Consider the following 60,915-nt stretch of genomic DNA (forward strand, 5'->3'; position numbering starts at 1 on the left):
GCCGCACGGGAGGCCCTGCTGCCGTCGCTGTCGTCGCTGTCCGGCAGGTTCTCACCGCCGCTGCCCCCGGGGCCGGGCCTGTGACCGGGCAGTGACAGCGCGGCCGTGTCCCGGGGGCTTTCTCGGAGGAGGGAGGGCGTGGGTCGCCACCTGGAACTTGCATCAGCATCTGCATCAGCATCTTCGGGGGGGTGGGTGCTCCAGGCAGATGAGGGGTCCCATCCCCGGAGTCTCAGATTAGAAAAGCTGGGGTGGAGCCTGGGAGTTTGCATTGCCCACCAGCTCCCTGGGACCACGCTGGGGGAACTGACTGACCTAGAGGACTTTGTGCCAGCGCTGCCCTGGCCCCGGTCGGGAGGCAACCAACCAACACATCCCTGTTTCTCTCCCTTACACTCTCTCTAAAAATACACAACAACAGTGGAAAATATCAGGTGAGGATGAACAAAACACCCAAGTGCAAGGGCGGTGGTAGTGGCAGGGAGGGCAGTGGTCAGGTGGGGGGAGGAGGTTCTGGGACAGTTGCTAATCACTGCAGCCCTGTGAACCCCCAGGCTCTCTGCCCAAGGACCCCTCGATTCTCCAGCTCCCCCCTTGGGAAATGGAGGCATGCTCCTTGCAATCTAGGACCTCATCTCCAAGCCCAAGAGCTTCTTCACCTTCTTTGCGGGTATGAACAAGATGTCTTCCACCCAGCCCTGGCTGGTTTGGCCCGGTTGATAAGAGTGTTGGCCTGCAGACTGAAGGGTCCTGGGTTGATTCTGGTCAAGGGCACATGCACGGGTTGCGGGTTCGACCCCCAGTAGGGGGCGCAGCCAATCAATGATTCTCTCAAATTGATGTTTCTTTCCCTTCCTCTCTGAAATCAATAAAAATATGTTTTTAAAATATGTCTTCTACCCAGAGGCTAAGCTCCTCCCATTTAACCATTATTTCATTCATGCATTCATTTAACAAATACTATTGAGTGCCTACTGTGAGGCAGATGCCAGGGCAGGTGCTGGGAGACCTTGTGACAAAACCAGATGCAGAGCCTGGCCTGGGGGAAGTGAGTTTGGTCAGGAAGGCATACCCACACATGAAATCCATGTGTGTGTGGAATCATTAACTGATGCCAAGAAGTACGAAGTGTTTCCAAGTTCAAGGTACCTGGAAGAGAGTAAGCCTTCTAGTCACAGACAGACAGGGAGTGAACTCAGACTTCCTGACTCACTATCCAGGAATTTTTATTTTAAAATATTTTTAATCTTTTTAAAAAGACCCCTGTTAGAGCATTATATTTACTTATATCTTTAAGTGTTAAATCAACTTTGTTTGAGTTAAGATTTATATACAATGAAATGCACCCATTTAAAGTGTGTTTCTTTAAATTATTTTAGCCTTTTTTTTTTCTTTTTTAAACATCCTTGAGGAAACCACTGGATTTCCTTTATTTCTACTCCTACAGTGACGGGTGCTGAGCCACTTAATAAATATTTGTGGGCCCTGGCCAGCTTGGCTCAGTGGATAGAGCATCGGCCCTGCGGACTGAGGGGTCCCGGGTTCGATTCTGGCCAAGGGCACATGCCTGGGTTGTGGGCTCCATCCCCGGTGTGGGGTGTGCAGGAGGCAGCCAATCAATGGTTCTCTCTCATCATCGGTGTTTCTCTCTCCTTCTCCCTTCCTCTTTGAAATCAATAAAGAAATATATTTAAAAATAAATAAATAAAAATAAATAAATAAATATTTGTGGAATTTGATCAGCTTATGTGACAGAAAACAGAGAAAGGGAAAGAAATTCATTTGAAACTGTAGGCCAACACTGCAATGAGCAACTATTATCGTATAGTCTTTTTCCAATAACAGGTCATTGGGGTTTCAGTGATTTGTCTTGTTTTTATATATTCAGGGCTCTCCCACGCCCTGAATTCAAAATGCTGTCCTCGCACCAGCAGTAAGGACATTACCTGAGGCCTACCCTAGACCTGCTGATTCAGGATCTGCATTTTTTAACAAGATCTCCAGGTGATCACTGGGAACATTTAAGTTTGAAGTACAAATAATGAGCATTTTTTAAATGCCTGTCCTGTATAGGGCTTTATTTTAAGCACCCAAATATGTAGCATGTATAATGTTAATACTTTGCATTGCCTACCTATTGTTGCCCATATTATTTTAATGTTAATGCTTATCACATTGTGTTATTGCTGTTGTTTACACATTTGTCTCCCCCACTTACTAATTATGTTGTCTTGGGCAAATTACTAACCTTTCTGTGCCTCCATTTCTTTTCACAATTGTAAAAAAGAAGATATGTAATAGAACCTACTAGGAAAGATGAAATGAGATAATATTTGTAAAACAGCACAGCAACTGGCCCATGTTAAGCGCTCAATACATCTTTGTTATTATTATTCCAATTTTCCAATCTTATAAACAGAACAAGTCAAAAAGCATCCCTGCACACAATTCTTTTGCCATATCTGATTGTTTCTTTGGGAGAAACTCCTAGAAGGGTCAAGGGATACTATGTTCCCAGGTTCTGGGTTCAAAATAGCACAAGGATGGACAAACTTTCAAAGTAGGGAGAGGCTAGGCCATAACTGATCTCTCTGAGAACATCAAGAAATTAGCATTTCAGCCTGAACAGGCACCTGGCAGCAGGTTGATCCTGCCCACAACCCACATCCCCTGAGCCCCAAGGAGAAGTTCAAGTGCTCTAAAAGAAGGCCTCAGAATCTCAGACAACACCATTCTTGGCTTCATTGTAAGTAGTACAAAAACATCATAAAATGCCACTGCATACCCACATAGAATTCCCATGGTTGCCTATTTAGGTGTTTATGATTTTTCGGTTTTATTAACAACGTCTCAACTGACAAAAACAGTAGATAAAAATGGTGTTTCCAACATTCTCGTTCACAGTCCACTCTTGGATAAAGGAAAGAGCAGTGATTACTGCTAATGTGACATTGTAGCAGGAAATGCAGACCTGGGGCCAGGCCACCCTTCTAAAGAACCCTGCCCCCAGCAGTTCCCATTTCATCCTTAATGAGGGACCTTGCTCCCTTCATTCACTTTAAAATGTCCCTGAAGAAAGCAAAGGAACCCCCCCTCCCCCAATCCCTGCAAGTGAAAGAAGTTCATTAAGAAGTCCTTTCTCAGGCGTGAGGATTCCTGCTGGGAATTTCACCAAGGGGCCAGATTCTCTCTAGGAGAAGGCTTGTCCCTTCACTCTGAAATGCCAAAGGACAGTTTTAAAAAATGAAACTTTTTATTTTGAGATAATTGTGATTCATATACAGTTGTAAAAAATCATACAGAGAGGTCTCTGTCCCCTTCACTCAGTTTCTCTCAAGGCACAGATCCCATCTTGCAAAGCTATAGTACAGTCAGTCTCACAACCAGGAGATTGACATTGAAACAGGCGAGATACAGAAGGATCCTGTGTGTTGCCCAAGGGCATTTTTTATTTAAAAATTTTAAAGTTGACATCATTGAAGGTATTCCTCTTTTCCCCCTTTTGCCCACTTCCATTCACCCCCAACTCTCCCTCCTTTGGCCTTCACCAAACTATTGTCTGTGTCCAGGCAGTATGCATATATGGTCTTTAGTTAATCCCTGCACCTTCTTTATCCAGTTTCACAATACTGGATATCAAACTATACCACAAGGCCATTATAATCAAAGCAGCCTGATACTGGCATAAGAACAGGCATATAGACCAATGGGACACAATAGAGAGCCCAGAAATCAACCCATGTCTCTATAGGGTCAATTAATATTTGACAAAGGAGTCAAGAGCATATAATGGAATAAAGATAGTTTCTTCAATAAATGGTGCTGGGAAAACTGAGCAGGCACATGCAAAAAAAAAAAAAGAAAAAAAAAGAAAAGAAAAAAGAAAGGACAGAAAAAGAAAGAAAGAAAGAAAAGAAACTAGACCACCACACACAAGAATAAGCTCAAAATGGATAAAAGACTTAAATGTCAGTCACAACACCATGCAAATCCTAGAAGAAAACATAAGCAATAAAATCACAGCTATCTCTCACAGCAATATTTCTCCGCTGTATCTCCAAGGGTAAGGAAAACTCAGGAAAAGATAAAAAATAGGACTACATCAAGCTAAAAAGCTTCTGCACAACAAAAGAACCATTAATGAAAGAAAAGAGAACCCACAGTATGGGAGAACATATTCGACATCTGATAAGGGATTAATTTTCAAAATATATAAAGAACTTATACAACTCAACACTAGGAAGCCCAAGGACAGAAGAGACAAACTCCAGGTCCTCTTTTACCAAAAACAGGAAACAAAACAAAAATTATGGATATTTCTATGATTCCATTTATCTAATCATACCTTCCATATTAGCTCCTTTATTATAAAAGCACATATCAAACACACAAAATTACAGTTGGCCTAAAACACTGACGTCATGAAAGTCATCAACAAAGAAAGCCTGGGGAATTTTTCCAGATTAAAAGAAACTAAAAAAGACAAGTTAACTAAATGCAATGTATGATCCTGGAGGAGGTACAAAATTGCTATAGAATATATTCTTGGCACAACAATGTGAATATGCTTTACTAAACTTACACTAAAGTGGTAAATTTTATGTTATGAAGGGTTTTTTTTATCACAATTTTTTAAAAGGACATTATTGGGACAACTGATGAAATTTGAATACAACTATAGATTAGACAAGAATATTGTATCAATGTTTAATTCCTGAATTTGATAATTGTATTTGGTTATCTAAGAGAATGTTTTTGTTTTTAAGAAGTACATACTGACGATCAATGATTCTCTCTCAACATTGATGTTTCTATCTCTCTCTCCCTCTCCCTTCCTCTCTGAAATCAATAAAAACATATTTTTTAAAAAATAAATACATGCTAAAAGTATTTAAGGTAAAGAAAGATAAAATGCTCCAAGAAAAAATTGAGGGGGTAGTGCAAATATGGCACATGTTAACAATTGGTGACAGCGGCTTTGTATTATTCTTGCAACTCTTTTGTAAATTTGAATTCATTTACAAAATAAATTTTAAAATGGGGGTTAAAAAAAAGTGAAATGATCTTTGTTCCCATCCTGTCATAAGGGAAATCATTTTCTATTTGAACAAATATATGTTTGTGTACTCACTCTGGGAGAGATGCTGGCCATTTACATGCATTTTCTCCCTTAATCCTCTCAGTAACACCACCAGGAGGTGTTAACTCTTATCCTTGTTTTTTGTAGGAGGGGAGAGGGGGCTTAGAGAGGTGTGACCCAGTCACTTGTTGGTTAGGGGCACACCAGGATCACTCTGGAATGATCTATTAGACTTTTTCTCCATATTATTATTATTATTTTTTGAACCATGGACTCAAACGTGCACTGTGTACACTATTTATAGCATCTTGCCTTTTCACTTAGCAGCATATCTTGTAGCTCTCGCCTTATCAGCACTTTCAGATTTGCTAGTTCTTTTCCAGATGCATAGTGTTTCATTGTATGGAAAAGTCCTAACTGATTTAACCACTTAGGGTTTGCCTACGTTTTCACTATTACAAATGCTAGAGAGAACATTTTTGCATATACAGATATCTGATGAATAGAGTTACTCCATCTTAGAATGGAATTGCTAGGTCAGTACCTTCCACTTGGTTTGGAGTTGCCAAATTGCCCAAGAAGATTTAAGTTCAGCATTGTACATACTTTAGTCCATTCATGCAACATGTCTTTGTTGAACACCTACTATGCACCCCCACATCTTGCTGGGTGCTGGTACAAAACAGTGAACCAGACTAAAGCTCCCTTGTTGGGAGGCTGTTAGGCAGAGAAGGTGAGACATGTGAAAAAGGAGTTTAAAAAAATAAAAATAGTAAATCCAGACCAGGTTGGATGCAAACTCACCATCATATGGAGCTGTGGTGAGATTACTGATTAGTTGTCAAATTGACTATAAGCATGCTGGAAGCTGAGGAAGAGGAGGCAATTCCATTTTTAGTTTTTTATCTTTATACATGCAAATTAATACTAACAATATTCTATTGTTGGATTTCTAAGACAGTTCCAATTCTGATTTTTTCATAGGCTGGGTGATGAATTCGCTTCTCTGTTTAAAAATATTCTTCCAAATCTCAAGATTTCTCCTTGAGACAAATTTGAGATATGTAATTCCTGGAGTAAAGTTTAAGTCTTTTCAAGATCCTTGGCCTAAACTTCAATGGACATTTAAACTGTCCCCTCTAGAAATTTGCTCTTTAAAGGGTCTTTTGGTAATTCCTAGTTTTGAGGGTGGTGGTGATAATGACTCCAACCTTTTGGATATCTCACCCTGTATTTCAAATTCATGGTAGGACTCCTTTGCCTAAGAAAATGAGGGCTCAGATCTCTATTGTCTGCTTTGTTTTTCTCCTCAGGAATGCCTGGTCTGGCCCAGATTAAGACTGCAATGCAAATTGCTGCTGGGTGCTGTGAACACAACCTTGGGGTATAACCTCGGAGGATTTATCTGAAGAACTTTCTCTTCTAGACCATTTTTATTATCTTAAAGATTAAGGAGTCCACTCATTCATTCATTCATTCATTCAGGCAGCACGTATTTATTGAGGCCCGTTGCTAGGTGCTAGGGACACAGCAGTGAACAACACAAATTACTGCTCCTCACCCATGCAGCTTACAATCTAATGGAGGAGACAGAGTGTATTTGAAGACATTAAAAAGGGATAAATGCTGGGAAAGAGAGTGGGAATTGTGAGCAGGTTCAAACGTAACCCTGGTAGAGGGGCGAGGAAGCCAGGTGAAGGTAGACCTGAAAGATGAATAAAAATTAAGCAGACTGAGTTGTCAGACCCTGAACAAAATAATATAACAATCAAGGGGGAAGCCCTGGGGTCTTGGACACGCCACCTTGCCTTCTCTCATTACTCCCCAGCTCAACAGAACTGAGTACAGTAGTTCCAACTTATCTGCAGTTTTGCTTTCCACGGTTTCAGTTAGCCACGGTCAATCATGGTCTGGAAATATTAAATGGAAAATTCTAGAAATAAACAATTCCTAAGTTTTAAACTGTGCACCATTCTGAGCAGCCTGACAAAATCTCACGCCGTCCTACTCAGGGCGTGAGTCATCCCTTTGTCCGGCTCCCCCAGGCCGAGTATGCTTCCCGCCCCTTAGTCTCTGAGTAGCCGTCCTTGCCATGCCTCTGTTCATTCTACTTCATGTTGGCCCCAAAGCGTAAGAAGAGCGATGCTGGCAATTCGGATATGCCAGAGAAGCCATACAATGCTTCCTTTAAGTGAAAAGGGGAAAATTCTTGACTTAATAAAGAAAGAAAAAAATCATACGCTGAGGTTGCTAAGATCTATGGTAAGAATAAATCTATCAGTGAGATTGTGAAGAAGGAAAGAAAAATTTGTGTTATAGTTTTGCTATCGTACCTTAAACTATAAAAGTTATGGCCACAACCCTGGCCAGGTTTTCTCAGTGGTTAGAGCATTGGCCTGAGCACTGAAGGGTCACTAGTTCGATTCTGGTCAAGGGCACGTACCACGTATGTTGGTTGTAGGCTTGATTCCTGGCCCTGGTGGGGGCATGCAGGATGCAAACAGTGGATGTCTCTCTGTCTCTGTCTCTCTTCCTCCTTTCCATTCTCTCTAAAAATTCAATGGAAAAAATATCCTTGGGTGATGATTAACAACAACAACAACAAAAGTTATGGCCACAGTGCATAATGAGTGCTTAGGTAATATGGGAAAGGCATTAAATTTGTGGGTGGAGGCCAGGAAGAGAAAAAGTGTTGATGAACAGCTTCGGACAGCATTGAACCCCACCTGACATTAAGAGGCAATGCTTTTAATGATTTTCTCAAAGCTTTGGTCATTGAACAGGTGGTTTTAAAGGCTGTATACAGTATCTACAATAATGACAACCCTGCACCCAAACATTGTTTTTCATTTAAAAAACTCTGTAATACTTGTTCTTGGTAGAGCTATTTAAAATTCTGGATGAAAATCAAGAGAATAAAGAGCATGGTAGTTCAAAAAAAGAAAAAGAAAGAAAGAAAAAGTGTTGGCTCTACCCGGTTTGGCTCAGTGGATAGAGCATCGGCCTGCGGACTGAAGGGTCGCAGGTTCAGTTCTGGTCAAGGGCATTTACCTTGGTTGCGGGCACATCCCCAGTTGGGGGTGTGCAGGAGGCAGCTGATTGATGTTTCTAACTCTCTATCCTCCCTTTCTCCCTGTAAAAAATTAATAAAATATATTTTTTTTAAAAAAGAAAAAGTGTTGATATTGAGGGCAATGTGTTGCACCAGAAAGCATTGAGCCTGTATGAAGACTTCAGCAAGGGATCTGAAGCAAGTGACACCAAGCAATTCACTGCAAGTAAAGGCTAGTTACACAGACTCAGGAATAGGTTTGGCATTTTGTCATCTCACATCATCACAGAAGAAGAAGGGTGAGTACAGAACAAGATATTTTGAGAGAGAGACAGAGACTACTACATTCACATAACTTTTATTACAGTATATTATTATAATTGTTCTATTTTATTCTTAGTGTTTACTAAAAATCTCTTACTGTGCCTAATTTATTAATTAAACTTTATCATGGGTGTGGTTAGGAAAAAACATAGTATAATGGGGTTCAGTAGTATCAGAGGTTTCAGGCATCTACTGGGGTCTTGAAATGTATCCCCTGTGAGTAGAGGGGGAGCACTACTGTAATCACTTTCCAAAGCCCAGCCTGCAGGGAGGGTTATCAGCTTGCTGTGTATATGCACTTCCTGAAGCTTTGAGCAAGAGGGCCTGCCCAGAAGAGATAAGGACAGATCTGCACTAGGGGGTCCATCCCCTTTATTTTATCCCACAACAAAAGAGGAGGCAGAGTCCGGATCCACAGCAAATCCAGGAAGTGGAATCCTTCCTTTCCAGTCCCTCAACAACAATGACAGTAGTTAATATTACTACATATCAGGCCATTGTGTTCAGTTTCCACATGCTTCTTATCTAACCCTCAGTAAACTTCTGAAGCAGATACTAGTAGGGCCAAGGAATTTGAGTGACCTTTCCAAGGTCACACAGATGTCAGAAGCCAATGTCCTAAGCCATAGGACCTCTTCACTATCAACACTTTGGCAGTATCCTACAACATGCATTTCTATGTATCATGTAATTTATCATAGCAACACAATGAGGAAAACATTGGGAGCCCCCTTTAAAGGAAGAAATCCAAGCCTTAGAGAAGATAAGTGCTATAGGCAAGTCCTAAACCTGTGTTCCCTGACTCACCAACAAATATTTATTGAGCACCTACTATGAGCTAGGCCCTATTTTAGATCCCAGTGAACAACATATAGCAGTGGTCAAACATATAAATAAGGTGTCCCTCAAAGACTTATTCCAGTCAGGTAGACAATAATAAGTAAGTAAATACATTGCATATTGGACGAGGATATATAGAAGGAGGATGGAAAGTGCTTAAATAAGTGGAACAACAAATTGATCTCTCTCTCTCTCTCTCTTTCCCTCCTCTCTCTAGCTCTCTTTCTCTCTCTTATCAATAAATAGGCTCTAGCCAGTGTGGTTCAGTTGGTTAAGCACCGTCCTGTGCACCCAAAGATTGCCAGTTCATTTCAGGTCAGGGCACATGCCCAGGTTGCAGGTTGGGTCCTGGATGGGGTGTGGGGGAGAGGCAACCGATAAATGTCTCTCTCTAAAATCAATTTTTTAAAAAATTCAAATCAATAAATAAAAGTTTTTAAAAATAATGAAGCAGAAAGGAATTGCTTCTAATGGTTAACAGGATGTTCCTGTTGAAAATGAAAGGTGAGGAAAAAAGGAAAAGAAAATGAAAGGTGAGGAACCTACTTTGCAAATGAACATGACCTCTAATGACACTGCAATTAAGACTGAGTACTTTACAATGAGGTTCTTTCACATACTTGGGCTCTGTGAATCCCTCAGACATTCTGGGAAGGAGGCATTAGGATTATTATTATTATTCCAATTAATGAGGAGGTGACTGAGGTCCAAACTCCTTAGCATATAGAACGCTCAGAGCTACTCAGAGTAGGGGGGTGGGGCTGGAGCTCGGCGTCTAGTCCCAGCTTTGCCACCAACTAGTTGTGGCTTTCAGGCAAACTGCCTTCCCTTGAGTTATACATATACTTTTTATCTAGATCAGAGAGGAATGGAAGAGAGAGATGGAAACATCAATGATGAGAGAGAATCATCAAGCAGCTACCTCCTGCATACCCCTCACTGGAGATCAAGCCCACAACCCCGGCATGGGCCCTAACCTGGAATCAGGAATCGAACTGTGACCTCCTGGTTCATAGACTGATGCTCAACCACCGAGCAATGTCGGCCAGGCCTGGTTTCCCTTTTGTGTTTACATGATTGGACCTCTTCTGGAAAATGTAGCAGATTTATATAATTCTATGTACAGCTATTTTAAAAAACATTTTTAGGTATGTATTGATTTTAGAGAAAAAAAACATCAATTTGTTGTTCCACTTATTTATGCATTCATTGGCTGATACTTGTATGTGCCCTGACTGGGGATTGAACTCACAACCTTGGTGCATTGGGATGACACTCCAAACAACCGAGCTACCCAGCCAGGGCTATGTACAACTACTTTTCATTGTCAGCTCTGTATTGTATTTTATTATCTCCTGAATAAAGTGATAATATTGAGTCTTTTAAGAAGTTTTTTTTTAAGTATATTGATTTGAGAGAGAGAGAAAGGAAGAAGGAGAAAGAGATAGAAAGAGGAACATCAATTTTGTTGTTTTACTTATTAATGCACTCATTGGTTGATTTTTGTATGTGCCCTGACCAGGGATCAAACCCACAACCTTGGTATATCAGGAAGATGTTCTAGACAACTGAACTATCTGGCCAGGGCAACATCAATTTGGGGGTGGGGGTGGGGGATGGGCACCTTTTTAATCAATATAATCTCTAATTTATGGAAGTGTTGTAATACTAGTACAAGGAACTCTTAAAATGTCTTTTTAATCAGATTCTCCATTTATTTACATTTTGCCCATTTGCTTTACACTCTCCCTTTCTCATATATATGCATCTTATTGTTTCTGAACCATTTAAGGGAAAATTGGTGACATTGTGTCCTTTACTCCTAAATACTTCAGTGTTTATTTCCTAACAGCAAGGACATTTTCTTATCTGTGTGTTTTTGGGTGATGAAACAAACGACCTTTAATCACAGAATTTTGTTGTTTCCTTTATAAACATTGATTTCCATCATGATTACAATGATTGTGATGTCACAATAAAATTTTAAGTAAACGCCGTTTTACCAGTATGCAACCAGAGGAGTATTTGAAATCAGTCTAGAAACAAAAGTTTTTTCTAACTTTCCATGTTCTCTGCTGCCTTTATGTGTATATAGTAATATCTATATATTTTTTAAACAGTAAGAAGCAAAATCTTGCGGGGGGTGGGGTGGGAGGAAGAAATGGTGAAAATAAAAGCAAAATCTTTTTTCCAATTACAGACAAACAAAATCTTTCATAAAAATATTTCTGCCCTAGCCGGGTGGCTCTATTAGTTGGAGTGTTGCCCCCTACACCAAAAGGTTGTGGGTTTGATTCCTGGTCATGGCACATACCTAGATTTCGGGTTCAATTCCTGGTCGAGGTGTGTATGAGATGTAATCAATCAGTGTTTCTTTTCTCTCTCTCTCTCTCTCTCTCTCTTTCTCTCTCTCTAAAAATCAATAAAAATGTGTCCTTGGATAAGGATTAAAAATGCATACACACTTAACAGCTGATAGCTCGATTGATGTTTCTTTCTTTTCAGATTTAACCCATTGGAATTATTAATTATTCAAAGTGTGTATACATTTTTTGGAACACCGTGTGTGTGTGTGTGTGTGTGTGTGCGCGCGCTTTGTCTGCCCAACTGGGTAATCCAGCATCAATGTTTTCATTTAAGTGCATTCAATTGTCCCAGTAGCAATTCTGTGAAGGGTTCTTTTTCTATGGCTAAGGAAACTGAGGCTCAGAGAAACCAGGTGACTCATCAGTCATGGGATCTTGGAGGTAGGATTCAAAACACAGTCTGATAGAAAGCCTCCTCACCCTCACCCCCCAGGACATGGAGTCAGTGGCTCTAGGAATGCATGCTGGAGGAGAGGGTGTGGTTGGGAGATGCATTTGGCATGTCCTACCACTCAGATAGTAAGAGGAACACTAGAAATGAGAGCCGGGGACCTGGGCGTTAGCCCAGCACACAGTGGGTGTGACCCCACATTCACATTTACATTCACAGGGCCAAAGCAGATCTACCGAACTCCCCTCCAAATCCGCATTCTGGGAGCCTTCTTCATTTAGTTAATGAACCTCCCTCCCCATGGGTGCTCAGGGTAAGTCATCCTGGATGCCACTCTCCCCTTTACCCCTGGAACCATCAGCACCACTTGACGCAGTCTCCCCAGCCTATCCTAAATCCAGTCACTCTCCCACTTCCTTTAGTCACGCCACGGTCCAGGCCACCAGATTCTCAGTCTTCCAGGTCAGGCAGCAGCCTCCTCCTCACCCACCTCCCCAGTTGGGTCTGTTTAATATATGAGTTGAATCATGGTTCAAATCATGACATCCGAAGTCCAAAGTCACCACAACCTATTAGACGCTGCAAAATCTTCTCCCATCTCTAGTTATTTCTCCCTTCCTCACTCCCTCTGCCCTGGCCACACTGGCCTCTAGGCTGTCCTTCCCACAGGCCAAGCCGGATCCTGGTCTGGCTCAGGCTGCATCACTTCCGTCTCCATTCTATCGTCTTCCCAGATGTGTCTATACCTGCCAGTCTCCTATTTCTGTAGGTTCATTGTTTGCAGTCCCCAACCAGCATGTGAGCCCTGGGCCTCCCTGTCTGAATTCACGGTCAGGTACTGCCACACAGCAGGCGCCCAGCAAGGCCCGGCTGCCTGACAGACTTACTTTGTACAAGTCCTTCTCTTGTCTAGACCTCAGTCTCATCTGAAAAGGGGCCCTCAATTCTCCATGCCCTGACTCCTCCTGGAGTGGCTGCGAAGCTCAAATGAGATGGTGACTATGACCAATTTTTTTTTCTTCCAAATTATAAAGTTTTATGTCCTGGGGAAGTGTCATGCCTTTTTTCTTTCATGGTTCTTCTGGTGTTCATGCTCCTTTTTATGGGCCCAGCACGCTTCTGCTGCGCCACTCTGCTGCAGTAGTCATGCTCCTTTTCAAATGACAGGACCGAGGCAGCGTGTTCATTTGGACCCTCTATTTGTTATTTCTTGGAGTTAGCTTGTCTACTGTTCCCAGAAAATTCGGCCACATCCCAGAAAACTCAACGCTCTGGCATCTTAACTAGGCCTTCCAGGCATTCCTGGTGGGGCACAGACACCCTTTACCACATGACAGGCTTTGCTTGTGATCAGAAAATGGAGGCCCCGCAGCCGGCCCACAGGCCCACTAGCTCATATATGTTTTTTAAAAATATATATTTTTATTGATTTCAGAGAGGAATTAAGAGGGAAAGAGAGATAGAAACATCAATGATGAGAGAGAATCATTGACTGGCTGCCTCCTGCACCCACCTCCCCCCCCACTGGGGATCAAGCCCGCAACTCAGGCATGTGCCCTTGACCAAAATCGAACCTGGGACCCCCCAGTCTGCAGGCCAACACTCTATCCACCGAGCCAAACCGGCTAGGGCCATATATGTTTTCTTTCCTCTAAAGACATACCCCTTCTTCCTGTACCAACTGACTGGAACCCAATTCTGGATGTTTGTGCCAGAGGTCAAGGAGTTCCTGCTGCCAGTCACAGGAGGCTCCACTGGTTGCTGAGTGCATTCACTTTTGTATCTCCTTAGCCTCTCTTCAGGTTCCTAGGTTGAACAAAAGCCAGTAAGTTTAGAAGCATTTGCAACTTCCAGAGAATTTGCCATTTACTTATTTGCAAATACCCTGTAAGAGATGAAAGGAGAAAGCTGTGGTTTTACTCAGAGCCTAGAGCCCAGGAGGCAGGAAACCTGTGCTCATTCAGGAATTCATTCATTCATCAAACTTGTATTGAGCTCCTGTAGGCACAGGAAATAAAGCTTGAAACAAGACAGACAGGTGTTTTCTGCCCTCATGAAGTAGAGTTTGTGTGTGTGTGTGTGTGTGTGTGTGTGTGTGTATAACAAGAAAACAAAGATGTAAACAAGGAATTACGCAAAATTATTCAAACAGCTGTAAGTGCTACCAAGAAAATGAAATAGGAGTGATGGAGGTAGACTGTTCTGGTGGCATGGTCAGGAAAAGCCTCTCCAGAAGGTGACCTTTGGGAGAGAACTGATTGGTGAGAAGCTGGCCATGCAGAGATCTGGGCAAAGAATGTCCAGGAACATGCTTAATGTGTTTGAGGGACAGCAAAGAGGTGAGAACATGAGAGTGATGTGAGGGAGGGGTGAGGCAGGAGCCAGCTATAAGGCTTTGAAGGCCATCATGTCATCATTCATTTGTTCTTTCGTTCATTCAACACATTTACTGAGCACCTACTGTGTGCTAAGACACACTGAGACCCTGCCTTCACAGGCTAATGTGTAGAGATACACATAAGCAGGTAAAAGAACAAAAACAAATACAGGGTAGGGCAAAAGTAGGTTTACAGCCGTTTGTATGGAAAATAATGCCATAACTAATAAACAATAATACAGGAAATAAACTTTCATTCCCTTAAAACTATAAATCTACTTTTGCCCCACCCTGTAAGAAGTATAAAGACCAGGTATGATAAATATTAGGAAGTGCGGTTTTCCAGTAGTTTAGTGCCCCTTTAAGGGTAGAGGACGTTGAGACCTGCGAACAGAATGAGGCTTCTCCTGCTCCTGATGCAAGCAGACCCAAGGACCCAGGCAGCCAGGGATCTGACCGCCTTTCCTCTCCTGCTCCCCCCCCCCCCGCCCCCCGCCCCAAGATGGCTGATAAAGGCTGAGCCCGGAGGAAGGAAGGACTGACTAGTCTGAGAGTCCAGAACCGGGTGGCTGGCTGGCAGGGGCACCGCAGCGGCCAGGTGACCTTGCAGCTGGAGGTGGGAGTCAATGGCTGCTGGGGGCCGCTTCCCTCTCTGGGCCCCGTATCCAGACCCAGAACGCTGTTTCTGGGTCCGGGGTCGGGGTCGGGGTCGGGGACAGAGGGGAGACTCGGAGCCTCGTGTCTTGGGGGACCCCTGCGGGCTCCCCATTAAGTCTTGGTATCCCTGTGGGTGCTGGAACTGGCCCGGGGACAGGAGGCGCCGCCGGTGCAGGAGGGGCGGAGGGGAGGCTCCGGAGTGATTTCAAATTTCCCTCGTCCCCACCCCTCGCTCCCCCCCCCGCCCCCGGCGCCGGAGGCCGGGCTCTGAGTGGCTGCGGCGGGGGCGCCCCAGGGCGGGGGCGGGGCGAGCGCCGGGCCGGGGCTACAAGGGGACTCGGCACCGCCCCCGCCCACCGCGTCCCGCTGCCCCGCCCGGCCCGCGCGGCGTCCTCGCAGCAGCTGCCCCGGCCGCAGCCCGCGTGGAGCTCCGCGAGTCCCGGCCCGACGCCACCGCCCCACTGGCAGGCCGACGAGCGAGAGGCCGCGCCCGGCCGGCAGCGCGGGGGTTAAGGGGCCCAAGTAAACGCAGCCCCGCGATCGGCGCCGGAGATTCGCGAGCCGAGTGCCCTGCGCGGCCGCCCGCCGGCCTCCCGCCCGCCGGTCGGGACCTGTGGCTGGACCTCGGAGCCGCGTCCGAGTCGGGTTCTCGGCAGGTGAGCGCCCCTTGGTGCGGCGGGGGCTCGCCCGTCCCGGGGCGCCGGGGCTGGTGGGGGAGGGGGGCACCCCAGCGGTGTGGGGACTGCGAGGAGGAGCCCCGTCCTGGGCATCTACCGGGACAGCGGCTCCCGTCCTGCTGGAGACCAGGCGTGCAAGGGGCGGAGAGGTCCCCTGGCCCTACTTGGGGGAGGCGGGCAAGAAGCCTAACATAGGGGGTGGGTGGTGCAGGGCGGACTGTGTCTCCCAGGGATTCGAGAGGCAGGGCTCCGCTTGCTGTAGTCCAAGTCCCCGAGGAGAGAAGTTAATTCCAAGGGAGGAAGACCGGGCGGCCTTCCTGGGGTCTAGAGTCGAGTGGAGGAGGTGTCCCTATGGAGAAAAGGGGAGCTCGGGGGGGGAGGGGTTCCTTACCCGGCCTCGGCTTGTGAGGGATCCTCCTTGGGGGGTGGGGGGGAGGCGGAATAGAAGAGAGTTCTGCCAAGGGGGAGGGCATCCGGCGTCCGTTCTTCTGACTTGGACCTGGGGGTTCGGCTGAGAGAACTGGGTTTATTTCCGCTGTGCGGGATAGGAGAGTGTGTGTGGGTGCCGGCGAGCAGGTGGGCCGGGGTGTGCGCGCCGTCGGGGCCTTGGCCGGAGGGGCGGGCCCCCGGGGGCCTCCCTGGATGAACCTCGGCGGGTGCGGCGCAGCGGGGCTGCAGGGATGCCCCGGGGCCGGTGGCGGGGGAGGGGGGTTGCCTGACCTCCCCCGGTGCACACCTGGCCGGGAGGAGCGGCCCGGGGCGGCGCCTCCCTGCCTGGCCACTGCCTGCCCTGGGGGCTCACTTTCCATTTTTTTCCTCTCTTCTGGAATGAGGCTGGTCCCACTTCCCTAACCTATCAGCTGAGACTATAAGACGGCTCTCTGGCACCACCTCCTAGAAGACAGGCTTCTTTACCACTGGGACTGTTGGGCGAGGGAGGGTGGATGGTGAGTCCCACTTCACAGGTGAGAAAGTGGAAGACCGAGGGCGGACTTAGCAAGTTAGCAACAAGGAGCAGCTCTGGGGCCCAGCTTTTCCTGCTGGAGTTACTCACCTGTGGCAGGGAAAGGCTGCAGGAGTTCTGGGCCCAGCCCCAGGCTGTGCTTTCAGCCTGCCCCCCCCCCCCCCAGGTAGGCTGGGGCCTTTGTGCTTCCACCTTCCCCCACCTGCTACCCCATTCCCCCAAGCCCAAAGGTTCATGAATTAAACAGAATTAAAGACAGTGTAAACCTTGAACTGCCTCCTGATTTCTGGATGCTGTGGTTTTTTTGGCCAACTGGTGGCAGTTGTTTTCGGGAAGCAAATCCCGGCTGGGGCTCTCACTTAAAGTGCCCAGGAGGCTGCCCTGCCTCTGCCCTCTAGGAGGCCTGCTTTGCTTCTTGAGTGGAGGCCATTGGACTCCCCAGGTGCAGACTTGATTCTTTTCTAGAGTTGAGATGGTGGTACCTATTTGATAGGAATTGCATACAGTAATCCCTCAATAAAAGTTTGCCACCGTTGGCATCATTATCTAGCACCTGGGCTAAGCGGGCTGCCCTGTTTGGGGGGGGGGGGCGAGGATGCATGAATCTTTGGCCAGTGTTTAAATCTGCCCCAATAAGTCCATTGTTTCCTATGTCCTTGTTATTACTTCTGTGAAATGGGAACGTGCTAAATAACCCCAGACTGTGTAAATGAAGCCAGTTTGAGTGATTTAACCTCTAACCCCCAAATCTCCTGAGATATCTGATGGTGGAATAGTCCCTATCACATACCATATTGGGCTCGGGTGGAGACTCAATGAGATAGTGCTTGACAAAGCAGGTGGTGAATATTGACATCTGTATTAATTAACCAGTAGCCCCTCTTTTAAGGGTAGCCATTAGTAAGACTTGGGGATGGAGGGAGGCACCCCTACTGGCCCCTCCTTTCCTGCCTTCCTCCACCAAGGTATTATTCCTGTTAACTATGAAAGCTTTTCCAAATCATCATCCTTGATTTGGGAGTTGGCAGGAAGGAGTGCCTTTGTTCCTTTTTGAAAGGAGCCATGGTTTTCTTTTATGGGTTGGGGACATTTTAAACTGCCCATCCTCCTCCCCCCAGCTTGGGGCCTTGAATTCTTAATTTCTAGCTAAGCAAGGTCCTTTACCTTGCCCCTTTGGGGTGGAGAGGGCCGAGACAAAGGGGCCAGGTTGGGACTAGCTGCATCCTGGTCCTTAAAGCCATAGGCATAATCTCCACCCTTTGCAAGTGTTTGAAGGTGGGGGGGAAGCATCTGGGAGCTGCAGGGGTCTAAGGGGAGGAGCTAGGGAGAAGAGGTTGGGGGAGGCTGCTTCCCTTTCTTCCCTTCCTCCAGCCACGTGGGGGGCCTATGACCCAGAAGTGCCTGGCGCCCCTTATCATTGCAACCCCAGAGACCTGCTTCTGATGTTGGGTTTGGGCAAGTTCTGGGAAAACTTACCTTGAGATTGAGTCCTTTGTCTCAGACCAGCTCTCATGTCAGTGCCGGGCCTCCAGGCTCAGACCCCTTTTCCAATTTCATCTTAGATGGTCCTGGCTAATCTGAAACTCTGGGTCCTACCCTACAGCAAGCGTCCCCTCCCCAGAGCCCTTGGTAGGTACAGGACCTCCGTTCAGACATGCCCTTGTGTTGAGCAAGTTTTTAAAAGATCATGCACTTGATTTTCAGTTTCTTGGTGGACCAGGGCTGGAGGAGTTCAGAATACCTCCTTTTCCTTGCAGACCACCCCCTTTGTAAAGTGATGGATGGACTTTCCTCTCTTCTTGCGGGGGGGCTGATGTTCTCACTGGGCCTCTTTTGCAGCTGATGGAACTGAGGGCCTGGGATATCCAGTCACTTTCAAAATTTGGTGGTTAGTTCTTTTCAGAACGTTTTTACATCTGCCACTATCTCAGGACAGCGTCTGGGAGGGAAAATGCCTGGAAAATGGCAGAGGAAGCCTGCACATAGGGCTGCTGCATCCTGCTCTTTAAAACCATAGGCAAAACCCCCTCCCTCTCTTGATTTTTGTTTCCATCTGTGCAATGGGTACAAGCACACACCTACCCAGTAGAGGGCCTAGGAGGACTAAATGGAATCCAGGGCCCTTTTAGCTTAGCAAGCCACAGTTGCTCATTCACAATAAGTTAAGGGGGGTGGGGGGGGAAGCTCTAAATATTGTAAAGATTATGTTATTTGTTGGGTCATGTTATTTGTCCCAGACAATAGACTAAAGGGGTTTGGGCTTTGAAATTAACTTTTGATTTATAGTCCTATTTGCTTCATTTATAAACCAGTGACCTGAGCCTCAGTTGTTCCATCTGAAAAATAGGGATATTGTTGGCCAATCCCAGGGGATATTGAAGTTTAAATAGGTTGAGTTGCTACAGATGAAAAAACACACATACTGAGGGTTCAATAAATGTTGCATGTTATGCTGTAAACACTCAAATATTGGTAAGTGGTTATGATTCACTTCCTGAAAGAAATGCAGTCTCAGTTAGCATTCCTGAGTTTTCCAGGTAATAAAGAATTTGGGGACTGTTTTGTGTAGAGAATTTGAATATTTCAAAAAATTATATTTACTGTATTTCATACAAATGAAAATCAAATTCACCTTCCGATGCTAAAAGAAACAGATCATCACCTGTAAGCTCAGTCCCTAGGTACCTCATGCTTTGCTTTTGTTTTGGGGCCTCGTTTCTCCTAAGCATGGAGAAAAATGTAGTCAGGGACAGGAGCCCTAGCTAAGCAAAGGGACAAGAACCCAAGGAAAAGACAGATGGTGAAGAAAGGTGAAGTCTTAGATTTAGAAGGCACTGTTGTCACCTTGGGCCTGATGGAAGACAGTTTTGGGTAACAGTGGGAAGAGATTCTTTGGAATCTGCAACACTTTGACCAGCTTGCCTGACCAAAGTACTTAAGTCACATCACCCACAGAGATTTCCATTCATTCCGTGTGGTCTATGGCCTCTGCCCTTGCAAACCCCTGCCTGTTCCCCACACCCCAACCACTCTGCTTTTTAGTTTTGCGATATAAGAATTAAACTTAAAATTTCCAGAAAATTGTCTTTTACAGTCTTTGAAATTTGTGGGAGAGCGGTAGCCATTAAAAATATATGAGCAGGAAATTAGAAATGCATTTCCAAAAATGCCTGAGTGGACGGGTGGGCGATAAACAGTTGTCGGTGGGGAAAGGTTCTTAACCAATAAATTTCCTTTTGGGGTCAGGTTGATGCTGATCAGCTGTGTGAAAAGAGGGGGTGTGGGGGGAGGAGGGAGGCTCAACATGGCTGGGGACCCTATCTTAAGGTTGAGGGAATAAATTTTCTTGGATCATCATCTCCCTTCTTGGTTTTTTTTCCCTGCTCTCATTCTATAATTCTTATTCAGATGTTGAGTCTCCTGGCCTGGTGGAATTTCCTGTGATCATTTGTTGATTTCAGAGAGGGAGAGTAAGAGAGAAATGGAAACATAATGACAAGAAAGAATCAGTTATCGGCTGCCTCCTGCACGCCCCCTACTGGATGGAGCCCTCCACCCCCCCATGCAGGCATGTGCCCTGACCAGGAATCGAACCATGACCTCCTGGTTCATAGGGCCACGCTCAACCACTCAGCCATACTGACTGAGTGACCATTTGCCTTTACTGTTTTATTTTCTGGGTGATACCCTCAGCTACCAAACCCTCTGTTGTGTTTTGAAGAGTTCTTGTTCTACAAATTCCGTTTGTAATGGTATCTTCATCTCGTTTTTATCTCCCTGAGAAGATTAATTCTAGTGTTTAGTGATCCCTTTAATATTTATTTCTGAATATAGTGTTTTTTTGTTTTGTTTTGTTTTTTACTGTTTTCAAACTTTATCACCGTATTTGAGAGCAACCAAAATTGTCTGGGACTTGAGTACTGAAGGATTTCTTTGTGAGACAATGCCTTGAACTTGTCTTTTGGTTTCCCAAGATCTGAAGGAAGTTCTTGGTTGTTGGGTCTGTCTTATTTTTCAGAGCAGAGGAATCTTCTGGTGCCCTCTCTAGGAGGTACAGGCCTGGCTGTAGGGGATACTGCTCGGGGGGAGGGAGGTCTCAGTCTGCCCTCAGTCGTCTCCTCTGTTGCATGCTGGGTGGAGGACTGGTTGCCTCTAGAACAGGCTGGAAAAGGGGAGCGGGGGTACCTATTTCTTTTCTATCCTTTCCTGCAGCCCCACCTTAGGTTAATTTGGCCTCTTCCTAAGTAGCATTTGTTTCCAGTTGCATTTGCTTCCTGCTGCAAGTAAACATGCTTGGACCACCACTGGGGCTGGTTCCCAGGCTTTCACTGGACTCCGGCTCCCGGAGAAGGGATAATGCCTCTTGGTCAGTTTTTCCAGCAGCCAGCACAGTGCTGGGCCCCTGGCACCTGGCGCCTTGGCTGTGTTCTGTAACTTGGCTAAAGCAGCAAAAGCAGGCATTGCTCTGAGTGCCATGTAACTGCAGCCATGGAACCCACAGGAGACATTGAGAGCGAGTAGGAGGAAACCAGCTCACCTGGGATGCGGTGAGAAATGGAGTGTTAACTAGGCTGGATGCCTGAACAGGCAGGTGCTGTTGACAGATTAGCAGGGTTGTTCTGGATTTTCCTGGGTTACATGGGAGGCAGTGTGCAGCTGGATTTGGAAAATTCTGAGCAAATGTGTAGAATCTTGTCTTGAGCTCTTGGCAAAAGGGTATCTGTAGTATAAGAATAGTGTAGATTTTGGGATGAACCAATCTTGTTATTATTGTAACTGTCTCCTAGCTTTCTTTTCCCTACACCCTCTCTGAACCCACTGGCAGCTGCATGAAGACAGGGGTTATCTGGCCTTTGTCTGCCTTTGATTCTCAGTGCTGAGCATGGTTCCTGACGCTTAGCAGGAACCTCCTATCTGATGAATGGGTAAGAGTGGCCTTTCCCAGTGTCTTAAACTGTCCTAGGATGTTATGTGTTGAGCTATACGCACAGTTACATTAAATATTGATATATGATTGCTCTAATACTAAATATTGTCACCATTACATAAGGCCACACAGCTAGCGAGGAGTGGAATCTTCACTGAATGCTGTTAAATTTCTTTGAGACCCTAGTCTCCACTTGGCTTGGAGCCACAAAGCTGGTAGGATGCACGGATGTGCTGGGTTAAGATGCTTTGTCTGCAGGCCTGCTACACTGCACCGCTGTGCTGAGAGGGGTAGACCTGGCACCTGTTACCCTACCTCAGATAACTTTTTGGTTTTTCAAAAAATATTTTAAGCCCTAGCCGGATTGGCTCAGTGGGTAGAGCGTCGACCTGTGGACTAAAGGGTCCTAGGTTCTATTCCAGTCAAGGGCACATGCCCAGGTTGCTGGCTTGATTCCCAGTAGGGGGTATGCAGGAGGCAGCCAATCAATGATTCTCTCTTATCATTAATGTTTCTATCTCTCTCTCCCTTCCTCTCTGAAATCAATAAAGATAATTTTAAAAAATTGATTTTTTAGAGAGAGGAAGGGAGAGGGAGAGAAACATCCATGCAAGAGCAATGCATCAATTGGCTGCCTCCAGCACACCCTTTACTCCGGATCCAGCCTGCAACCCCAGCATGTGCCCTAACCAGGAATAGAACCGTGACCTCCTGGTTCCTAGGTCAATGTTCAGCCACCAAGCTAAACTGGCAGGACTAGTTACCTCATTCTTCTTCTTCTTTTTTTTTTTTTTAAATATATATATATATATATATTTAATATATTTTATTGATTTTTTACAGAGAGGAAGGGAGAGAGATAGAGAGTTAGAAACATCGATGGGAGAGAACCATCGATCAGCTGCCTCCTGCACATCTCCCACTGGGGATGTGCCCGCAACCCAGGTACATGCCCTTGACCGGAATCGAACCCGGGACCCCTCAGTCCGCAGGCCGACGCTCTATCCACTGAGCCAAACCGGTTTCGGCTTTAAATATATTTTTATTGATTTCAGAGAGGAAGGGAGAGGGAGAGAGAGACAGAAACATCAATGATGAGAGAGAATCATCAATTGGCTGCCTCTTCTGCACGCCACACACTGGAATTGGAGTCTGCAACCTGGGCATGTGCCCTGACTGGGAATGGGGCCATGACCTCCTGGTTCATAGTTCGATGCTCAACCACTGAGCCATGCCGGCTGGGCAGTTACCTCATTCTTAACCTCTCAGCAGTGTTCCCCAGTTTAGCTGTATGTACTTTGGCCAGTCTCTATTGGCCATTTGTTGCAGCTTTTGCTATGACACATGGAACATCGTGACTGTCCTTGCATACAGGTCTTAGAGCTTTGGGCCAGGTCAGTTTTTAGCAGTAGAATCCTGTGTGACAGGATACGGACAGTTGTCATATGGACAGGTCATACTATTAGATTGTTAATAGGCTTAATCAGTACCTCCACTGTTGGTTTATAGATGGGTTGAGATTTGAGGCATTGGCGGTAGCAATGGGTGTAGCCCACTGTGAGGAGCAGAGCCAAGGCAGTCACTTTTCAGAAAATTGGCCCTCTGCCTCCCTTTCCTCCTTGGGAGAGGGCAGAGGGCTCTTCCATGTTGGTTTGTCAAGAGGCACACATGGTCCCAAGAGTAGGCATGGCAGCTGCCAGGATCTCCTGCTCCTTCATGCTGGCCCACTCAGAATGAGTTTACTTTTGGGTTCCCTCTGCATCTGAACACCTTTCCAAGGATTTCCCAAAGAAACTGTAGGGGAAGGAGGCTGGTTGTTAGCATTTTGTTTAGAGGGTAAAAAGTTTGACTATAAACTCCAGTTTAATTTGCCATAGCTGTTGAGATCTTTATGTTCCTAGTTTATTTTTCCCATGAATTACCTAAGAAGTAATGGTACATTGGGTGTGGAGAGAGCAGAGCGCCTGAAGAATGGCTTCTCTGTGTACAACACATCCATCAGCAACTTGGGCTTACTCCTCACGGGTGGCAGAACACTATGGCCTTCCTGTGACATTACGCCCTATACATGAAAAAATAAGTAAGTACATAAATAAATATTATACCTGTGGTTACAAAAAAAAAAAGAAGTAATGGCACATAATTTTATCCCAACCCATTAACAAATATATAAGTGCTTGTTAGTATTTTGCTATTATGAGCAAGAATGCAAGGAATATCTTCACATAGCCAATAGTTTGCCCTTGTCCAATTTGACCCCCTACTGGGATCAATTCTTTTTTATTGATTTCAGAGAGGAAGGGAGAGATAGAAACATCAGTGATGAGAGAGAATCATTGATTAGCTGCCTCCTGCATGCCCCCTACTGGTGATCGAGCCCGCAACCCGGGCATTGTGCCCTTAGTTGGAATCGAACCTGGGACCCTTCAGTCCGAAGGCTGATGCTCTATCCATTGAACCAAACTGGCTAAGGTGGGATCAATTCTTTTGATAATTCTGATAAATATTCCAAGGCCCAGTGTTTACTGTATAAAGACCTAGAGGCACTGAGCAATTCTCAAATGCCTTCTGAGTCATCAGGGATGAAGGGATACTTTGCTTTGTGTGAGGCATAGCTGGGAAGTCTGGCAACATGGCATAGGGAATGGGTTATTTCCATGTCTCAGGATTTTGTCACCTACATTGGGATCCTTAGCGCCAATTACCTAGGGCAGTGGTCGGCAAACTGCGGCTCGCGAGCCACATGCGGCTCTCTGGCCCTTTGAGTGTGGCTCTTCCACAAAATATGGACTTCTGTGCATGGGCCATGAAGTTTCAATTGCACTACGTGTGCGCCCACACATGGTATTTTGTGGAAGAGCCACACTCAAGGGGCCAAAGAGCCGCATGTGGCTCATGAGCCGCAGTTTGCCGACCACAGACCTAGGGAATTAATTAGGCCGGGTCACTTCATTTTACAGATAATAATAACACTGGGGTTTGAGAAAAACATTGGGGGCTTTTGCTTTCCTGTGAATCTGTTCTCTTCTGGAATTTAGGGGTTATTTCCTTACAAGCAAAGGCAATGAACTGGGACCTTGTGTTCTGCTCTCTGGCCCCCTTGCCTTTGTACTTAGCCTCCCCCTGCCTGGTGCCTCCCTGTTCTCTACGCACCTGGGTGGTGTTCTTCCCTGGGCTTCACTTTATAACTATATTTGCCACATTGTTATAAAGATGTTTTCAAGTTCTGTCCCTTGGATTAGGCCTAAATCTCCCATCATTTTGTTGCTGTGTGATCCTGGGCAGGGGGTCTGCTGATCTGCTTGCTCTGAGATTCAGTTTACTCATCTGTAAGGTGGGACAATCAGAAGTAGCTTGTATTTTTGGTGAGGTACATAATGATTGGTCAGTCTCAGCTCTTCTTTTGGAATCTTGGACAGTGGGGACAGCTAAAAAAGACCTGAGCCCTTCAAGGGGAAGATTCAGAAGGCTAGATTCCCCTCCCATAGGTTGTGGAGAAGGCATTCTTTAAAATAGGGGAGGTGGGAATATCTTCCAACCTCTCCCTTTTTATTTCAGAGTCTCACTTCCTAGTAATACCCTCCAGCCTCCCTTCCTGCATTGTGAGTTTAATTAATGCAATTAACATTTACAAGGTGCTGTTGCCAGCCTGGAGGAAATGAATGACATCACTTCTCAGCTTTATAGAAGGGTTGGGGGGAGTTCCTGGGCCTCCTCCCAGGGTCTCATTGGGGGTGCCACTCATCCTTGTGTCTGCCACATTGCATTTGGACACGTCTGACCTGGTTCAGTCGGAACACAAGCACCGTTCGCTAATGAGGCAGGGCCTCGCAGGGAGAACCTTGAGGGTGAGCCCACCTCGCACGGCTGCCCACCCCTCAGTCACATGCTGGACCTCAGCCTCTGGGAAAGGGTCAGAGTTCACCCTGCCTCCGGAGGTTAGATCACCACCTCCTGTCAGGCTAAACACTCGGTTGGTATATCCTGTCCCTCAGCCAAAAAACTATAGCCCCTGAGATGGAGGATGCATTGTTAGAACCTTATGATGTATTCTCCGTGGCCTTGTTTCCTGTACAGCAGTTACAGGCACGTGCCCGGGACTGCCTGGGCATGAGTCTTGGTGCTGCCACTTTGTTGAGTGACTTGATGAATCGGAGCCTGTTGAGCAGATTGATAACAGGACCTGCCTCAGGATGGGGGACAGGGTAAGAGATGTTTGTACTGCCTTTAGCTTAAGTAGGAACTGGGGAACTGACTGCCAACAGTGGAGTGGCGAGGTGCAGTTCGAAAGCTGGTATGCCAGCCGTTCTGGGAAAAATCTCAGGAAGGTGCCACCTCTTTCAAGGAGGTAACCCAGCCAGTGTTTCCTCTAGCCCTGGAACGATCACACTAGATAAAGCGGTTGGCTTGTGTTGGGGGAACACGTTATCCGGAAAATGCCAGTCTTGAATCGCTAGAAGCCAAACTGAGATAACTGTGCGGTGAGGTGAGGGAGGTGTGCATCTGTCCTTCCCGCCCTCCCTAGCGCTGATTTATTCCTGTGCCAAGGGCATGCATTTTCTTATTTAACGTCCCTTGGACGATTGCACTTCAAGGCACATTGATCAAGTATGTCTTAGGTTACTTAACCGCTCTGCCTCAGTTTGCTCATCTGTACAATAGGGATAATAGTATTTACCACATTTAATAATGAAATGAATTAATACAGGTGAAGCAGAGAAGAATGCCTGGCATCTAGTAAACACTGAAAAAGTTAGTCTGTTATCAGGCGAGTGGATTTGTATATTTACTTGAGGAGCAAAGGCCTGTGGGAGAAACCTTCCCGGCTTTTGAGATGTGGTTTCTGAAATCTGAGTAATAAGGAGGCAGGTGGTAGGGAGATGGAAGGACTTCAAGGCGGAGGGAACAGCAGCAGTACACACCTGGAGGCTGGCTTTTTCTGTCTCTGTAGAATGTGGACAGGGAGAGAGGGCATGGGCTGGGTGCTGGTTGTGGCAGAAAGGCAGCCAGGGCAGTTAATGTTATCGAAAACCCTCCGGTGAAAACTACAGAGAGCGAATATTTTATGAAATCACATGGAATTATGCACCTGGAAAGAGCATTTTTACCTGCCCCGCTCACCCAGGGCACTCAGGTAGCAGGTTGGTTTTCTTCCCTGAATCTTCCTCCAGGTCCCATGGATCTGGTTCTAGGGGCAGATGTTTCCTGAAGGTGGAGATCTGGCTTTGTAAGTGCTCTGCTCACCAGTCCCTCAGGCAGGCCTGCAGCACAGATTGGCAGAAGCCTGAGGTGGTTAATCATTGCTGGCGCTGGGCAACAGCTCACCTAGGCCTGTCTAGTCAGTTGACCCCGTGAGGAGCTGTCTGAGGGAACTCTGGGTCCCCCAGATGAGAGGGAAGTCATGCACTTTGATTCGGCATATGATCTGCTACCAGCTCCTGATTAGAAACCATGTCTACCCCTCCACAGAGGTCCTGGTGTCTTACACCCAGTGGCCCAGCCTCCCACCTTTGGCCAGGTTACTTAGTTCCCTGGTTTGGCCTGGAGTGAAGTGCAGGAAATTATTACTTTGAACCACACTCCAGCAGTTTTCCTGGGATTCTGTCTGCTTGATCTCGCCGGAACAGGCCATAGGTCAGGTAGCCTGTTCTAATTCCAGGTCAGCGCTTGGGAGGGAAAGGTGCTGAGAGGCAGCCTATTAGGCAGGGTCAGGCATTCCTTTCCCTGGGGCTGGTGAGATTCCGTAACACGTGTTGAGAAACTGTGAACCTGCACAGCCTAGAACCAAGGGGGGTAAATATTACATTGTACTCCCCATCAGTATATACATTTATAACCAGAACAGTGTCTCTGTTGTGTTTTTTTTTTTGTTTTTTTTTTTTGGTTAAGCCTTGCCTGAGGATTTTTTTTTTTTAAATATATTTTATTGATTATTTTACAGAGAAGAAGGGAGAGGGAAGGGAGAGGGATAGAGAGTCAGAAACATCGATCAGCTGCCTCCTGCACACTCCCCACTGGGGATGTGCCCGCAACCAAGGTACATGCCCTTGACCGGAATCGAACCTGGGACCCTTCAGATCGCAGGCCGACGCTCTATCCACTGAGCCAAACAGGTTAGGGCACCTGAGGATTTTTTTAATTGATATTTAGAGAGAGTGGAAGGACATTTTTTTTTCCCCATTGGTTTTTCGAGAAAGTGGAAGGGAGGGGGAGAGACAGAAGAGAGACACATAGATTGGTTGTCTCCCACACATGCCCTGAATAGGGCTGGGATTGAGCCTGCAACCTAGGTATGTGCCCTTGACTGGAATCGAACCTGGGACCCTTCAGTCCTCGGGCCCCCTCTCTATCCACTGAGCCATACCGGCTAGGGCCAGAACATTGCCTCTTTAACTTGCATATTAATCATCCATGGAGCTTGTGAAAATGTCTATCCTGATTTAGTAGGTCTGGGACGGTGCCCAAGATTCTTCAGTTCTAACTGGCTCCAGGTGATTCGAAGGGCACTGGTCCCTGGGCCATGTGGAGAATAGTGGAGGTGTAGTTGCCCTACACCCATGCCTGGGGAATGGACAGTTGCAGAGGGTGGAATCTGGGAACCCCCCCCCCCCCCCAGCCAATGACAGTGGGAATCCGCCTGGGGGTGCTATAGGCCCCTCAGACTGAGCCCCACAGCGCCCCCTGGTGGGTACAACACCAGCGTCACCACTGCAGCCCTGTATACTAGATGGTTCTAGAAGGACCCCCGGCATGCCAGTGTGAGTCATCTTGCATTCGTGTCATCTGGCTTCCTGTGTAATCTGTCACTGCATGGTAAGTCCCTGAGACAGGGCTCCGGGTCCGTAGTGTCTGTAGGCAGCCATCTGCTGGGGAAGCCTTCCCAGGCCTGGTTCCACGGCATGAAGGTGTGGTAACTGCGTCATGAAGGTGTGGTACCACGTCATGAAGGTGTGGTACCAAATACTTCTGGAATTGTTTTGGGGAAACTAAGAAATAGGAGTCTGCCCCTGGCTAGATAGCTCAGTTGGTTAGAAGGCCGTCCCGATAAGCCAAGGTCGCCCTGGCCAGCTTGGCTCAGTGGATAGAGCGTCAGCCTGTGGACTGAAGGGCCCCAGGTTCGATCTGGGCCAAGGGCACATGCCTGGGTTAGAGGTTCGATCCCCAGTAGGGGGTGTGCAGGAGGCAGCCAATCAATGATTCTCTCTCATCATTGATGTTTCTAGCTCTCTCTCCTCTCCCTTCCTCTCTGAAATCAATAAAGAAATATATTAAAAAAAAAAAATAAGCCAAGGTTGTGGATTTGATTCCTGGTCATGGCACATGTAAGATTCAAGCAATTAATGCATAAATAACTGGAACAACAAATTAATGTTTCTATTTCTCTCTTTAAAAAAATTAAAATATTTTAAACAAAAATAGAGGAAGAAACAAAAAGTCTGAGGGCCTCACCCTGTACTTCGGCTCTAATTTTGCAATGGCCCCACTTCTTAGATGGGATTTTTTTGACTTCACAGTAGTAAGGTCTGTGTGTCTGTTTTCCTCTTGTATAAAATGGCCCACAATGACATTGGGAGGGTGGTTGAAATGAAAGGTACAGGTTCTTACTGCCAACAGATGTTATAGGTGGTGGGCCAGGTCGAAGGGCACTGAGCCCATAGCTGAGTAAGTGATGGCGCACTCACCAGGAGGAGCAGCAGCAGGAAGACAAACGCCCAGAGTGGGGTAAGGCTGGAGCAGGTTGGGGGCATGCCTCCTGCTAACTGTCCCAGTCCTTTGCCTGTGCTTCCTCTTATCCCTTCCCTTCTTGGGAACTTGGGACTCAGCCTCAGCTGGTGAGGGTGGAGAGGAGAGAGCGACAGGCAAGCAGACCAATGGGTCCCTGAGGTTGGGGTGGGGCGGGGCTTGTGCTGCCATGGAGAAGAGAGAAGCTGTTCTGTGGGGGAGGAGGGGGCGGTAGGAAGAGGACCTGGAGATTGAGGGAAAGGGAGAGAGCAAACAAAGGGGTCAGGAGGGAAAATAATGCACTGGCTTCCTGAGGCCCCACAGAAGCTGGGCAGGGAGCAGAGGCCAGGGGCAGAGGGGACCAAGGCCAGCGGCAGGCGAGGCTGAGGCGCAGGCGGTTACTAAATGGCATTGTTTGAAGTGGCCAGCTAATTGCACAGAGCAGCCTGAGCCTCAGGCCAAGGCCCAGCCTCGTGGGTGCTGGCGCCTGAGCCTCCGGGCAGCCTGGCCACATGGAACCAAGTCCTGAGCCTCCGAGTTTGGTGAGGGGGGCAGGCTGTGGGGGCAGTCTGGGTGGGGTCCTTGGGAAAGGAGTATCGCCCTGAGCCTATGTCCTAGGGTTTCTCTTGGCCCGAGGGCATAGAACCATAGGTGGGAAGTTTGCGGGTACGCTGCCCCTCTAGCCCTTGCTTCACTGCTACCCTATCCATTCCGACCCTCTCACAGGAAACAATGAAGGGAGACACCAGGCCACTCAGCAGAGAGGAGGATGCCAGCGGGAGGGAAGACTCCATCATCACCAATGGGGACTGCAGCAACCAGTCTTCTGACTCCAAGGACGCGCCGTCACCCCCGATCTTGGAGGCCATCAGCACCCCGGAGATCAGAGGTGGCGGGGCCCGTGGGGAGGTGGGGTGGCACAGACCTGGACCGCAGCTGGGACGTGAGCCTCCCTCTGAGCAGGCTGCAGGCAGATTGTGGGGAGAGGGTCTGGTCCCCGACTGCCTGCCAGGGAAGGGAAGAGGGGGATATAGGCAGAGCCAAGCCCGTTTATCATCCCTGCCACAGCCCTCGGCCTCCTCCTCTCCTCGCCTCAGCTGAGCCTTTGAGGAGGTGACATCCCTGTTTTGTTTTGTTTTTTCCCCAGTCACAGTGGGGGTGGTTGCAGCATAGGCTAGGGTCGTTGGCTCTTCTGGGACCCTGTTCCCTGGCATCTGGACTGACTGGGAAGAAAATCACTCAGGCTGGAGGGGGCTGAGGCTTACCTTTTCTTGCCTCAGTAGTTCCCCAGGTCACACGACCTGGGATCCACCTCACTGAGATTGTCTAACCCAGATGGTTCAGAAAATCCTGTATTGCCCCATCCTGTTATTGACAGCTCCTCACATTGTACTGTCTGATAGAACTTTGCAAGGGTGAATGTGTTCGGTTTCTGTATCGTTCACTACAATAGCCAGTAGCCACATATGAGCACTTAAAATGTGGCTGATGTGGGAGGCACTGGATTGTTCATTTAAATGTAGTTAGTGCCACTGAACTGGGCAGCACAGTTCTGGAAGGACTTTGATGACTTCTCTCATGAGAACCTCTAGTTTTGTTTTGGATCTTATAAAGTGCCTGGCCCATGCTGTCCCTTCCACAAAACACAGACTGCGTTTCTCTTTCCTCCACAGGCCGAAGATCAAGCTCACGATTGTCCAAGAGAGAGGTCTCCAGCCTGCTAAGTTATACTCAGGTATGGGCTCTACTATGCCTCTTTCAGGATTCAGAGTTATTCCCTTTAGCTTTCATTAAATGGGGTACACAAGGTCCACCTAAATGGGTGCCTCATAAATATTTGTTGAATGATGAATCTGAGGACTGCTAGGCACACAGTACTTTGCACAACCTCACAGTTAGCATGTCCTGTGCTGCCATTATATGCCAAGTTTTTTAAAAAAATCATAAACCTTTATTTTACTAAATTATGAAGTCTTTTACTAGCTGCTTCCTGCATAATTTTTTTTAAGAAAAATACATTTTATTGATTTTTTTTTTTTTTTTTTTTCTGGAGAGGAAGGGAGAGGAATAGAGAGTTAGAAACATCAATGAGAGAGAAACATCGATCAGCTGCCTCCTGCACACTCCCCACTGGGGATGTGCCTGCAACCAAGGTACATGCCCTTGACCGGAACCGAACCTGGGACCCTTGAGTCTGTAGGCCGACGCTCTATCCACTGAGCCAAACCGGTTAGGGCTCCTGCATAATTTTTGAAATTACTTTTTTCTCAATCTGGATAATCAGTTAGTTAAATTGATACATTCCTAATGTAGCAAAATCTCCTTTTATTCCTGGAATGAGTTCAATTTTAACTTGGGCACATTATGTTTTAAATTTGGTTTACTTTTTAGCATCTACACATGAATTAGACAGATTTTAGACAGATTTTATTTCTCATAATGTATCTGTGTCTGGTTTTGATGCACATTGGAAATAACTCACCTGGCTTGTTCTAGGGAATTTTTTCGCAGTCATTGCAATATCAGAGTTTCTACTTTATCAGTTTTTTCCAAGTTACAGTTTTTCCTGACATTATTTGTGCCTTCTGTCTTGTTAATTCCCTTAGAGTTTTGTCAATTGGTTAACTTTTTTCCAAGAACTAGTGTCAGGCATAAGGGACAAAGTCATGATAGAAGTGGACAAATGAAAGCTCGCCCTTATTACAGCTTCCATTCTGGTGGGCACCCAGCTGATGGGGACAGTGCTGGATGGCGGATAGTTACCAGTAATAGTAATGAAGTCTCCTGCCTGAGCCATTTCTCAGTGCTGGCCTTGGGTGAAATGTGCTGTAACCCTGTTGTTTCATAAGGGAAGTACTGTTGCTCCAATTTTATTTTATTTTATCCTCACCTGAAGGTATGTTTTTACTGGAGAGAGAGACAGACAGAGAGAAAGGGAAAGAGGAAGGTAAACATCAATGTATGAAAGAAACATTGATCAGTTGCCTCCCCATACACATCCCAAATGAGGATGTACTCTGACTGGGAATTGAACCAGCAGCCTTTCATTATATTGGACGACACTCCAACCAAGTGAGCCACACCACCCAGGCTGTTATGCCAATTTTAAAGACTGGGAATGCACATACTGAAGGCCACACAGTTGAGACTTGGGTCAGGTCTCCCTGCTAAGGATGGCCCAACTAGGCTGAGGCGTAGACCAAGAAGTCTTCATGATGTATATTGGCGTCACACAATTTCTTTGGTTTTTCTGATTCCATTGGGGTTTTATCTTTCAGTCATGTCTTGAATTCATGATCCTATGGTTTGAGCCGTTGTAAAATTTGTTTGGAACCAAATTAGGTAGTTGAAAATATTTTTAGGTCTCTTGGACCAACATTAAGATTGTTGATTTTAATATGATTGACTATTCATTTTTAAGTTATTTAGGTTTTATAACCTGTTCATGATATCCTGAAGCACATGTTTCATTTATAAAGGATCTGACGGGTGATGGAGATGGCGATGAGGAAGATGGAGATGGCTCCGACACTCCAATAATGCCAAAACTCTTCCGGGAAACCAGGACTCGGTCTGAAAGCCCAGCTGTAAGTCCCCTCCCCTGAGCCAAGGCACCATCTCAAACCGCTCATAGGCCTGTATTAAAAAAACATGTTTTGGATCTCCTAGCAGTGGTCGGCAAACCGCGGCTCGCGAGCCACACGCGGCTCTTTGGCCCCTTGAGTGTGGCTCTTCCACAAAATACGGACTTCTGCACATGGGCCACGAAGTTTCAATCGCACTGTACGTGCGTGCTCGCACGTGGTATTTTGTGGAAGAGCCACACTCAAGGGGCCAAAGAGCTGCATGTGGCTCGAGAGCTACGGTTTGCCGACCAAGGTCCTAGGGGGACTTTGAAGAGAAGTAGACAGTTTTAAAAGTAGAAAAATGATAGCAAGACTTATGAAATATCATTGTTTTCTTTCACATGGTAGTTTTTAAGCTCTTAAAACACTCTTGGAAGTGCCCAAGGGTGATAGAGTTGGCAGGTGGTTGGCTCAGTGCCAGTTACCTATGCGAGTCACTTCTGTGGGTGGCTTCTGTGAATGGAATGGACGATACATACTGCTCTCGGGCAACCCAGTATGTTAGCGAGCCGGCTAATTCTTGCTGACCATTGCAGGTGCAATTTATAATCTCACTCTGCTCTAGGATATGATGTGTATCATCCCCCTTTTTGCGGACGAGAGAAGATTCTGGTAACTTACCAATGGTTCAATATTAACTATTCTGTAGGATTCCAACACAGGTCTGCAACCCCCAAGGTCATGCCACTTTGAGAAAGAAGCCCAAGGCTTTCCATCCATCTTGAGGATCCAGTACCTTCCTGAAGAATGCAATAACTATTCTAATGCTTTTTGGGGAAAAACATGTTTCATTTCGAGTAAACTTGGATTTCATTTTTCAATCCAATTTACAGGTGCCAGTTTCAGCTGTGATAGGCAGTGGGGTCTGCTGTGGAGTGTCTGTCAGCCCTGCTGGCCATCCTAACCCCTTATCGCATGAGCTGGGGAGTGTCTGGGTGGGAAGTTTGCAGTCTAGATTCTTCCCTAACCCCCTTACGTCCCTCATGCACTTCTGTTGACCTGAAACTACTTCTTCAGCCCAGTCCTCTGGGCCCCCTGCGCCACACCACATGCCTGCAGTCACCAAAGGCCTCGTGCTTATCCTCTCTTGCTTCTAGGTCCGAACCCGAAATCACATCAGTGCCTCTGGCCGGGAGAGGCACAGGCTCTCCCTCCGTTCCACCCGAGGCCGGCAGGGCCGCAATCACATGGACGAGTCCCCAGTGGAGTTCTCAACTACCAGGGTTGGTTCCCGGATGCCCAGACCCCTGCCCCCACCTCTAAATGGAAGATCTCACTGCACCATGAAAGTAGCCAGTGTCTAACCCTAACCGGCTTCTGTTCTTCACACTCCTCTGCTTTTCAGGGTCTTGCCTTTCCTTTCTCTCCTGGGTGCTGGGTAAGCTTCTCTTCAGCCTGATGACCTACCTCTCTGGCCTGATCCTGGATGGAACTGTGGTGGGAATGCAGGAATTACCTGATGACTGGGATCTTGCCCCTCCTTGGAAACGAGCTATAAGCCACTGACTTCCAAAACTCTCTTAGAGATAACTCCCTGGTTATCTTCACTGACTGTCTTGAACACCCGTAGGGGTTACAGCAACTCTCCACTCCTGTTGCAAGTTTGGGCACACAGTGTAAGCACGTAGGAAGCCAGTGGTCCTCTCTGAGCGTGGCTCTGTGTGCCTCTATGTGAGCATCGCTCATTCTATGCCTCTGTCCTCAACTGTCTGTTTTGATGGGAGTGCTTTGCTCTCTCCCACCACTTATGGGATACTTGGTCACGGAAAGCCATTCTGATTGGTCTCTGGACTCTTTAACTGACATCTTTGTCCTCACTTTCTCTGCTTGCCTGGGAAGCAGTTGGGGTGCCGCTTATCTCTGGCCATCCACCTGGTTTGCTGTGGCCCAAGCTACGTGTCCTTCTGTCCACAGTCCCTGAGGCGGCGCACAGCATCGTTGGCAGGCACACCATGGCCGTCCCCAGAGAGCCCCTACCCCACCATCGACCTCACCGATGACAGTGTGGTGCCCCAGAGCAGTAGTACCCCTTACACCCGGCTGGCTCAGGACAGTCAACAGGAGAACTTGGACTCCCCGCAGATGTACACAGAGGGCAGAGATACAGACGGCACCGAGTATCAGGTACCACCTGGAAGGGGTGAATTTAGGAGAGAAAAGCATACTATTACTGGGGGGAACTATGACTACAATTTTGGGTCACTTTTGGCATAATATTTGAATTCGTTCAAGTACGTTTCCCACATGTGACATGACCCTTTACCCTACTTATCTCCCAGATATCTCAAGCACATGATTCCTGATTTTCTGAATATTATATATTTACACCTAGAAATATATATACTTTGTATACATAGTGCATGATTCTGTTGATCATAGTATAGTCTACATGCAATTGTTGATTGGCTTTTTTCACATTTTAGGAAAATGAGTTGTCTTTCCTGTCTATAATCAACAAACTGAGCTTGTTTTCACTCAAGCACTGCTGTATACTAGTAGTTAGTACATATCTATGTACATATATTGTGTAGAAATCCTTTTTTCACCGTACATTACTTCAGAGTAGATTACACCATATATTCTAATAACTTTATTATTCTTACGGGCACCTCACATTTTATGGTAAGCTATGTATAAATGGCAAAAATTATTATTTTTTTTTGCATTTTAATGGCTTTGTGCTACCCCATCTCATGGCCTGTGGTGGAATATTCAGCTGATTGTCATTGTTTTATTCTGATGTATTTCCTGTTAGTTTTCAGTCGACATCTTTCATGCTTAAATACTAGGTTAAATGTTACAGATCTAATATAACAAACCCTACATTCCTATCAAACAACCAATCCTGCCCATCCATTGCCCCTTATATTTTTAAATTTCTTTATTTTAATTTTATTTTTAAAGATTATTTTAAATTTTAGATTGAGAGAGACGGGAAAAGATTGATTTAAAAAAGTTTTTTTTGTTTTTTTTTGAGAAACATTGATTTCTTCCACTTGTTTATGTATTCATTGGTTGTTTCTTGTTTGTGCCCTGGCTGGAAATTTAACCAGGACAATGCTCTAACCAACTGAGCTACCTGGAAAGGGCCCACCCACTGCCCCTTTATTTTAAGCCGTTCTCACTCGTCACTCGTACTTTTTCTACCATGAAGTGTTGGAGGTGGGTAGATAATGTCCTGAGGAGGCCTGGCAGGCACTCCAGGGAAGCCCTGGGTGGCACCGTCAGGCAGTTGCCACTGGGGTCAGTGGGGCTGCGGGAGTTTTGCTTGGCCCAGGTAGTCTGTCTCATTAGGATTCCTTCATGTGGTTTATCTTGCAGGATGGGAAGGAGTTTGGAATAGGGGACCTCGTGTGGGGAAAGATCAAGGGCTTCTCCTGGTGGCCTGCCATGGTAGTGTCTTGGAAGGTCACCTCCAAGCGCCAGGCCATGGCCGGCATGCGGTGGGTCCAGTGGTTTGGCGATGGCAAGTTCTCTGAGGTGAGTCCAGGGAAGGGCAGACGGTCATGGGCCTGCAGACCCATAGCGTTTCCGTCCTTTCCTTTTGCAGTTGCCTTGTGAGATAAGGGCCTGTGCCTTGCTCTTTCCAGATGGGTGAGGCTGTGTTTGACTCTGTATCCAGCAGGAATAACAAATCTTCCTTGTAAAATGGCTTAAAGAGACACACACAGGGTCTTGTGGGCCAGAGCTCAGTCTACCCTTACAGGAGACAAACGGATGGAAGTCCTCTGGATCCATGGCCACTTGGTCTCTGATGTGCTTCCCCCCCTCCCTGGGGCAGAAACAGGAAGGGTGAGCCTAATTTAGCCCCGCAGAGGTGGCAGATAGGCACCTCTAAGTAGCCTAGAGTTGGTCTAGAGTTGCCTGGTGATATAAAAAATTTTGCAGAGTTGGTTATTTCAGGGTTTCTCAATTGTTGGTGTTAGTCATTTTAAGTTCATTTTTCTTGAAAGTCTGCCCCATAACAGTGGTGTTAGAGACAAATAAATTAGGCTGTTGTGATCCTTATATCTAGTTTGAAGGCACATTCTGAAATCTCCAGGGGTTTTTTTGTTTTATTTTGTTAATCCTCACCAGAGGATATTTAGTCCATTGATTTTAGAAAGAGTGGGAGGGAGGAGGAAAGATGGAGAGAAACATTGATGTGAGAGAGACACATCAATTGATGCCTCCCACGTGAGCCCAGGGGCTGATGCTCTAACCACTGAGCACCCAGCTAGGGCTGAAATCCCCAGGATTTGAGTAGAATGTTGCAGACAGTAGTTTTCCTGGAGTGGTGTCTTTTTGAAATGTTCCTTTAACCTTCACTATGCCCAGAGATTAGGTGAGGATACAGAACAAATTAGATGGAGGCAGATGTGGGAATGAAGGACCCTCTAGTACATTTGTGGGATTTGGCCTCAGGTTGAGGTTCTGGTTTCCTATGAATTGGGCTTCCTTTGCGCCATTTGCTATAAACACATTGAAGTTCCCACAGGGCAAGTCTCCCTTGCATGCTGATGTCCTCGTTGGCCAGCAGAGGGAGCAGGATAAGCTCTCCTTGAAGCATTCTAAATCAGTGGTTCTCAACCTGTGGGTCGCGACCCCTTTGGGGGGGGGTCTAAGTACCCTTTCACAGGGGTCGCCTAAGACCATCAGAAAACACATATGTAATTACATATTGTTTTTGTGATTAATCACTATGCTTTAATTATGTAAAATTTGTAACAATGAAAATACATCCTGCATATCAGATATTTACATTACGACTCATAACAGTAGCAAAACTACAGCTATGAAGTAGCAACGAAAATAATTTTATCGTTGGGGGTCACCACAACATGAGGAACTGTATTAAAGAGTCATGGCATTACGAAGGTTGAGAACCACTGCTCTAAATGCAGGGATGTGGGCAATGAATTCTGTGAAATGAAGAAGCATGAATTGTTTGTGATTGCTTTGGCTTGGTGAGACATAAAATGCACTTTGCAAGACTGAGTCTGATGCTAATAAGATAAAGTGAGGAGCTGTTAGCATTAAGGAAGGGATTACCATGTGGGGTCTGGTGCTAAGCCCCCATGCTACATTGGAGCATCTTGGCGTTGGGAACAGCATCGGCATTCAGAGGACAAGCTTGTTGAGCCCCAGTTTTTTCTAGCCGTAGATATGGATATAGAGTTGCCCATAAGACCTTGGGCTAGAGGTATATGTGAATGCGAGCATGTTCCGTGGAGAATGAATCATCATGTGTGTCTTTGAGTCTGATCAGCACCCCAAACACCCAGTTTTATTACTTCCTGATTGGTTCCTGCATGGCCTTGGAACTTGGGGCATGAGATTTTATGGATCTTTAGCCCCAGTGGAAGGAAGATATCAACAAATAGCAAAAATTTAAAAAAAAATTAAAAAAACTTACACTGTGCCAAACACTGTTCTCTAAACATATACTAAGTTCAATTAATAAATTAATAAAAGGCTAAGTGGTAATCATAGCTATTTGTCACATTTACAAAGGAGAGGGAAGCATGTGTGCAAAACCCCAGTGTTGGAGCATCCACAGAGAATTTCAAGACTGACCTGCAAGGGGCCCACAGCAGGGACCATGTGTGTCATTTGCCCTTAAAATATGTACAAACACAGGGTGCCTCTCATTGTATCCACTTGGAGCAGAAACTTTCTCACACTGGGAGTGTCGACCATGCTTCTGGCTATAGGATTATATATATCATTTCTATTTTTTATTCTTTCCCCTTTTTTTGAATCTGAACTTGATCCCCTGGAATTACCCTGTGAGAGACAGGTCACCCCAGATGCAGGGTAGGTGGATGTTGATGATGTCTTTCTCTTTTAGGTCTCTGCAGATAAGCTGGTGGCCTTGGGGCTATTCAGCCAGCACTTTAATCTGGCGACCTTCAATAAGCTGGTCTCTTATAGGAAGGCCATGTACCACGCTCTGGAGGTAACACGGTGGTGGGTGGTTAGGACCTGGCCCCCAGAGCAGGATTAAGACAAGAGACATACAGAAAGCTAGCTCAGGCCACAGCGTAACCAAGGATGGCTTAGAAGGGACAGGGCCACCAGGCAGGAGGGGAATGCAAACTTGTTGGCCTAAGGGCCAGACTGGGAAGGAAGGAAGGGATCTGAGCCTTCCCTTTGACTGTCAGTACTAACTACTTCAGCTTCTCCCTGGTGGTTCTCAGTATTGCTGACGGAATTAAGAAGAAGCACTAGAAAGTGGGGGACAGTGCTTATAACAGTGAATAATGCTTTTCCAGAGCTATCAAAACCTACCTTTATTTAAAATTTTTTAATTGATGTCAGAAATGAAGGAGAGGGGGAGAGAGAGAGAAACATCATGAGAGAGAATCATTGATCGGCTGCCTCCTGCATGCCCCTCATGAGGATCAAGCCCGCAACCCAGCATGTGCCCTGTCTGGGAACCCTGACCTCCTGGTTGACAGGTCGACGTTCAACCATTGAGCCCGCCAGCATTTAAAGGAGCCCTCCTTCCTTTAAATGGTGTTGCTCAAGGCCAACACAGGGCAGCCGCTGAGGACAGCTGCCTTTCCCCCTTGTCTGTGGGATCCATCAGGCTCTATCTATCTTTCCCTTTCCCTCGACTTAGAACTGAACAGATCAGTGGCCTTTGCCCAGCATTTATGAACCAGCCTCTGCGGAGTTAGGAATCCTCCTAGTGCTTCTTAAATAAGACTTAAAACTTGACACCTCGCCATCTTCATTAGTAAAATAAACCAAGAAATCTGGAGCTTTCTCAGAGTTGATGATACTTCTTTATCTAAAAGTAGCAGTGCTAATTTTGACCCTCTGCTCTCTGAGAGGGAGCTGACCACTCAGGTTCTCCACAGGGAAGAGGTCATATTTGCTGTCTGGATGGCCTCCCGCCTGCCCCCTGCACAGGCCCCTCCCTGTCACATACCACGCCCAGGACAGCTGCCTGGTTATGAAAGGCCCAGTGTGAAGGGGAATGCAGGCCCCAGCTGGGGGAATCCCCGGGTGCCACCTGGCGAGCACCCACCCCTGCTGTTCATCACAGACTCGCCTTTATCTCGCCAGAAAGCCAGGGTGCGGGCTGGCAAGACCTTCCCCAGCAGCCCCGGAGACTCATTGGAGGACCAGCTGAAGCCCATGCTGGAGTGGGCCCATGGGGGCTTCAAGCCCACCGGGATCGAGGGCCTCAAACCCAACAACACGCAAACAGGTGGGAATGGGTCCCTGGGGCAGCCCTGACTGCCACTGCTAGTGGGAGCACCCTTGGGAGATGCAGCCACCCCTCCTGCCCCTTGCCCCACCCCAGCTTTGCAGCAACCAGTCAGTCTTAGAGCCCAGGACTATGGGAAAACAAGCAGCCCAGCCTTTTCCAGCCTCGCTGGTCTGCGATCGAATCTGTTCTGTAAACTTGAGTCAGCAGGAGATCAAGATGGAATCTTCACTAGCACCTTTACTTTTCAAAGGAAAAATTAAGCTCTGCTCATTGGTGAAAACTTGGGAAGTATTTTAAAAAACCTCCAGAACCTCAAAAAAACCATGAGCCACCTCCAAAAGAGGCATAACCTAGCCTTTTTGTCCGATAGCCTAATTCCTCCATTATAAGATTTGCATAGTTTCCCATTGTCACTTTCTAGAAACCCAAGATGCCTGAAATCCAGGATTTGCCTACTAATTCGTACATTTAACATAGTGTTTTCTGTTTTGTTTTGTCTCCCCCATTAAAAGTGGTTAATAAGTCGAAGGTGCGTCGTGCAGGCAGTATGAAATTAGAATCAAGGAAATACGGTATTCCCTTCCCATCCTTTGACTATGCACTATTTTCTCTGCACTGCCTTCCAATTTCTTTGCCTCTACAGTGGTCACTGGAAAAGAAATCTCAACCTGAACTCTCATCCCCCACTTCACTCTCAACCTTCACAAGTCCTCCATCCAGGTTAACCTTGTTGGGTGTGCACATCCTTCCAACTTTTCCTGTGCACTAGTTGGATTCCTGCTTACCCTTTGTTTCTTGATATTAATCATATGAGCACTGTCAGCTGTCACTAAAGAGTCCTTATGATTTTTAATGACTGCATAATTTTCCTTCCTAGGAACAGAGTCAAACTTAACCATGTTCCTTGCAGACTACACTGTATATATACATATTGGAGCTAGAATACATAAGTGGAATTTAAAGAAATGTAAAGAATTGGCACATCATCTACTTTAAAAATGTTCTAATAGCCACACTGAAAAGAGTAAAAGAAACAAAGGCACAGTTAGTATTGATTATGCGTTTAATTTAGTCCAATATATCCAACGTTTAAGCATTTCTAACAGTCAGTATAAAAATTAAGTTATTTTACGTTTCCTTTTAGTACTGTTTTCAAAATCTCATATTTTATGTGTTTTACAACATCTCAATTTGGATGCGATATTTGTGTTAGAAATACTTGATCTATATTTTCACAAATGTATAAGTTCCAAATTTTCACTTGACCAAGTTCTAAATGAACTTCTTAATTGGAGCAATCTAAAATTTACATTAAAATTAAATGCAAAAATGCAATTCCTCAGACAAGTTACATTTTAAGTGCTCAGTAGCTTCAAGTGACTGTCAGCCACTGTGTTGGGCATTGGAGACAAATGTTTCAGGGTTTCAGCTGTGGGTTAGCCTCTGCCTAATGGTCTTTGTGCTGGGTCTAAAGCTCTTTAAAACCCTATAAACATGTTAGATATTCGAGGGATTTTGACTTATGTCCCATCGTGGGGCCATGTGGCGGACCCAGTGTGGACCCTGTCATGGCCCAACAGCATCTGTCACCCAGGCTCATGGCTCTCCCTGCACCCCCTACCAGCCCCGGCTGCTATGTCCTTCCCTTTCACAGAGAACAAGAAACGCAGACGCACAGCCGATGACTCGTCCACCTCCACGGACTACTGCCCCCAACCGAAGCGCCTCAAGACAAACTATAACAATGGCAAAGACCGAGGAGAGGAGGACCAGACGCGAGGTGATTTAGGGGATCGCGAACACCCATTACCGGGAGGGCCATTGTGAGGACTGCTCAGCAGGGGTTAATTATCAATAAGAGGCTCCCTGACCCCATGTCACACCTTCTTTTCTCAACAGAGCAAATGGCTTTGGATGTTGCCAACAACAAGAGTAGTCTGGAAGGTAATGGTAATGCTCCCTCCAAGTCTTCACTTCCCGCCCTGGGTAGTGCCAGGCCTTTACCAATTGCCTATCCTGTCCTGCCTGCTGATAATGAAGGGGAGTCAGCCACCTGGGGTCTGAAATTGTGATGATGGCTGTGTGTATAGTCATTGGTAAGTCCTTTCATGATGTGACAGTGAGCAAATTGGTGTCACCATGGATTGTCCAAAGTCCCAGTCTTTAAAGAGTCTCAGATTTTTGTGCCAGGCCTTTGCAGCTTGTCCCTGTGCAGGAGGTGCCCTTGCTCGGGGTGTGTCCCACGTCTAGAGTGGGTCTGTTAGCCTGGGAGAGTTGTTGAAAGGAGTAAAGCATGACGAGACCTTGTTTATTGCTAGCATGGAGTAAGGGCTCAAGAACCGTAGACCCGAGGCTTTAGCAGCTGTTACTGGTCCTGAGCTGTCACAAGCTGCGCGCATGCTTTCTTACAGACAGCTGTTTGTCCTGTGGCAGGAAAAACCCCGTGTCCTTCCACCCTCTCTTTGAGGGGGGACTCTGCCAGACGTGTCGGGTAAGTCCTAACCCCTCCCTGGACTTTATTGCCCCTTCCCTCCTCCACAACTTCCCTGTCATTCCCCAGAGAAAAGCACCTGCAGGTAGCCATCGGGGAAGGTTCTAGTGAAGCCCTCCCTGGCCACCATCACCCCATCCTCCCCTCTGAGGGCAGGTGCTGTCACAAAGGAAGCCATCTGCAGTGGCACGCACACCCCAGCCAGTTGCTCCTATAACAAACCAAGCCACCAGTGACCTGCCCTTTGAGCAAGCGGGCCCAGTGGTCCCTGGTCTCCGTGTCATGAGCGTTTCTCTCTGGGCACCAGGACCGGTTCCTCGAGCTGTTCTACATGTACGACGATGATGGCTACCAGTCCTACTGCACCGTGTGCTGTGAGGGGCGCGAGCTGCTTCTGTGCAGCAACACAAGCTGCTGCCGGTGAGCTTCAGACCAGCCATGTGGGTGAGGCCCAGCAGGGCCCCGAGGCTCCCAAGGCCATACCTGTGATTCCTGCAGCCCAAAAACCTCAGGCCCAGGACTGGGAATCAAGTGGACCTGAGGACAGGGGCCCAGAGTGACTACTCGACAGGGGTTGTAGTTCTCATCTGTTTAAGACAGAAATGTCTGAGGGTGGGGCATGAGTTGTGGAAGCCTCCCGGGAGATTAGCCACTTCGGGGGTAGAGATCTTTGCTGTGCAGAGCCTGTGCACTGAGGGTACTGATATCTTAGGAAAAAGGTTAGTGTATCCCTCATCACACTGTAGGGCCATTCTGCCCATGGGGAGAAGCACCCGGTTTTTAGATAGTGCATTACCATCTAGGAAGCAGGGCTATGGATATAGGAGACAGGTCTGATGTCTTCTCTCCACTCCCGGGCACAGGTGCTTTTGTGTGGAGTGCCTGGATTTGCTGGTGGGCACGGGCACAGCAGCAGATGCCAAGCTGCAGGAGCCCTGGAGCTGCTACATGTGCCTCCCTCAGCGCTGTCATGGGGTCCTGCAGCGCCGCAAGGACTGGAATGTTCGCCTGCAGTCCTTTTTCACCAGCGACCCTGGTCTCGAATACGTAAGCCACAGGTTCCTTCTAGCACCACCTTCCCCAGAGAGTCCGGGGACTGCAGTGCTCTCCAAGTCTGTTGGCAAGATTTCATAAAAAGGTCCATTATACAAATGGCTGGCTGAGTAGCTCATACTTCAGAGACGGGGATAATTGACCTGTCCTTTGTACAGTCCTCAGGCTTCCCCAATGGTCTTTTCTCTCCTCCTTTGTGGTCTTTCATGGTTTTTCTAAGGAAAGAGAAGCCCGTGACTTAGTCTTTAATTGTAGGGGGAGTGGATTTTCCTGGGCTCCATTCTACCAGGTCTGTGAGGCAGTCCCAGGCCTTCCTGTTTGGGGTGTCATGTCCTTTTGCGTGTGTGCATCTGTCTTCAAGTCTCTGTGTTCCAGGTCTTAAGGGTAGAATAGCCAGTCTGTGCCAAAGCTCTTAAGGGGATCCCTGCTAAGAAAGGGCAGAACACAGAGTTTGAGTCCCTCAGAGGAAGGTCAGCTCGCCCCTTGCCCAAAGGTTGAGCCTTTTCCCCTGCATCTTGACCTCCATGACCTTCTTTAACCTGGCAGGAAGCCCCCAAGTTATATCCTGCGATTCCTGCAGCCCGAAGGCGGCCCATTCGAGTCTTGTCCCTGTTTGATGGAATTGCCACAGGTGAGTCTGGAATTCACCTTGGGATGGGCACCTGGTCCAGGTGTCTGTCGTCAGTGCCAAGCAAGACCTCTGGGATTACCTGTCTGTCACCAGTTTTGAGAAAACCAATGGCTTTTTGTTTTCTCTCCTCAAATCCTCTCCACCATGTATTTCACCCACTCTGATCCTCTTGTTCCTTTTAAAAGTCATATATACGTATGTCAGCACTTGCATTGTATTAGTATTATATGCAGGTATCTTGGGAAATTATTTTTATCCCATAAAACGGATATATTGGAGATGAATAGACTTCTCCTATTAATATTCATTTTTTTCTCCCATTCTTCCAGTTTCTCATTCCTCCAGTTTCCACATAACCAACAAGCATGTCTCCCTTGGGAGTTTTTCCTAATTTAACACATTTAATACTCAAAATTTCCCTGGCATGTAGGAATATCTCCATTTTACCAGAGCAGGAAGCAGTGAGGATGAGGTGCTGCATTTAGCATCATTTGTACTTGTGTGTGCTACCAGTGTCCACCTGCCTAAAGCTAGCAGTTTTTAATGACGTTCAGGTCATGGCTAGCTGCTTGGTTCCCCCACCCTGTTGCATCCTCCACACCTGTTCATGCTGGCACAGGTAACCCACAGTAGAAAATGGAGCCTTGACCATTGTCCCCTTGCTTTGAGGTTATTTTTTAAACACGATTTTGGTGAAGATCCCTGTCCTTGTGTCTGTGCTTGACTATGCTGGGACAATGGCTGTAAACCTGTCCGGTTTTGTGTGTGTGTGTGTGTGTGTGTGTGTGTGTGTGTGTGTTGTTTCGTTTTCTTAATCCTCACCTAAGGATATTTTTCCATTGATTTTTTTTTCCCCCCTCAATAGAGTGGAAGGGATGGGGAGGATGAAAAGAGGGAGAGAGAGACACATCCACTGGTGCCTCCCGCCACCCCAATATGGGCCATGGATCGAGCCTGGAAACGAGGTACATGTCCTTGACCAGAATTGAATCCCAGACCCTTTAGTCTGCAGGCCTACACCTATCCACTGAGCCAAACCAGCCAGGGCTAGACATGCCAGTTTTAATAGGTTCTACCAGTGGGCTGTACCAGTTGATAGGTACGTATTTTCTTCACAAAACTCTATAGTCTGCAGAGCCTGGTGTTTGAGCTATGTAGTTTGTGCCATCTGCAGGGTTTCACATGAGGGCTACCATGTACCTGTGGTCTGATGTGAGTTCTTGGATGTGACGTAGAATCACTGGAGGCAAGATGACCCTGAGTGTGTTTTCTGCCTCCCCAATCCCACACAGGGTACTTGGTCCTCAAAGAATTGGGGATCAAAGTAGAGAAGTATGTCGCCTCCGAAGTGTGTGAAGAGTCCATCGCCGTTGGAACTGTTAAGCACGAAGGCAACATTAAATATGTGAATGACGTCAGGAACATCACAAAGAAAAATGTGAGGACAGCCCGCACCCCTGGGGGCTTTGTAACACCCTCCTCCTCGCCCTGAGCCCCACACAACCTCACAGCCATGCCCAGGGGTGTGGGAGAAGGTAACCTGTGGTCATAGCAGCCAAGCTATCTTGACAGGTTACCTGGAGCCCAGGCTGTCTGTCCCTCCATCCTTACTCCTATCCTCCTGTGAGACTGTTTTTCTTTCTCAGGTTGAAGAATGGGGTCCCTTTGACTTGGTAATTGGTGGGAGCCCATGCAATGATCTCTCAAATGTGAATCCCGCCAGGAAAGGCCTATATGGTGAGTATCCCTTCGTTTGGTAGCCTCAGAAGACCCTGTGTCAACTGAGTGTTGGTCTAGGAGTGCCCTGAGAAGGAGCTCCTTGCTTCTTGACAGCCTTACCTGTCAGCTCTGTCCATGCCACGTTGTGAAGCCTCAGTCCCCCAAGGTACTTAGAAATATTGCACCGCCGATAAAGGGAATGTAGGGCACCAGCCTCAGGTGATCCCTGGGAACCCATTGGTTGCAATGTGGAGGGATGGTTTTGACCCCAGCCAGCCATCTTCTTTTGTGGGCGCAGAGGGCACAGGCCGGCTTTTCTTCGAGTTCTACCACCTGCTGAATTACGCTCGGCCCAAGGAAGGCGACGACCGGCCCTTCTTCTGGATGTTTGAGAACGTGGTAGCCATGAAGGTTGGCGACAAGAGGGACATCTGTCGGTTCCTGGAGGTGAGGGGACCTAGGGTCCTGATCGTCAAGACTACATTAGCGGGGAAGGTCCTGCTGGCAATGAGGGTGGGGGATTTCTATGTTGTGAATTATTTTTGGGATTTTGACTGAAGACCTGGCTAGATCCCAGAATCATGGAGTCGAGTTGATTGATTCTCTTTTGTTCAGTCTCCTTTGGTTCAAATATTTTTGAGGGAAAAAGAAATTGATCTCTAAGTTTATCCCGAACCTATTGAAGTCGGATGATGAAACAAACCATCATTTTTGGAGATCTCATGAGATTTGACTCCGGTTATTACTCTAGAGAGTTTTTTAATCCTTGTTCTGAGAATTGCTTCTTTAGGGCGCACAGATAGGTTCATTATCCAATCCTTCATATGCATTGAACATTGTAGTAAACACTTTTTATACACTTACAACGTCCTTTAGTTTTCCCCAAAGCTTTACAGCTTAAGTTCTGTGAGAACTATTATATATATAACTGGCTAGTTAGTTCTCTCATGCTGTGTGAACCTGACAGATGGGTGACAGGGGGCACATGTTGCCAACACTGCATTCCCACACCAGGGGCTTGATTTGTCAGATTTTTGTTTTGAGCTGTCTTGGTCACCTGTCCGTTCCATAATAATCGGTGCGCCCCGGCCCATACCTTCTCAGAACTTGCAGGTCTGACCTGGTCTCTTTTCCCACCGTTAATATGGGGGCACTAGCTATGCCTCCAGCCCGATTCTTGCTGAGAATTGGTCTGTCCCTTAGCTGGCAGGCATCATGTGTCCTCGATAGCCAAGGAGCAGCCCTGCCACCTGCCCCACTCTGGTTGCTACCTGGATCCTGCTGTGGGCTCCTAGCAGCTAGTTGTTCTCCTGTCTCCCTACAGTGTAATCCAGTGATGATTGATGCCATCAAAGTGTCTGCTGCTCACAGGGCCCGATACTTCTGGGGCAACCTGCCCGGGATGAACAGGTAACACAGGGCTCTGAGCGGGACAGATAACAGCCAAGTGAAATGCATCTAATGGTCTGAGCTCTGACTGGTTTACTCACGTGAGACAGAGCCACCCTGGGCTTCAGACCAATCTCTGGTGTTACAGATTGACATCTGGAAACCTCAGGCCAAGATTCCTCAGTCTGCTCCAACTTGTTTCCTGCTCTGCCCAGGGGCCTGGCTCTTACAGTGCCATGTGCTGGAGCAGATGTCTTCTCCCACTGGAGGTGCTCATCATGCTTTATACCCCACCTCTCCTCCTAGTTGCCTGTCCCACTGGGAAATGGAGGAGAGGGTTAGACATGCCCTTCTCCCTGATATGACCAAGCAGGTGGCAGAGCTGAGATGACACCCTGTCATCCTTGGGTTTTCTTAGCCAAGAGCTTGCCCCAGGTTTTCATTAGTCCATTCACATCACTGAGCTTTAGTTATATTCTATATGTGGTTTCAGGGCTGTGTGGCGTTCTAATTAAGATACAAAACGTGATGGTAATTTGACATCCCGGACTTGCAGATAGGTTAAGCTTAAAAAGATTCTCTTTTAGAAGGAAGTGTTGGAAGCATAAATAACTCTGGTATTTTTAGCAAAATGTAGACAGAGGCAAGAAGTTACTGGTGTCGCTTGGAGGATTTCTTCTTGGACCTCTTGGCATTTTAAAAAAAATTAAAAAATATACTTTTATTGATTTTAGAGAGAAATACTGCTGCATGCTCCCCACTGGGGATGGAGCCCAAAACCCAGGCATGTGCCCCACCTGGTACATGGGCCAATGCTCAGCCACTAAGCCACAATGGCCAGGCATCTTGCAATTTTATTTGGGTTGTCACCCAATCAGATGGTGCAGTGCCATCTGAATTTTGAGTGAAGTGGGCTCATTCACTGAACGCTGCTTCTGTAGCAGTCACTGTTGTACATGCTGCCAGTTTACTGGTCACCACATCAGATGTAAGTCTTCAGCGTTCACGTGCTAGTGGCTGGTGGGTAGAGAAGACAGTAAATGATTTCAGGTTCATGGCTGGAGGGGGCAGGGCAGTGGAAGAGTTGATGGGAAGGCTTCTCATGCCAGCAAGGACCTGAAGTAGGAATGGAGCCATAGTTATTTGAGAGAACATTCTAGGCAAAAGGAAGAGGTTAAGGGGTGGGCTTGCTGGGCATTCACAAACCAAGTCAGAGAACAGTGTTCCTCATTTGGTGAGAGGCTGTGAGAGGAGGACAGAGAACTCATTAGTATGGGCCAAATTATGTGGGGCTTATGGGTCCACTTAGATTTACTTTGGGGATTCTAAGAAGTTTTAAGCTGACGACTTGTGTCCTAGATTGGTAGTTTCTGGTAAAATAAATGATAGTGGGATGAGGGCAGAAATGAAGAGAAACTTGAGATGGTCATGGTCCTTTAGAGGAGTCTGACTAATAATTGATGCCCAGGAAGTGCCAATCATACACACACTGCACCTTGGGGCGTTGTAATTCCCTCCAGTTCTGTGAAATTTAGCAGGAGGAATTAGATTCAAGATAACATGAGTGTTGGACTTTCAGGATTTGCTGAGGCACTGGATGTGCTGCGATAAAAGATGATAATCAGAGTCAGCAAAGATGCCGCGAAGTTTTCTGTCTGAGCTGTGATAAGACTCAAGCTGTAGCACTATAGCCGGCACTACAGGGTTCTAGAATGACTCAAGCACAAACCAGGGTCACAGACCCAAATCCAGCCTGGAGGTGGAAACCTTCGAATCAACATAGGTAGGGATGTGCTGTGTCCTTTTCCCCAAGTCCCTCAGCTCCCTTGGATTATAAGAAAAGCTGGGGATGGCAGTAGAGTGGCACTGGAAATGTGGAAGGTAAGGTCAAGGGAGATGGATGAATCTAACGGAATGTTTTGTGTGATTCAGTGGCCTCTCTTGTGGGCACGGTTTCCATTCTTCAGTCTGTTTTGTTTGTGACCTTGAGGTTCCTTACATGGGAGCTGCCGAGGTATTGACCAAGTGTGGATACAGAGCTCTTGATGGTTTCTGCTCTTGAACTGCTCAACCACTTTGGTCCTAAAGCTCTACCCACTCTGGGCACCCGTTTGCCGTTCTCTGCATTTGCAGGTTTGTTTGATGGTGCAAGGTACAAGGATAATTAGTGTTTTTTGAACCACCTCCTGCTCTTCTACCTGCATCCACTTTTAGTCCTTAGACCCTCCTGTGGCTGCATCCCTAGCAGCAAGCCACCGAATCATGGCTTTGCAGTGCTCTTTGCAGCAGGTAGACCCACAAAGATCTAATCCAAGCTCCTGAGACACTAGGTCCGGTGTAACTGCTCAGATCCTCACTCGGTTGGTAATCGGGCTGGGATCCGACTGGGCCGCCTGACTCTTTCCAGTGTGCGTCCCCATTCCTGCTCTACTCAACGGGAGCCTAATTTGACTGATGTTAAAATTTGAGGTAGAGGATCATTTATTCCTCGACACTGATCTTGCCCCTCGAAGGGGCTAGTCTGTCCCTGGTTTTGGCACACAGCTTTGTGCTTATGCCAGGATCTTCATCACCACGTATTTATTGACTTGTCGCAGTTCATTGCCAGAGCACATTTTGCAGGCTTAGGCCCTCACTCCCACCTTGGGAGGTGCCTAGCTAAGACCCATTGACAGATGGTAGAAAGTAATGGGTTTTGGCTGTTCCCAGGCCCGTGATAGCATCAAAGAATGATAAACTCGAGCTGCAGGACTGCTTGGAGTTCAATAGGACAGCAAAGGTAAGATGTGCTCACAAACAGTCTGCGGAAAATGCACTTGGTGACATTCAAGCGGGACTTGATCTTGGTACGCAGTTCGTTCCTGTCCCTCTCCCCTCACATGGAACTCCCTGGTGCTGGCCTCTTTCCCCACATAATTGTTCTGTCCTGCCTGTTAGGTACAGAGTAGGAGTGGTTCTTCAGAAACAATAATCACTATATGAGAAAAGGCAACTAGACTTTCTAATTTTGAATGCACATGCCATAGAGACACACACGTAATTTCAGCTGGTCCTCCCAAGAAGTGAGTAATTAATACTTCGCCAAAAGGGAAAATTACCTGCTGGCAAGTTCTAGATAATTATATTAAGATGTCCATAACCTTAATTCTTAATGTTTACATCAAGCTAAAATCCTGGTTTGGTTGACCATTCCCTATAATCTTGGGTGGATTGTTACATTTCGCTTAATGTTGCTTGATCCATAGCTCTCGTGTCCTCTTGGCACCCATGTGATCTCATTCCTGGTCACATTTTTATCTCTTGTTCTCTCCGAGGCTGGTCCTTTCTGTGCGTTAACTTCTTGGCGCTTGTGGGAAGCACAAAATGTTCTTGTCCTTTTCTTATTCTCTCTGCGAGCCCAGCACCGCCACCTTCTCTCCCCTCCCTGCCGCCACCCCCATCTTCCCTAGGTGCTTCTGACTCTTGACACATCCCCAGAACCCTTCATTCCGTGCTCACTGCATGATGTCATTTTGTTCTCCAGTTAAAGAAAGTACAGACAATAACCACCAAGTCGAACTCGATCAGACAGGGGAAAAACCAGCTTTTCCCTGTTGTCATGAATGGCAAAGAAGATGTTTTGTGGTGCACTGAGCTAGAAAGGTGAGCGAGGCTGCATGTGGAAAGGGAATGATGCAGGCAGAGAGGAAGGGGAACAAAAGTGGTCAAGGCCAGCCACACAAGTTAGGCTTGCTTGCCTGCCTCCATTCTACCTGGACCCACTGATCTACGTTATGGGGCTGGGAGTAATACCTTTTCAGAGTTAGTCCTTATTTCCTGCCATACATGGCGGAAGGGTGGTGGAGAGGAGGAATCTGACATGAGGTCATTAGACAGCACAGCCTGTGTGTTGGCTGTGCTGCCCTGGCGTCTGCCTGCCTCAACATGCTGGGACTAGGATGTAAGCAGCCAGCTAAAGAAAACCCCACCAACATGCCAGTGCTCTTTCTCAGAAGATTCCTTCTGCCAAGTGGCTTGTCTATAGCTGACTCCCACTTAGCCACACATCTCTGTTTGTTTGGCTGAGTTTGGTAGCTCACCTATTTTGATTCAAAGAACCAACTTTTAAGTTTTAGTTTTCCTATTCTGGTTTCAATTTGTTTTTCTCATTCCTTTTGTTTTCCTTGTTTATTATCTTATTTTTGTTAGAATATTTTTGTTAAAAATGTAAGAAGAGGGCTATGGATATTCCTCTACATTTTGACTGTCTTGAAGTATGCTTTGATATGCAGTATTTTCATTCCTCATATTTCAGTTCTACAACCACTTTTATTCTTTACTAAACAGTAGTTTTCTTGGTACAAAAATTCTCACTAGTAGAAACAAACTGGTCCTGTGGATTATTCTGCACAGTTGATCCCTGAACAACACAAGTTTGAACTACGTGGGTCCATTTATATGCCGATTATTTTCAATAAATACCAGAACATTTTCAGACATTTGCGACAATTTAAAAAAACATCACAGATGAATCATGTGGTCTAGAAATATTGAAAAAATTGAGAAAAAGTTAGGTATGCCATAAATGAATAAAATATATGTAGGTACAACATTTGTGTTCTGAAGAACCCTGCACCTGACCTCTGGGGGTCAAGAGAGGGCTCATGAGCAAATGAGTAAAGGTGGGGCCCAGAAATCTCTTGAATAAGAGATGTATAATCAGAGTCAGCAAAGATGCCGCAAAGTTTTGTTTAAATTCCAATAAAAATGAAAAGTAAAAATAATAAAATAGTGTCTTCCTAAAATAAAAAAAGAGGGCTCATAGAGTGGGCCCGGACACGGGGCAGGAAGAGTGGCGCCTGGTGCCGTCTGGGCCACAGTGAGGACCTCCCATGGGTACTACGTAGCTGCAGGTGGCGGTTGTGACTCCTGTCTTTTTACTCTGGTGCCCCCAGGATCTTCGGCTTTCCTGTACACTACACGGATGTGTCCAACATGGGCCGCGGTGCCCGCCAGAAGCTGCTCGGGAGGTCCTGGAGTGTGCCTGTCATCCGACACCTCTTCGCCCCCCTGAAGGACTACTTTGCCTGTGAATAGTCCCCCAGCCACTCTGGGGCACTGGGGTGTGCGGGGCAGAGCTGGGACCCAGGAGGTACACCCCAGGCTCTGTCCTTCCTTAGCTCAGCTGTGTGGGGTCACACCATGTATCTTGGGCCACAGCCACCTGACACCCTCTTGGCAGGGGGTGCCCAGGTGCCACCTCCTTGCGCACAATTCAACTTGGCCTCTTAGAACGGCCAAACACGGTGCTCATCTTACCTTGTAAAACTTTGAAACTTGAAGTAGTTAGTAAAGATTGCTTTTTTCCCCCTCCCTCCTGGGTTTACCGCTCAGAAACAATTGCTAATATACCAAAACCACAGTGCTGACATGACTGCTCTCCCATACTCAGGTTAAGGCTGAAAAGTGAACCGGGGCAGTTACTGCAATACTTTATTTTTTAAGCGTCGGCAGCAACTTGTTTCCAGGTGTGTACAGACATGTAGCTGAGGAACATTTTAAGGGACCAGGATGCTTTTTTTCTAGGGCAGATGTGGAAATGATGTCTGCCATTCTTGAATTTTACCCAGCATGTTCCCCTCACCTCAGTATAAAGGGCTGGGATGCACTGTTGGGGCCCATTGAGAGTATTGTCCACACTGGTGATAATTTCAGGGCTATTTTTCCCCCTAGACCCAAGGGGAGGAAGGGTCACCCTTAGCTAAACCCCTCCCAGTGACTGCAATAGAACCCTCCAGGCAGCTCAGGAAGGAAGGGGTGGGCTGGGTCATAAGCTGACATATATTATGTAGGTAGGTATGGCCACTCACTATCTCTTCCCTATGTGAGGAGTGGAAGAGGACCCTTAGGTAAGGACTCCACCCCTCTCCACACACACACAGGTGCACCCTCCCTTCATCACAGATACAGGTCCCCCAGATTAGAAGTATGGCCCTAACTCCTCAGTCTTTCTCGAAACACAGAAGCAGTGATAGCCAGGGGCAGAAGCACATTCCTCGCATCTAAGAGACTGCAGGGGGAACACTGTAATAAAAGCGTGACCCTCCTTCCAGAGATTTTAAAAGTCCTTTTTTATTCCATGATAATTCTTTTGTAGGGATAACATGAGGTGGACAAGCTGCATTTCAGAAATGCTGTTGTAATGGTTTTTAACACCTTTTACTCTTCTTACTGGTGCTATTTTGTAGAATAAGGAATATTATCGACAGGTTTTGTGGGCGTTTTTTTTAATACATTTTTTAAAACTCAGACTTCTATTTTTGTTTTACCATTTTCATAGAAATTTTTTGTGTGTGACGGGAGTCACATAACAAGAATGGGGGTAAATTGTGCCTTGTTTCCACAATTTTTTGTTATTTTTGGGGCTGAAAGATAAAGGACGCCTGTTGTTTACCTTATGTTGGATTAAAATCAGTATTTCTCTATAACTGTCTGGTGTCCTTTGCGTTCTTTTGCAGGCCTGATGGGTGGGGATGGGAGGAGAGCCTGGCTCAAGTGCGGAGGTGGGCTGTTGAAGTAGGTCGTCATCCAAAGCACAGTGAATGCAGGCAAGGACTAGGGCTCTGGTCTCCAAACTCCAGTGTAGACCCTGACAGGCTTATTCAAGAGATTTCTGGGCCCCACCTTGAGTTTTCGATTCATTGACTGTGTAGTGGAGACTGAGAATTCCATGCCTTTGGGTCAGGTATCACACTGAGCTAGTAAATGGGTTTCTAAATCGTGGCTTCAAAAATAAGTGACTGGAATCTTAAAGGCTTGTTGTCTCCCAGTTCTTTATGCCTCTAGCACCCTTTCCACTGTTCCCAAGTCGAGCTGCAGTTCAGCCACTTTCAGGGAGGGGACTTGGCAGCCCCAGGGAAAGGACTGGTTGGGAGTGGCCCCATGATTCTAACATAGCTGCCTATGGCTTTAGCTTTTTGGGAGGGGCATGTGCCTGTTGCTCTTCTAAGTTTAACATGGCAACTCCCTTCAGTAGTCCTGTCTTGGGACCACTTAGCCAGGTGTCCCAAGCCCAGAGTATGCCATAATCCTGGTGTCTCACTGAGGTAGGAGAGGAAGAAGCTGGGAAAATTCCTTGGCCAGTGGAATAGGGAAAGAGTTCAATGACTAGACAGTTTGCATCCATCTAGTAAATCCTATCTTCCTTAAACCAAGAACACAATGGTTTAAGCCCTGGCCGGATAGCTTAGTTGGTCAGTGCATTGTACTGATATGCTAAGATTGTGGGTTCAATCCCTGGTGAGAACACATACAAGAATCAACCAATGAATGGATAAGTTGAGGAAAAGATGGATATTTCTCCCTCTAAAAATAAATTTTTTAAAATGTAAAAGTAAATGGTTTACACACTTCTCCCAAATTGATAAATAGTTTAAATCAGTAATAACAACCTGCCATTTGTGCCAACCACAGCCAAGGACAGATGCAGTTAAGGGAATAAATCTCATTTTGGCATATCAGCATAAAACATGAATATTCTATTGGGAATATGAAAGAGCTTAGCATAGAAGCTAAGCTCCCCTAATACCTCCCCAAAACTCCCAGCCTTTAAAAACCCTCAAAATGAAGCTCCCAGGGTGAGCCTGTGCCCTTGGCGTACCTCACTTACCCCTCAGCATGGGACTCTAAGGGACCCCAGGAGACTCAACCAGGGGAGTAATGGGCAGCGGCTAACCCCCTAAACCTGTCTCCAAAGCTCCCTTTCCTCTGACTTCCCAGTGAGCTAAAGCAGCCCCACCTCAGCTCATTTCTTCCCTATACCTTTTAGGGAACCAAAGCAGCCCAGCTTAGGCTGTCCTGTTCTATGCTAAGCCTTCCTTGTTTCACTGTCCCCACCTTTAATAAGTGTACCCTCAAAATCACCTAGACTTGCTCTACCTGTTTTGGCTCAGTGGATAGAGCATGGCCTGTGGACTGAAGGGTCCCACCCGGGTTCTATTCCAGTCAAGGGCACTTTCCCAGGTTGCAGGCTCGATCCCCATTGGGGGACGGCAGCCGATCAATGATTCCTATCATTGATGTTTCTATCTCCCTCTCGCTTCCTCTTTGAAATCAGTATTTTTTTTTTTTAAATCACACTTTTGTTGTGAAATATTTCCTGCATGAATTCAAGAACCCAACACCACCGGCCAGCCCTAGGCAGACCCTCTAAGGGCCAGGTCCCCTTTCGGTAATATACCTCTAGCCTAGCCAGGGAAAAGGAGTCTACAAAGATTTAAGGGAGAAAGGTGTATAAATGGGGGACGCCCGTGTAGTGTATCAGTTGAGCATTACTGGGACTTGGTATCTCTGAGCCTCTGTTACTTCAGATGTAAGATAGATTATAATCCTATCCACCTCCATGATTGTAGTTGTGTGCCTTCAGATTGAGTTCCTAAATGATATGGCCCAGATTTGGAGTGAAGAATGAGAAACCAAATTATGTTTTTAGATGCTGCTGAGCTACAAACAGTGAGTCGCTATGGTGAGACAATTGGCAATTAGTGAGCTGGTTGGCACTCCTCTCTGAGGTGCTGAGACCCCAGGGACCTTAGCTGCCCTGTTAAGCCATCTTGTGTACAGTGCTGCACCAAATGCCAGGACAGGATGAAGCAAATTAAACAGCTCCGGCCTCGAAACTCCAAGAGAGGAGATGGACGAGCCTTCCAGGTGAGGGGCCCTTGATCCTAGCCTGCTTGTGGGGCAGACTAGGGGAGGCCTGTTCTATGGGGCAGTTCTTTATGAGTTTTCTCAAGATGGCGAGAGTTGGTAACAAGTGATCGCAGGCTCAGTGGCAAGGGGATGAGTGTTCCGCACCTGTGGGCCTTTTATGAAGCAACCTTCCAGGGTCTGGCATGTTTCCAGGATCACTGTGGGCAGGTGACGCTTGGACTTTTTGTTTGGTTTTCTTTTTATCTCTAAAAGGTGGGGATCATAAATCCTATCTACTTCCTAGGGCTACCGTGAGCATTCTTGGGCATGCTCTGGGTAAAGTGCTTTGCCTGGTGCCTGGCATGAGCAAGCCCTCACATGCATTGGATGGTATTGTGATATGGCAAGCTATTAACACAGTGTGAATGACTGGGTACTGGAAGTGATGGTAACATGCAACATTTACTAACATATTAATTATTTATTATGTATTAATAATAAAAGTTTAAAAATTAAAGGACAGGGTAATATTCCCCCAGATGTTGCAGAGGAGCTGGGCGGTAGCAACAGCAGCATCTGGTATTGAGGTTGTGTCCATCACCACACCCCACGGGGTTCCCCTGCTCCTTGTTAGGGAGAGCATATGGGTGTGGACAGGTTCTTCCTTGGGGATGTAGGGCCTGGCCTCTGGACAGCACCAAACAAACAGGGTCTGCACTGGCCCTCGGTTCCTAAGGCTTTCCTGCCAACTGCTACTTCGTGAATGATCCTCTGTTCCCGGCCTGGGTTGGTCCTTGATTCCTCTCTGCAGCCAGGCTGGGTGCCCATGCCAGCTTTATCCCCTCCTGAGTTGTGACCTTAGGTGTTCCTCATAGGCTCTCTGCCTCAGTTTATCCAACTGTAAAACAGTGATAAATGATATCAACCTCTCCAGGCTGATGTGGGAATCAAATGATTCAGCATATGTGAAGTGCATAAAAGAGTGCTGAGCAAATGGCACTGCTTTATTGCTATGCTAGAGAATCCTCCTAGCAACCCTGGAGTGAGGCTGTGATCACCATGATTATAGGTAAGAGAACTGAGACTGCGAACTCCCTTAATAAACCCAAGCCACCCAGCTAGTGGAAAAGGAGTTGTGAGGTGGAGTCTGCTCTGTGTAGCCAACACCGACTACTCTTTCTCCTTGGTCTTACTTGCATCTATTTCTTTATTTTTAAATTTTTTTGTATGTGTAGTTCTATTTTTTGTTTTGCTGGAGCTTGAAATTACTTGCTAACCTTTGCAGCATGGGATGCAATTTGCCTATTTTCCTTTCTTCCTTCCATACTTTCTTCCAACTTATCTTCCCTCCTTCCTTTCTACCTTCTTTCTTCCTTCTGTTCAACGTTATTGATTTATTAAATTTAAATTTATTTTTTAGAATTATTATTGAATTTATTAGGGTGGCATTGGATAATAAAATTATATAGGTTTCATCAGAAAAATACCCATCACCCAAATTCCTCAAGTGTTAACATTTTGACGCATTTGTTTTGTCACCTTCTATTATTTTTTTCTGAAAATTTGAGAGTAAGTTGCAGGTCTCTTTACCCTTAAATCTTTCACTGTGTATTTCCTAAAGACCAACCAGAACATTGTTTTACATAACCACACTACATTTATCACAATCAGGTAATGAATATTCATTAACTTCTTTATCTAGTCTACAGACCTTATTTACATTTTGCCAATTGCTCCAATAATGCCCCTATAGAAGAAGAAAAAAATATATAAATAAATAAATATATTTTGACTAGTATCTATTCCAGAATCATACTTTATTTTTTACTTTTAAAACTTTTAGTTAGTTGTGAAATATACAAAGAGAACCATGTACATATAAATCCTGGAGCTTCAGGCCTTATAACCTACCTGTGCTCTCTGAGCTGAGGTTCATCCTAAGCTCTCAGCATTGTGTTGTAGGCAGAGGGAACCAGGTGTTAAACGGTGGGGTCAGACCGGACATGGGTTCAGCAACCTTGATACTTGAGTTCTGTCTAGGAAAGAATTCAGAGCCAAGAGTCCAACTATAAAAGAACATTTATTTGGTAAGTCACAGCGGTAGAAAAAGTGATTCCTAGAAGAACTGGGCTTAGGAAACAAGTTATAGAGGTAAAGGAAGGGCCCTTGGAGCTTGGGAAGGTAATGGTATCACTCCTGGGGGGTGGGGTGAGGGAAAGGTGCTGGGTCCTCCTTAAGGGTGATCTTAGGGGCAGTCCCAGGGGGAAAATCTTAATAGAATATTCAGCAGCTTTCTAGGTGTGTCCTTTCAGGGTCTAGGTCTCCACTGATTGATTGGTGGGCACCAGGGCAGGGGGTCACTATCCAATGCAGCTGGTCCTGAGGTCAGCCGTGGGGTCACTGGTCTGATTTTGTTGCTCTTCTGGGCTTGGAGCTAAAATACAGCTGAGGCCTAGATGTTGTCTCTAGGGAGCAAAGGTCAGGGGGTCCAAACTGCATGTCCAGGGATATGCTAGTGGAGGAAAGGTCACCCTGGGGGCAAGGTCCCACCTTACATTTGTCCTTTGCTGGGCACCCAGGATTTTCCACCCTGATGACCTTCTGTACCTGGCCCATCATCCTTGCTCTGCTCACGTCTGTCTAACTGCCTACCACAACTGCAGAAACAAAGCAGAGGTTGGCACATGCTGTTCTCTGGCTGGATCAGCCTTCTCCCCTATGCCTGACTAGCCCTCTGGTTCTAACCTCTCCCAGGAAGCCTTCCTTGCCACCATTCCAAAGTAGGATTAGGAGCCATTCCCTAATCTGAGTTCTTCTCTGTGGATAGATGGAAGAATATCTCAGCACAAAGCTCTCTGCATTATAATTTTTTTTTAGTTAGTTGTGACCTTTATGAACTAGAGGTCCTCAAAGCAGCTGAGACGTCCTAACACCAATTTTGAGTTCGATAAACTTGTAATATATTTAGAAAACTCAGGCCTTAAATTCATAGTTTTCTGTTTGTTTTTGGAGAGGAGACCCACAATTTGTTTCTGTGATAATGAGATTACTTTGCATATTAAAACAGTTGCTTAAAGATGCCTATTACAGTCTCTAAAGCTATTTCTCCCGGGTGAAAATTCTTTTTTTTTCTTTTTAGTCTTTGGCCCTTTGTAGTCAAGGCTTAATCTGACCCAGATGACCTTGGCTAGCTCCCTCTCAGGGACAAGAATGTACTGTGAGCATATCACATGCCCCTTTCTCACCTCTCTGGGAGCTGTCTCCTGGGAGGGTAGATGAGTTTGATTTCAGAGGCCCTTGCTCAGAAACCTCCTGTGATGCACTGTTTCCAGAAACAGGTCCAAACTTCTAGTCTAGCACTTGATGCTTTTCTTGACTTGGCTTCCTCCACTGATTTCATCCACCACACTAATGTCCTGTCCTCCATCCAAAATGGCCTTCAGGTAATGCTGACAACAATTGACATTAATTGAATATTGACATTAATCAAAAGGGACTCAGAAATCCCTAACATTTATTGAGCACATACTAGTGTGCTAGGAGTGTCAAGAACTTTAAATATCTCATTTAATTCTAATTCCTAGCAGAGTCAGGATTTGAACCCCGACCTGCTGGCTTTGCTATTTATGACATTCACTTAGCTTGTTGGAAACTTAATGTCCTCATGTATAAAATGAGGTTAACACTTTTCTTTTTAAACATTTTTTAAAAATTGATTTCAGAGAGGGAGAGGGAAAGAGAGAAATATCAATGATGAGACAGAATCATTGATCGGCTGCCTCTTGAATGCTCCACTTGGGGATGGAGCTCACAACCTGGGCAAATGTCCTGACTGGGAATTGAACTGTGACTTCCTGATTCATAGGTCGACCGACGCTCAACCACTGAGCCATGTTGGCCAGGCAAGGGTAATACATTTTGATATGAAGCATGAGTGATTGAGTAAAGATACTCCTAAATGCATTCGAATATCTTTTTATTTTTTTTATTTTTTAAAAAATATATTTTTAAAACATTTTTAAAATATATTTTTATTGATTTCAGAGGGGAAGGGAGAGGGAGAGAAGTAGACACATCAATGCTGAGAGAGAATCATTGATCAGCTGCCTCCTGCACACCACATCCCACATTGGGGATTGAGCCCACAACCTGGGCATGTGCCCTTGGCCAGAATCAAACCTGGGACCCTTCAGTCCACAGGCCGACACTCTGTCCACTGAGCCAAACCAGCCAGGGCTTAAAAATATATTTTATTGATTTTTTACAGAGAGGAAGGGAGAGGGATAGAGAGCTAGAAACATTGATCAGCTGCCTCCTGCACACCCCCTACTAAAGATATGCCCACAACCAAGGTACATGCCCTTGACCGGAATCGAACCTGGGACCCTTCAGTCCGCAGGCCGACACTCTATCCACTGAGCCAAACCAGTTAGGGCGCGTTTGAATATCTTTACTCGATTATCCATGCTTCCTGTCAATTCACTATAATGCTAATGTTACTAATATTTTTTAAAATATATTTTTATTGATTTCAGAGAGGAAGGGAGAGGGAGAGAGAAACATCCATGATGAGAGAGAATCATGGATTGGCTGCCTCCTGCACGCCCCCTACTGGGGATCCAGCCCGCAACCTGGGCATGTGCCCTTGACTTGTCTGCAGGCTGATGCTCTATCCACTGAGCCACACCATCCAGGGCTGATCTACTTATATAAAAACCCTGGGTGTAACATCTCAACCCGAGGTGCGACCAACCGGAA

At 46.4% G+C, this 60,915-nt stretch overlaps 1 protein-coding gene across 11 annotated transcripts; it reads left to right on the plus strand.

Annotated features, from left to right (window-relative positions):
• Positions 1-29,889: 29,889 nt before the first annotated feature.
• Positions 29,890-53,952, plus strand: DNMT3B (DNA methyltransferase 3 beta; the record flags this gene model as incomplete). Of its 11 annotated transcripts, none has more annotated exons than XM_081097926.1 (22): positions 29,890-29,919; positions 30,104-30,266; positions 31,051-31,112; positions 32,857-32,964; positions 34,101-34,226; positions 34,918-35,127; positions 36,325-36,483; positions 38,834-38,941; positions 40,057-40,201; positions 41,859-41,984; positions 42,104-42,148; positions 42,616-42,695; positions 43,003-43,115; positions 43,559-43,742; positions 44,295-44,379; positions 45,672-45,817; positions 46,026-46,116; positions 46,397-46,545; positions 47,423-47,508; positions 50,197-50,266; positions 51,011-51,129; positions 52,422-53,952. In XM_081097926.1, 22 exons carry the CDS (start codon positions 29,890-29,892, stop codon positions 52,561-52,563), a joined length of 2,547 nt encoding a protein of 848 aa, XP_080954052.1. In that variant the 3' UTR covers positions 52,564-53,952. The 11 variants fall into 11 exon arrangements, with proteins under 11 accessions (XP_080954052.1, XP_080954057.1, XP_080954049.1 ...); XM_081097922.1 differs by lacking the exon at positions 29,890-29,919 and adding an exon at positions 40,717-40,776 and having other exon boundaries at positions 30,110-30,278; XM_081097925.1 differs by lacking the exon at positions 29,890-29,919 and adding an exon at positions 40,717-40,776 and having other exon boundaries at positions 30,110-30,266.
• Positions 53,953-60,915: the final 6,963 nt, after the last annotated feature.

Source organism: Myotis nattereri, assembly GCF_964212035.1.
Source record: "Myotis nattereri genome assembly, chromosome: 8".
NCBI lineage: Eukaryota > Metazoa > Chordata > Mammalia > Chiroptera > Vespertilionidae > Myotis > Myotis nattereri.